General features: G+C 44.6%; 1 protein-coding gene across 2 annotated transcripts; it reads left to right on the top strand.

The window, feature by feature from the left end:
* The first annotated feature begins 17,609 nt into the window (after positions 1-17,609).
* FBXO32 (F-box protein 32) lies at positions 17,610-62,116 on the top strand. 2 transcript variants are annotated; one of them, XM_025394035.1, is made up of 9 exons: positions 17,610-18,118; positions 24,228-24,340; positions 25,826-25,875; positions 27,094-27,186; positions 44,519-44,612; positions 45,467-45,651; positions 53,382-53,564; positions 55,235-55,378; positions 56,533-60,507. In XM_025394035.1, the coding sequence occupies exons 1-9, from the start codon at positions 18,003-18,005 to the stop codon at positions 56,620-56,622; spliced, it is 1,068 nt and encodes a 355-aa protein (XP_025249820.1). In that variant the 5' UTR covers positions 17,610-18,002; the 3' UTR covers positions 56,623-60,507. The 2 variants fall into 2 exon arrangements, with proteins under 2 accessions (XP_025249820.1, XP_025249821.1); XM_025394036.1 differs by lacking the exons at positions 44,519-44,612; positions 45,467-45,651 and having other exon boundaries at positions 56,533-62,116.
* The last annotated feature ends 9,973 nt before the right edge of the window (positions 62,117-72,089 follow it).

Raw genomic sequence — 72,089 nt, 5'->3', positions numbered from 1 at the left:
TAAACCCAAATGTGTCTCCTACAAGAAAAAGGGGTGACCGAAAGAAGCAGTTCCCCCAAAACATCTTCCAGCTTGAAACCCCCTGGGGCACTTTGCTAAGAGTGGAGCCTCTGTGCTTCCCACATCAGTAAGATTGTGACATCTGTAAGACTCACTGCATGTTAAAGCTGCTGCATGCAGAGCAGACAAGGCAAGGGACCTGAACCAGGAATCTCCTCTTTATCCCTGACTGGTTGCACTGGGTATTTTCCATTTTCCTTTCCAGACCCAACACTTTGCCCTTGTCTGCCTCGGTCTGTGCCCTGGGAGGCTGACCCATATGGGCTGCATCAATGGGCTCCTTTGACCTCTAGCTTCTGGTCGGGCTTTGCCAGTGAAGGCACTGGCAAGACATCAACGGGCAGAAGGAGAGTGAGTTCAGAATACTGATATCCCTTTTGGCTGCATCCTTCTACCAAAGGCCACAGCTCCTATCTGGAGACCCCCCTATATCATAGCCCTTCTCTCCAGGGCCCTGTAATTGCTCCCTCTGTCTCCCCCTTTAGGCCTAGGGATGGTGGTGTCCCTCCCCATGGCTATCCCCAGGGTGCCCCCCATCCTTTGTTCATTTCCCTTGCCCTGCCCATTCCACTGCAAACTGTCTTTTCACCAAACTATCCTCAATCCCCGCCATCTGCAAGTGCCATGTATTTCCTAAAAGGACCCCGATTTGATATCCCAGCTAGGTGACCTAAAGCAAATTACTCACCTTCCGGGAACCTTAGTCTTACAACTGAGAATGAGGATAACTATACTTATGTCTCAAGGTCATTATGGGATGACATCTATGGAATCCAGCACGTTGCGTGACACACAGCAGACACTGCCTGCAGACATATCTCCTGCACTAGACTGGTCTGGTCTCTCAGACCACAGATGTCATTTTATTCATCTGTGAATCAGTAGCAGCTAACACTGAGTGTGGTATACTCCATGTGCTCAATAAATGTGATTTTATATAGTGTCCTTCTCTTTTTGGCCCTTCTTCCTTCTCTTTGGTCCTGGAAAATAGATAAGAAAAATAAAGCAGCACTTGACATTGATCCCTAATGTCCACCAATGCCAGAAGCTGATTCTTCATGTTCTATCTTACATTTTTGTTATGTTGTAAAAGGAAACTGATTTGGTCACATACAGTCCATGTGCTTTCTCTAGAAGGAACCCAGCCAGGAAGGGATGCTATTTAAACATGACGGTCCCGTCCCAGTATTTGGAGACTTTGTACTTCAAGACAATACTCTGGACCCATTGGTTTCCCCTTGCTTAGGGACTTCTAATACAGCTTCAGTCATTTCAACTGTTTAAAGCACAAGAAAGTGGAGTGCTCCTCCCACAGGGATGGGCACACACTGGTTTCAACATGCCTCCAGTGTTCTAGGGTTGAACACCACGGGAGATGCTCACCTCACTCGCATAGGGCTCTCTGCTTCTATTCTTGCTGAAGACTTCATATGGCAGAGGAAGATCTTCGCAGCAGGTCCTAACTTGTCTTCCACTCATTCTCCGTATCTCCTTCCATGCAGCCTCTGCCCCAGCCAAACTGAGTTCACCACCTTTTCCAAAACACCGCAGATACTCTCACTCTTACATGGCTTTGCCCTCTCCCTGGAGTGTCATCCTCCTTGTCATTTGTCCAGTGAAACTATGCTCCTCTTTAATTTTTATTTTTTCAATTTTTTTTTTCCTCGAGACAGAGTCTTACTCTCTCACCCAGGCTGGAGTGCAGTGACACAAGCTCGGCTCACTGCAACCTCCACCTCCCAGGTTCTAGCAAACCTCCCACCTCAGCCTCCCAGCCAGCTGAGATTACAGGCACGTACCACCACGCCCAGCTAATTTTTGTATTTTTTGTAGAGATGGAGTTTCAGATGTTGCCCAGGCTGGTCTTGAACTCCTGAGCTCAAGTAATCCACCCATCTCGGCCTCTCAAAGTGCTGGGATTACAGGCATGAGCCACCACGCCAGCCCCAGGCTCTTCTTTTAAATGTCACCTCTTCTATGGGACCCTCCATGATTTCCCCATAACAGAATAAGTTCTTTCCTTCTTTGCACTCCCTTATTTGCACACATATACCATGCATTACATTTTATTGGAATGGGTCTGTCTCCCCAATAGAGAATCATAATCTCTAGCATTTATTAATCATCTACTATGTGCCTACTGCTTCATTTAATTCTCATCTCATTTAATTCTCACAACTCTGTGAAGGAGATCCCTAGACCACAAATGCCATGACTGCAGAGACAATCTGGTAAGTGGGATTTATATTTGTTTGGGGTAAGTTTTGTGTTGTTTTCTTGCTTTTTTCTTTTCTTTTCTTCTTGTTTTGGAGGTTTTTTGTTTCATTTTCTTTTCTTTTCTTTTGGGGGATTTTTCCCCTCAGTCTTCTACCTCCACTGCATGCATTGGCACATAGCAAGAATGCAGTAACTGTTGAATGAATGAAAGTCAGTATTATTTTTACACATGGAAACACTCTAGGCTGGGCATCATGGCTCACACCTGTAATCCCAGCACTTTGGGAGATTGAGGTGGGTAGATCACTTTGAGCTCAGGAGTTGGAGACCAGCCTAGGCAATACGGTGAAACCCCGTCTCTAGTGAAAATACAAAAATTAGCTTGGTGTGGTGGCACACACCTGTAGTCCCAGCTACTCAGGAGGGCGAGGCTGGAGAATCACTTGAACCCAAGAGGCAAAAGTTGCAGTGAGCCTAGATCAAACCATTGTACACCAGCCTGGGTGACAAAGTGAGATCCTGTCTCAAAAAAAAAAAAAAAAAAAGGTTGGGCACGGTGGCTCATGCCTGTAATCCCAGCACTTTGGGAGGCTGAGGCAGGTGAATCACTTGAGGTCAGGAGTTTGAAACTAGCCTGGCCAACCTGGTGAAACCCCATCTCTACTAAAAATACAAAAAATTAGCTGGACTTGGTGGCGGGCACCTGTAATCCCGGCTACTCGGGAGGCTGAGGCAGGAGAATCGCTTGAACCCGAGAGATGGAGGTTGCAGCGAGCCAAGATAGCGCCATTGCACTCCAGCCTGGGTGACAGAGCGAGACTCCGTCTCAAAAAACATAACAAAACAAATACAAAAACAAAAAAAGCAAAAAGAAAACACTTTAAAGCACAGACTTGAATGAATGTGCCCATGGCCTCTCACACTATGCCCAACTTATTCCCAGTGGGCAAAGGCCACAGCTCACTTATCTTTATTTCACCAGTGGCAGGGCCTTGGCGTGGCACTCAGAAACTACCAGAAAAAGGCATGGAGAAGGAATAAACGAATGTTTGCTTTCTGCAAATCCCAAAGGATTTTCATTTGATGATAGCCAATAGAAAAAGGTGAAGTAATAGCCAAGTTCTACCACATGTCTGTAGAAATCAATTTTCTCATTTATGACATAGACATTTTTGTGATAAGTCTGCAAGGAGGAAAGTACATTTGCCTAAGTTTCTTAGATAAAATCAACTTTTAAAGTAGCCTCCTCCTCTTATTTTATATGACTTCTGGCATGACATCTTGGAAGTCTGCATATAAATCAGATGTTTGTAGAGCCAATTGACTTAAATATCACAGAGATTCACGTTTTCAAAAAACACCATACATATCTTCTGGGAAAATGAAGACTGCTTCAATAAAATGAAATCCGCTCCCAATTTGTGTCACCCGGGGGCCCAGTAGGTTACAAAACTCTGTTCAAATGCTTTGACTTAAGAGATTTTTAATAAAGAGACCAGTTACAGAGGTGCAGATGATAGGGTTCATGGAAACTACGAGACTAGCATCTGTGGGAAGCCGTTGCTACCTCTGGATCTTAAGGGACAAGGGGAGGAAAGTGCTTTCACAGAATCCAGTGACAGCTGAAATCAGGGCAGGGGGTGGCCTGGCAGGAACTGGGGTCACAGAAGAACTAAGGCTTAGGTGCTGAAGCCTAAGTTCTTCTCATCTTCTGCTAAGTACCTTCAGCGACCAACAGCAACTGGAAACCAGACGGCAAGAGAACCCAGGTGAGGTGGTTTGGAGGGCTCAGCCTCCTTAGGCCTAAAGAAGAATAGAGAATGGATTGGAGAGAAGTGAAGGGGAGAGATGCAGAGAATAACCTGCATGGTCCACCCCTTTTGTATCCACTCAGCATCTATCTTGCCCCTCACTCGGGTGAAGAAACTCTCATCCTCAGCATTTTCGAGACGGAGTCTTATACACTGTCACGTCATGGTAAGAGATGTCAATACAGTCATACTCTCACCTGGAACCTAAATTGTAGCGTGCCTTTCACACAACCGAGCGGAAAGGTGAGAGGGAAAAGAAAATTATAATCCATTAGATAAGACGAGCATAACAGCTACATTCCACACCTCAGTAACTGGTCATGTAACGGAAATCAACAGCCATAGCTTCCTCCTTCCCACCTCTCCTTACCCTCAGCATCTCAGATGGGTGGAGTTTTTACCTGATAGAATGACTCAACCCTTTATTTCCCAGGATCCAAGCCCTAGTGATCCTGTATTACTGAGCTGTCACAGTTTGCCATCAACCATTATGATTGCACACAGGAGTGCTAAGAAGTGACCCACTGAGTCTTTTAGGCTCCTAGGCATGGTTTTTCTTGCCATTGTTAGATAGCAGTGGCCTAATTTCCCTTGATTAAGATCAGTCACTCCAGTCACTACAGTAACCTTCTTGTCTGTCTGTTGAGTCAGTAGCATGAGGATCTTAAAATGCCTAGGGGACAGTTTTAGCTTCAGATTTAATAGAAGCATGTCTGTGTTCCTCAGTGGAAATCAGAATCTGCAAATGCACCAACCCAGGGTTTCAGGGATGAAAACCCAAAAGGCTACATCTAAGTTACTATGTGTAATAGTCTCAAACGAGATTGGGCTACACCCATTCCTTCCATCCTTGGTTCCAAGACCACGTATTCTGGACATAGGGGAAACAACACCATATCGACCTCCTTCTGTAGGGCAGTATCCCTACATTTTCACAATGTTATTTCTTAGCTGGTCTTTAGAAGGTCATTCTGCAGTTCTACAAAGCCTCTGAGTGATGAGTTACACATAAGATCAGTTCATTTCACCAATAAGAGCGCGGGCCTGTACTTCTTTTGCTGTAACTTGACTTTCTCGGTTATTTAGAGGTGATATTGTATGAGTTAGCAAGACAATCAAAACTCCTCAGACTACACAATGGCGGCTATGAAAAACCAGTCAGCTATGTCTTCAGTCCCGATTCTCATTTACATGGAAGAAGAATGTTCTTCTAAATTCTAAAGTCTCTCTCTCTGTACTTTTCTCTCCTATTGACCTCATGAAATCTTTGAGAGAGGCAGATATGGTAGGATAGGAAGAACACAAGCTTTGGAGTCAAAAGTCCTGGATTCAAATTCCAGTTCTACCACTGGTGAACTGTGTGATTCTGAGCAAGTCACCTACTTAGTTTCCTTGTGAATACAACAGAAATGTTATACCTCCTTTGTAAGGTTTTGAGGTAAATTAAATAAACCAATGTAAGGCCAGGCATGATGGCTCACCCCTGGAATCCCAGCATTTTGGGAGGCCAAGAGGGGAGGATCAGTTGAGTCCAGGAGTTCAAGACCAACCTGGGGAACATAACAAGACTCTGTCCCTACAAAAAATATAAAAAGTTAGCCGGGTGTGGTGGCACATGCCTGTAGTCCCGGCTACTCAGGAGGCTGAAGCAGGCAGATCCTTTGAGCTGAGGAATTCGAGGTAGGAGTGAGCTATGATTACACCACTGTGCTCCAACCTGGATGGCGGAGCGAGACCCCGTCTCAAAAATAAAATAAATACACAAACCAACGCAGATGAAAGTCATTCACACAATAGGCACTCAGTAAATGTTGCTCTCTTCCTCCTGCCTTCAAACTAAATTTCATGTCTGAAGCATGAATTTTAGAAATCATTTGCAACAAAACACGTGCCTTGGGTACATTTATAAAATCTCACCAAATGCACTTTCTCTGGGCTCGCCCTTGCTGCGGTGATGACACTCTTGCCATGGTTTTATAAGAAAAATCTACAGCTCTAAGCTTTTCAATGCCTCATCTTTGACTGTCACAGAGGGATAATTCAACATTCTTTTCTGTCTCAATATTTCTAAATCTGCCAGTTTTGTGCAACACAAAATCCTTTCTCTGGGCTTGAGTCCAGTTTTCTCAGCAGATGATTTCTTTTGGTAAGTCCTAATACAAATCATTCTTTCTGGTCTATTTCAACCTTTGGCCCCAGTACACACATAAGCACGTAAGATTGGAGGGGCTCTGGGGAGTACCGGGTGAAGGAGAGGGTGAGTGTGTGTGACCCTGTCTCTGGATACCTCTCCTGCATGGAAGGTCTACACTGTCAGGACCAGTATGTAAGCAACAGAAATCAACCCTGGCTCAGGCAAAGATTTTATTAAAAGACTATTTGTGTGCATAGTATCAGCAAGAGGCTGAAGACACAGACTTGAGAAATGCAGGAACGGAGAAAGCTCCGGAGGACCAGGCCGCAAGAACCATAGCAAAGCTCCCACCACAGGAACCATTTGTGGTCAGCACCCCTCACCGATGCTGGCAGGAATGCCCTCCCAACAGAGAACCATCAACCTCCTTCCCTCACTCCCCCAGAAGAATGTGTCATTCGCCAAACCTTTTAGTCACATCCTGGTACCCTGGCTGGACCACAGCAGAGAGTGAAAAGATCAGATCTTTTTAGGTCCTGTTTTTGGAAGTGAGTGTGACCTCCCACCAACACTGCACGCAGTGAAGCACCCTCTAAAAATCAGGGGGCTAGCAGAAAATGGGTCCTAACCAGATGGCAAAAAAATAATAATAATAAGATAATTTTTATCATGAGTTCATCGACTTATTGATTTCAGGCCATTGCATTATTTGTTTGTTTGGTTGAAATAAAGTTTATTATAACCACTTTATAGAGAGAACTAGCATGATAGATATATATATTCATACCATTTTTAAGGCATTTGAAAATGGAACATGTACAGGAGTGCTGCAATCACTGGCAGAGAAAGACCATCTTACTCAAGATGGATCAGATAGGTGAAGGTAACAAGAACAGATCCCTTCTGAATGTTGTTCCAAATACAGTTCCTGCCTCTTCCTCTGGGCAGGCCTGGGCAATTAGGAAGAAATCCTTCCAGCAACACAGGCCATCTCCCCAGGGGCACAGGAAGCACAGAATTTGTTCTGTTCTTGGCCCGAAAGCCAGCGAAAGTGAAGTCTCTCTCAGAACAATGAGACTGCAGTCCTCAGGCTTCCACTCAACCATTTATTTCTTCTTTTACCTAAACCAGAATCTTGAAAGGCCCTGCTTGGCGCTTCCCTTTCCTCATCCCTTGCAAGGAGGCAGTCAGGGTGTCCTACAGTGTTTGCATCTTAGGTATGGCGTAAGTCTGTCCCGGCTCTCTGTGGCACTCCCAGTTCTGCTGCTCATCAACTGCTGCTTGGAAATAGCCACATCCTCCTAACTGGTCTCTTGCCCTCTGTCATGTACTTCTTCTATCCATCTCTCTACTCCACAAGAGAATCTCCCACAGCGCTATCTGCCCATTGGTGGTCTCCTGCTTACAGCTCTTCCATGGCTCCCATCATTTCAGACAAAGCCCAGGCTTTCCAGTGAGGTACATGGAGGCCTCTGCTGCAATCTCACCCTTGCCTATTTCCCCATCACCAGCTATCCTCATGCCCTGCTCCACATGCTATTCTTCACCATGTCCTATGCTGCTCCTCTCCTCTCTGCCATTGTTCCTACTGTCTCCTCGCCCTGGAATGCCCACCCACTCCCATCCTTACCTCCATTTGCTTGATTTGTTCCTACCCATCTTTTAAGACCTAGCTCAAGACCAACTCCATGAAGCTTCCTCTGACTATTCCAGGCTGATTAGGTGCTTTATCCTCCTAAGTGTTCTAATAGTACCCTGTATCTATCTCTCTGTCTCTCTCTCTCTCTCCGCCCCCCATCCCTCCCTACCTCCCTCTCTTCTCTACCCCCCTCACTGCACATAGGCTCGGCTTTAGATATACATATTAATGTCTCTCTCTCTCTCTCTCCTTACAGCCTGTACACTCGCTAAGGGTAAGTGTTCATCTTTGTGTTCTCAAAGCTGCTTTAGAACAGCACCAGGATCATAGCAAGGGCATGATGCATCCCTGTTGAGACAATGAATAATAATTTGTAGTGAATTTTACCACCCCAAAAATGCTCTAAAACAGAACTAAAGATAAGCATTCCTATTACTTAGCTGATAGAGCAGGGGAAAAAAATCTAAGACATGCACCATCTCTTCAAAATATACACAGTTTCAAGACATTCAGCAAAGGTTTTATGGCATACCATTTTTAGCAAAGCAGATGCTTAAAAGACTAAATTATTTCTTAAATTACTATCAACCGTGGTTGAAAATATTATGTCCCTTAAGGGACTGAACTTCTCAGGCTGTAGTTGGAATGAAAGAGAAGATGAACATTCTGTACTTCTTTTTAAATCACTTTCTTCTTCCTGAAATGAAGGCACTATTTAAAAGAAATCAAGGATCCATTTGCTCTTTATTCTTATTGAATCGCCTGAAAGAAGCAGTAAGACGGCTTGCAGTTGATGGGCCACGGTTGACACACACTGAGATCTCCTATGTGCCAGGAATCAGGTATTTTTTTTTTCATAAAATAACTTCTATACAGGATTAGTAGATCTGTTTACATACAAAAAACAGAAAGGACCTCATTACAGTCAGATTTCACATAAATTACACATTGACTTTTAAAAACTACTATTCAATTTCATTTAAAGTCCCTTTTAAGGACAGCATGAGGAGAAATACCTAATGTAGATAACAAGACGATGGGTGCAGCAAACTACCATGGTATGTATATACCTATGTAACAAATCTGCATGTTCTGCACATGTATCCCAGAACTTAAAAGTATAATAATAAAATAATAATAAAGTCTCTTTTAAAAATTTCATTTTTGCTGGGTACCGTGGCTCATGCCTGTAGTCCCAGCACTTTGGGAGGCCTAGGCGGGCGGATCACAAGGTCAGGAGTTCGAGACCAGCCTGGCCAACATGGTGAAACCCTGTCTCTATGAAAGATACAAAAAATTGGCTGGTCGTGGTAGCTTACGCCTGCAATTCCAGCACTTTAGGAGGCTGAGGGGGGCGGATCATGAGGTCAGGAGATCGAGACCATCCTGGCTAACACGGTGAAACCCTGTCTCTACTAAAAATACAAAAACTTAGCTGGGCGTGGTGGCAGACTCCCGTAGTCCCAGCTATTTGGGAGGCTGAGGCAGAAGAATGGCGTGAACCCGGGAGGCGGAGCTTGCAGTGAGCCGAGATCGCACCACTGCACTCCAGCCTGGGCGACAAAGCGAGACTCCGTCTCAAAAAAAAAAAAAAAGAAAAAACAGATACAAAAAATTAGCCGGGCATGGTGGCACACTGTAATCCCAGCTACTTGGGAGGCTGAGGCAGGAGAATCGCTTGAACCTGGGAGGCGGAGGTTGCAATGAGCCGAGATCATGCCATTGCACTCCAGCCTGGGCAACAGGGCAAGACTCGGTCTCAAAAAAAAAAAAAAAATGTCATTTTGAGGCCAGGCACAGTGGCTCATGCCTGTAATCCCAGCACTCTGGAAGGCCGAGGCAGGCAGATCACTTGGGGTCAGGAGTTCAAAACCAGCCTGGCCAACATGGTGAAACCCCATCTCTACTAAAAATAACAAAAATTTGCTGGGCATGGTGATGCACGCCTGTAATCCCAGCTACTCAGGAGGCTGAGGCAGAAGAATCACTTGGACCCAGGAGGTGGAGTTTGCAGTGAGCCAAGACCGCATCACTGCACTGCAGCGTGGGCAACAGAGCAAGACTCTGTCTCAAAAAAAAAAAAAAAAAAATCATTTTCAAGGCACAGTGCATGAAATAAACCAAAGACTGAAGCACTTGAGACGAGTGGGTGTTGGGCACCTCATATAAACAGTTATAGGTTGCTCTGGAACTGGGAGTATCACTTGGAAAAAACTGGAGAGGTGAAAAGTTTGCAGACTACAACTGCAGACTTTTGCTTTTTGTGAAAAAACGACAGACACAACAGGCAAAAATAGACAAACTACCCCAGAAAAAGGACAGGAGGAATTGTGTTTTTCTATTTCCTAATGAAAAATTGTCATCGCTGTTAATGATCATCCTTCAATCAATAATGTCAAAGATCCATACAACATGGCTGTGCATGGTGGCTCACACCTGTAATCCCAGCACTTTGGGAGGCACAGGTGGGCAGATCACTTGAGCTGAAGAGTTTGAGACCAGCCTGGGCAACATGGCAAAACCCTGTCTCTACGGGGAAAAAAAAAAAAAAAAATTAGCTGGACATGGTGGTGCACACCTGTAGTCACAGCTACTTGGGAAACTGAGGTGGGAAGATCACTTGAGCCTGGGAGGCAGAGGTCGCGGTAAGCCAAAATCACACCACTGCACTCAGAGCAAGACTCTGTCTCAAAAAAAAAAAAAGAACCATACAACCACAACCATCTTTATAATGTGTGTGTGTATAAACATGAAAACAGAACACCAAACAGGTTACATGACTTCTCCAGAATCCAACAGATCAAGAGCTGACTCACACAAGGAAACACACTTAAATGACTCAGAAAACGCTTCTCCAATCAGTAGAGTCGACCAGTCAAAACATGCAGTGGTGACAAAAATGTGTGCAAGAATAACCAGCAGCAGATCTGCATTTATTCTGGTGGTCAGGGAAGGGCTTCCAGGGTGCCTGATTTTCAAATCTGTTGTTTCTCTAGGATTCTGGTTGACTTTGAAGAGTCATCGCTTTCGGGGCTTAAGTACCTGTTACCGTTTTTCTTGTATTCTTTGGACAAAACTCATTAGATGAGAAGTCCTGAAAATATTCAGTTACTGGGATGTGTAAATCAGATGATTTGAATTTTACTTCAACATTATATTTCTCAGGGACATTGGTCAGAACAGTAAGTGTAATGGAATATTCTGTCCCTGTTGGTTTGGTCTCATGGTGTCCAATTCTGCTACTACCAGCTAGCTCTGTGTACTTCAGTGAGTCTCTCTTCTGTGAGCCTTAGCTTTCTCATGGGTAAAGGAGGACTGGACTAGGTCACCTCTAACATCTATTCTGGGTTTTTAAATTTTGTTTTTGTTTTTGAGACAGAGTCTCGCTTATGTGACCCAGGTTGGTCCCAAACTCCTGCTGGTCAAGCAGTCTTCCTGCCTCAGCCTCTCAAGTCGCTGAGATTACAGGCATGAGCCACCACACCCAGCTCCTGTTATGATTTTTAAGCAGACCTATGAGTAAGTTAACACATCTGAGCCTCAGTCTCTTCATCTGTAAAATGGGAATAAAAAGGTCTACCTTGCAAAGTTACATGAACATTGTTGATAAAAGTAAACCACCAGACACGTATCTAGACAAATTTCAGTCCAAGCTATTTTTGCACATGAGAAATCTCAGAACTAAAATATGACACTCACTCATCCAAGATACCATTTGAAGGATTATTGATAGGCTGGTTTCAACCAACTTCAGGCACTAATATTGTATTGAAAGCTCTGCATCCATAACAAATTTAACATACAAAATTGACGGTCACAAATTTAACATCCTCACTTTAAAATCTTTTTTTTAAAGATACACTAGAAATGTGACCTATTGATGTAAATGTTGTGGTTTCATTCACTTCCTTATATTACACAAAATTTAGCAGGCTTGTCTTCAAATCCTTTTTGCTACTTATTAAGAGGAAAAAAAAAAAGAATTTTCATTAAAACTGAGCAATTGGCCTACAAAGGGGGGAGAAGGATTACAAAATCCCCTTGACGCTCTCTCAGAAACAGAACCAGGCCCACATTTGAGGAATGCCAAATGATTCTCATTAAAGTAATGAGCATACTTTCAGTGACATGTGTCTGACCGCCTTTAATTTAGTTGGCAGGACTTGTGGCAGCCAGAAACCCAAAAATAACACCCAGCTGGCAATTCCTGCTCACACACCTAACAGACGTATTTCACACTGTTTCGGAGATGCCCCACCCTAGACAGATGGGGTGTAAGGTCATATGCAAATTGTTGTGACATTAAACATACATTCCTTGTGACCACACTAACAGGTTGAATTTAATACATTGAATTCCCCTAGTTCCTCCTTTATAAAATTCCCTCTAAACTTGAACAGATTTAGTTGCTTTCTGCTCCTGCCCTACCCAACAAGCTAAAGTTATTTTTAACTTACAACTACTACTGATAAGTACTTTTCACCAAAAAAAAAAAAAAAAAAACCCTTTCAGAAAGAGACACTATGAAAAAACAAAGTATCATTGCACTTCAGTGAGAAGTAGTCAGCCCCTCAGCCAAAGCTATAAACCAAAGTCATTTTGGTTTAGAAGCAACAAAATACTTTATGTTTATGATTTTTTTCACAGTCCTTTCTACAATTTCTGTAAACAGTCTTATGAGGAAGTGGACAGGTAAATTTGTGTTGTGTGTACCTTTGAAAATATAGTCTTCCAGCCGGGCATGGTGGCTCACTCCTATAATCCCAGCACTTTGGGAGGCCGAGGTGGGTGGATCACCTGAGGTCAGGAGTTCAAGACCAGCCTGGCCAAGATGGTGAAACCCAGTCTCTACTAAAAATACAAAAAAGGCCAGGCACGGTGGCTCACACCTGTAATCTCAGCACTTTGGGAGGCCAAGGCGGGCGGATCACCGGAGGTCAGAAGTTCAAGACCAGCCTGGCCAACATGGTGAAACCCTGTCTCCACTAAAAAATTACAAAAATTAGCAGGGCATGGTGGCAGGTGCCTGTAATCCCAGTTACTCAAGAGGCTGCGGCAGGAGAATCTCTTGAACCCAGGAGGCAGATGTTGCAGTTAGCCGAGATCACGCCATCGAACTCCAGCCTAGGCGACAAGAACGAGACTTCGTCTCAAAAAAAAAAAATTAGATGGACGTGGTGGCGTGCACCTGTAATCCCAGCTGCTCAGGAGGCTGAGGCGGAGAATTGCTTGAACCTGGGAGGCGGAGGTTGCAGTGAGCCGAGATTGTGCCGCTGCACTCCAGCCTGGGTGACAGAGCAAGACTCTATCTCAAAAAAAAAAAAAAAAGAAAAGAAAAAGAAAATATAATCTTCCACATTTTCTACTGAATAAGGCCCATTTCCATAGTTCAAGTGTAATAAATAGTAACTAATAAGATGCAAGGAATTATTTCATTATACTTGTACTCCATTAGACACATTTGTCCCACATCTGGAAATTTGCTGAGTGAGCTATGCTCCATGCCCTTAAAACCTTACAGTTTGATGGGGAAGGTGGACATGACTTAATTGAGTAAAAGATGGAGGTGCAAACTTTGCATAAAGATAATGACAATAAAGAGCCATTAGCATTGGCACTGTTAGAAGTTCTTCATACATATTACCTCAATAAATCCTCAAAACACCTTTTGAGGTAGGTACTATCATTATTCCCATTTTACAAAGGAAGGAAGTATGGTATGGTACAGAGATGTTAAGTAACTTGCCCAAGATCACACAGCTTTTTAAGTGGGGACTATGATTTGGACCCAGTGAGTCTGGCTCTAGTCAGGGTTAAAGGTAAGCCTGGGTACCCGCTGGAGTCCCACCACATTTGCTAGGTGATCTCATGCAGGCTATTTAACTTTTCTGAGCTGAAGTTTCCTCATCTATAAAATTGGACTAGCCAGGAGATCGAGACCATCCTGGCTAACATGGTGAAACCCCGTCTCTACTAAAAAATTAAAAAAATTTTAAAAAAAAAACTAGCCAGGTGCGGTGGCAGGCGCCTGTAGTCCCAGCTACTCGGGAGGCTGAGGCAGGAGAATGGCGTAAACCCGGGAGGCGTAGCTTGCAGTGAGCTGAGATCCGGCCACTGCTCTCCAGCCTGGGCGACAGAGCAAGACTCACTTTTGTCACCCAGGCTGTGCAATGGTACAATCCTGGCTCACTGCAACATCCACCTCCTGGGTTCAAGCGATTCTCCTGCCTCAGCCTCCTGAGTAGCTGGGATTACAGGCACACACCAACACGCCTGGCTAATTTTTATATTTTTAGTAGAGATGGGGTTTCACCACGTTGGCCAGGCTGGTCTCGAATTCCTGATCGAGGTGATGCGCCCTCCTTGGCCTCCCAAAGTGCTGGAGTTACAGGTGTGAGCCACTACGTCAGGCCCATTTGTTGATTTATTGATGTAAATGTACCATGTGCCAAGAACCTTGTTAGACACTGTGGCACTAAACTCCTAAGACACAGTCCTGCCATCAAGGAGCTCACACTCCTAGAGGGGAGAAGAAAACACAAAAAATGAAATACCCAGCATGTAATTTGGGTAATGTGTTATACAAAACTATGCAGGAGAGGCAGTAGCTAAGTATCTAAGCAATGAAACACACAGCCATGGTACACACGTTGTGTACACTGCCAAACCATTATGCTGCATGGGGTCCTAACCAGTCTGTGCTGTGCCTTGTGAAATTCTCTGAGTATCCACCTGTCTCTATGTCTTCAACCTGAAGCTGTAACACTGATATTTTGCCTTTGGTGATTCTCAAATTCTCAGCTATGATAGGGTTTACAATCACAGAGCCTTCACAAAGTCAAGCCAGCATCTGATGTGAAGGTAACCGTTCTGGACATAGCCTAGCAAGTTCTTTATCTTGAGGGGTCCAGCATCACAAAACTTCCCAGTAGAAACCATGTGTTTAAGTAAGTGTCAGCTGCCTGTACTCCTAATGCTTTGGGAGGCCAAGGCAGGAGGATCACTTGAGGCCAGAAGTTTGAGATGAGCCTGAGCAACACAGCAAGACCACATCTCTCAAAAAAAAATTTTCTTAATCAACCAGGCATGGTGTTGCACGCCTCTTGTCCTAGCTGCTCAGGAGGTTGAGGCAGGAGAATCACTTTAGCTTAAGAGTTCAAGGCTGCAGTGAGCCATGAATTGCACCAGTACACTCCAGCCTGGGTGATAGAGAAAGATCCTGGTTCAAAAAAAAAAAAAAAAAGATGTGTCAATTTAGATTTCTTATGGTGGGAAAAATCTAAAACAGTCAATCATACTTCAGAAGAAGCCTGCATTAAGATATGATAGCAACACTTCTGGGTTTTTTTGTTTTGTTTTGTTTTGTTTTTTGAGCAACAGAAAGCTGAAGGACTAGAGACAAACACTGAGGCTTCCTAAGATTAGTTATTAGACAAAAAGACAAGGACCAAAATAAATGTAATCTCCTATTTGTGCTTGAATTTTAGAAGTTAAAGAAACTTTCACCAACTTTGAGCCACTCAACCCTTTATAGTAGTCAGCCATCGACACAATAATGCTGTGTAACAATAAATCACAAAAATCTCAGTAGCATTCAACAAGACACATTTATTTCTTGCTAACACATCTGTGGGGTCAACTGGCGTGTCTGCTCCATGTGTCACATCCTGGGGACACATGAACATCACGCAAGCCACTCCAGGAGCAGTGGCTACTCAGGGTATGCTCTTTTCATGGAGCAGGTGAACACACAAAACATCAAGACCAACCAGGCAAGTACATACATCAGATCCTCTGCTCACATCACATCCATCAGCATCCCATTGGCTAAAGGCAGTCACATGGCCAAGCCCACTGTCAAGAATTAGAAAAATACACATCACCAAAAAGTGTGGGCGCATGATGCTACTGGAAAGGAGGGAAGAATGGTTACTAATAATTCAATCTACCACAGCTTTTAAACCATCCTGAAAGGTAGGCATTATTGGCTCCATTTTTTCATGACAGTTGAGTAAATGGGGCCTTAAGAGTTTAAGTCATTCATCCGAGGGAGGACAGGTAGTAAGTATGCTGCTCCAGCAGAATTAGAATTCAAATCTTCTACCTTCCGGCCCTTTATGGTTTCTATAGGTATGTAGCTAGCTTACTAACACATAACTAACACACATCTTTAATAATCACATCCCAGCTGGGCATGGTGGCCAACGCCTGTAATCCTAAGACTTTGGGAGGCCAAGGAAGGAGGATCAGTTGAGCCCAGGAGTTCAAGACTAGCCTGGGCAAGATGGCAAAACCCCATCTCTACAAAAAATATAAAAAATTAGCCTGGTGCAGTGGTGAGTGCCTGTAGTCCCAGCTACTGGGGCTGAGGTGGGAGGATCGCTTGAGCTGGGGAGGCTGAGGCTACAGTGAGCCATGATCACTCACTCTAGCCTGGGTGACAGAATGAGATCCTGTCTCAAAAATAATCATAATCACATCCCTTAATTATGCAGATACCAGTTCTCTCCAACAGAGACCAGACACAACATTGCCTCATTTGTTAGCACCATCACAGTGTTTAACATTTGTTTGGGACTTCTGTAATGTTTTTACAAGCTTTTTTTTACTATTATTACACCAATAAATTATTTACGGTGGGAAATCTAAATCAGAAAGCTCTGGCTACTTGAAAACAAACTTTATTAAAAACATCTTCCCAGTCCAACATGTAGCCTCATAGGGCACACACAGTTTCTTTGCCTGAGCCTTAAAGATTACACCGAGTCATTGGACGAGATGATATTGACGGCAGCAGAGAAAGGAGTATGGAAGAATCAAGTTTGAAGCTAATGCTTGAGCGTGGGATTTTTACTCTGCTGCTGCTGTCCTGTGCAAACTAATTGCCAAATAGACCAGGCTGTAAAGCATCATAACTAGAGGTGATGAAGGGCAAGAAGCCACCCTCACGCCAGCAGCCTCCCATATCCATTCACTTATTCACACAGTTGTTGAAGGCCTGCATCGGGCCTGGCAGGGTGCAGGGGCTGAAATGCCTCCAGAACAAGACAGACCAGCTCTCATGGAGTTCCCACTGCTGACAGGGGTAGATTGTTACAACAACAACATAAAGTAAAAGCAAACAGGGTAGTTTCAGATTGTACTGTAGCATTGGCCCTGGGTACATCATTTAACCCCTGTCTTAGAGTGTTAGGGTAGGGTGGGGGCGCTGTTCTTTTTCTCCACTCCCACCCTGCGGGAACCAGATACCTCCCATGGCTTCCTCTCCTTCCCCTCCTTTGCTACCCCAGAGGCAGGCCTGATGGAGGACTGGTTAGTGACAGCTAAGAGGTCCGGAGGGCTGGGAGGCTGTCCCTCCTCCCCGCTCCAACCCCCGCGCGCTAGGGCGGGGTTGGAGCTGTGAGCGAGGTCAGTAGGCTGCGCCCCCTACTCTCCGCCCGGCTACGCGGTGCCGGCCACAGCTCTGCGGACGGTCTCGGAAGCTGATCTGGCTGCGGAGGTCCATCCTGACAGCTACAGGGCAGGAAGGGGGCTGGCCCTGCTCCCCACGCCCACCACGCAGGGACCCAGACGCCGCTCTGGTCGCTTCCCTGCACCTCGTCAGCCCGGGAGCTGCAGGAGACCGGGGGACAGCTTTCCGAGCGCCGGGCCTCGCTCTGGGACTACGGTGTCCTGGGGGAAGGGAGGGCGCGCAGAGGTGCCAGGGGCGGCGGGGGACCCGGCCTGGCAGCACCGCTTCAAGTTTCCACCGGCGCGGTTGTGCAACCCGGAGAGGAGCGTGAGCCGCAGGCCCCTCGGAAAACAAGCCGAGCCCATAAACAAAGCCACGTGGCCTCCGGGCCGGGGGGCCGGGCTAAGAGCAGGCGGCTCTTCCGGCAACAAAGAGCAGCGGCCGGCAGCGGGCATAAATACTGCTGCAGCTACTGCCGCGCAGCACTCCCGGAGCCTGCAGCGCCTGAGACCCTCCCCGAGCCCGCCGCCCCGCAGGGTGCCCCGCGCCGTTCCCGCCGCCCCCACGCCTGTTCCCGGCCGTCGTCCCCGTCGCGGGCCCCTGCACCCCGAGCATCCGCCCCGGGTGGCGCGTCCCCGAGGCCACCAGGCCGGCCTCTTCTCCCCATCCGTCCCGTCCGCTCGCGGTGCCATGCCATTCCTTGGGCAGGACTGGCGGTCCCCCGGGCAGAGCTGGGTGAAGACGGCCGACGGCTGGAAGCGCTTCCTGGATGAGAAGAGCGGCAGCTTCGTGAGCGACCTCAGCAGGTGAGGGGACCCTTCCAGCCCCCGCGAAACTGACCCGGGCTGGTCTAAGGGGCGCAGGGACGGCGAATGAGGGGTAGGCAGGGCTGGAGCGGGCTGAGGAGGGAGACCCTGGCCCGGAGGGTGGGACCGCAGTGCCTGATTTCTGTAGAGGTCTCCGGACCATCGGAGACGGGAAATTCGGTTTCTTTTAATGTTCAAGGTCAGTGTCTCCAAGTGGACCCGACTCCTTACAGAACACCTGGTCCCTCTGAGAGTCTGATGACATTCGCGGATCGTGTCCCCAAACGCTCGCTCAAACTTAATGACACAGCTTTAGTGGTCCGTGCTTTAAGGACACAGAAATCGCGCACTTTGCCCTTGTGAGGGCGCGAGCTGGTGGGCTGAGCCGCTTCACCGCGGGGTGGCCCGGCTCCCAGCGCCCAAGCACTGCGGACGCGACGGGTGACGGGATCCAACGCAGGTCCCGCCTGGAGCGCTTCCAGGCCCTGCCCAGTCACGGGCAACCACAAGTGGCCGGGAGGATGAGTAACTAGGAAGGGACAGCCAGATGGTCCCTGGAGCAGCCGCTTACTGGGCGGACTTGGGAGCGGTGGAGGCTCGGGGCTGCAGAGGTGCAGAGGACGGAAGTGGGCAGGGGATGAAACCCACGACAGCTCTGCTTCTGGGAGGACAGGGCTCTTGCACCTGTTTCCTCGGTGGCCCTCTCGGTCGATCGGCTTTATATAGAGAGTGCGCGCCGTTTCCAGGGGTGCCTGTCAGCTGCGAAAAGCCTGCCTGGCCCCGGTGAACCTCTGGATTCGAGGTCTCACCTGAGCCCTGTGGTCTGATGGGAAACCTGAGGTCCGCTGCGCTCCCCGCTCAGCTTGGCGAACGACGCTAGCGCCCGGCTAGTAAGTCAGGTAGCCTGGAATTTCTCGGCCCCTGACCTCAACAGTTGACTTTCAGAGATTCTTAGCATTTAGCCTCGTGAGGGGGGGGCGATGAAAGTGGTTCCAGAAGGGACTGGTGCAGCCAGAGTCACCCTTGGGAGCCTTTTCCTGCCGCCTTTGGTTAAAACCATGGTCCCCTGCACCCTTAAATTGGCTTCAATGGAGAATTCTGTTTCTGGGCCAGGTTCCCGCTTACTGAGATTTACCAGTGGTTGCTTGGATAAAGCATTGGCAATAAATTTTGAGAAGACTATCAAGAAAATGTGGTTATTTTGTCAGCTTGACCTCCCGTGCCTCCCATTTGTTTGCGATTTGTAATGCATCAAATTCCCATTGTCTCACAATGTAAAGAAAGACATTATTTAATCCTGGTGGTCTGTCCGGAGAGACTTAAGCATATTAACTGCCAGCATATAACCATTTATGTTGGAGTTACTTGGAGGCAGTCCCAGGGGAATTTAGGGACCACCATAAGGAAATCTTATTTACATAAAATCAGGTAATTTATTTACAGTAAAGTAAGACCAACTGCTGTTGACAGACTGTGTCTTTTATCTGCTGGAGTTACCAATTATGCCTAAATTATTCTCCCTCAACAAAATGGGAAACTTCCTTCCTCCTTGTTCCTAAGGACAATGATCTAATATTTTGGTACTTTATTTCTGTCTACAAGTTCAGGTTCTTTCTAGAAAAGTGCAGAAAGGGTCTGAAGAGTCATATTAGAGCCGCTCACCCAAATATAATTTCAGGATGCTTCTCAGTGGATAGCAGATGATTGCGTTCAGCAGGAGAAGATTTAAAATGTAGGGTTGTATTAATACTCACCCTACTCGGGAGGCTGAGGTAGGAGGATCGCCCAGAAGTTCAAGGTGGCAGCAAGTTATGACTGTGCCACTGCGCTCCAGTCTGGGCCACAGACCAAGACCCTGTCTCTAAAAATAAATAAAAAATTAAAATTTGCTTTAAAATACCCTGTACCAGCATCAGGAGAGAAACTGGTGTCACTCTCCTTTAGAAATAAATAGTGGTATCTCTGTCTTCACAGTATGGAAGACCTGAAGATGGTCTTAACTTACCACAAAAGTTTAGACTGGGCTGGGATCAGGTGGCTTCCTGCACAGCCCCCCTCCCATGTCCCTGTCCCCTTCATAAGCCTCTTTTCTTTCTTCCCATTTCACACCTGAGCTGGAGCTGTCACATCCATCATCATTACCGCGAATAGTCATTGATATACTGACCACCTGTGGTCTCCTTTGAGTCAGCGTTTAGGAATCATTGGGTAGCCTCCTAGCAAAGCAGCTGGCTGTTTGTTTGCAGGGTATTTTTTTTTCCAGCAACTGTAAACAATCCCTTCCCTGCTTAGCATGAGAAGCCTGCCAACTTCTTAAAAGCAGTTGGCCTTCTGTGGTCTGGGTTTGTCATCTCAAATATCCTCAGTTTTTGGTGTTGGTGACGTTTCCCCGTGATGTCAGGTTTGGGCTGCGTGTCTGCCTACACAGGTGAAGCTGAATGCTTCTCCTGTTTTGAGAAAACAAAAGGCAGGCCCTTAAGCGGGCAAGGATCATGAAACAGAACTACAGAGACATGGTAGACTAATTCTCTAATTCCACAGACCATTCGGCAAGCGGCCCAAACAAGAGCCCAGAATAAAGGATGCATTTGTTGGTTTTCAGCCTGGGGTTATTATTTTGTGTTGACCAAGGCTTGTCCACACAGCACACCTATTCTGGACTCAGCTGGCCATCTTCTCTGTGTTCCGGGACTCCAACCTTCTCCAGTGTAAAATGTTACAAATCCAGTCTCGGCCTTGTGTCCAGGAGTGAGATCATGGGAGGATTTAAGATAAGCTTAAAGCAGGACCCCTTCTCAAAAATGTTGAAATTATATAAAATAGAAGGGGAATGGCAAGTGTTAAATATGGTGGGGCAGATTTAAAATGCAAGGAAAGAGCTTGGCGTGAATTGGGATGATCCAAGAATGCTTCAAGGAAGTGGTGGTTCAGGCGCCTGCACAGCCCTCCTCAGCAACCACCCCCTCACCGCCCACCCCCAGGATGAGTAACCTAAGCTGTCTGAGCCTCTGCCACTCTTTTCTAAGCCTACACTTCTGTCTTTGAAAACTGACTCAAATGTTGCTTTACTGTATAGCTAAGGCTGGACCCGGAAGCAGGAAGTTTACCTTGGTGCCTGGATAAAAATAATAGTTAAGATTTTATGAGTGCTTACTGTGTGCAAGACACTGTTCTATGAGCGTTATACACTAGGCTGTTGGTTTCACCAGAGCATTCTGGGTACTAGCCTTGTGAGTTTGGCGATCTAGAGATGTGTCAGTAAATTGGCGTAGAAATCTCACTGGCTTTCATCAAGGCTATATAACTACAATTAAGCCTCTGGGGGCACGTCACAGCTTTCTTCAATGGTTTTTATTGCAAATGAAATGAGAAATAGGGCTTTATTTTTTTTTCATTCCCTTCTTTATCTGCTGCCAAAACAGTCTTATTTATGGTCTTATTTTGAATTTTTTCTACATTTTTAAAAAGTTGCCTTAAAGTATCTTGGTATGTGGTAATGTGGGGCTGGGGAGTGCGTCTTTTTCTTATTCTAGGCCTGTGCCTATAAAAATCAAGATTAGTAAATAGTGACTACAAAATAGCAACTTGCTGGCTATTATTGAATTTAGTGAAGAAAGCAGCCTCGTTGAGATGGTTTTGCTTATTAAAAAAAAAAAAAAAAAAAATCCAGTGCTCCAATTCCTAAATGGTGGTGGTTTTTCTTGTTAAAAATTTCGGTTGTAATTTTCCATTGGCTTTGCATTTTCTTGAAAAGGACACAATTGAACTCTCAAAATAGCCTCTAACTGAATATATTATTGCTTAAAAGAAAACATATAAGTAGGCAACACAAATAAACCCCATAGGCCTTCTTTCCAGGCCCTACCTCCGGAATCTAAAACCTAATACCAAGTGAAAATATAGGGTTTCTCTTTGGTTAAAACTTTTCTACATTCGACAGTGAGAGAACATCATCAATTATGTAAAATTCTTTCTAAACTAGCTTTTGAAATGAGTCACTCAGGCTTAAAGCAGGTTATTGTAGTTTCTGAAGAAAGTGAGTGCTCCAGTTCCTTTAAAGAATGTTTTTAACTGGAAAAGAAAAAGATGAAATATAAATATTTGACCTTGCTAAGTAATGATCACAGTGTATGGCCCAGGCTCGGAAAATCTGCTGCTGAACCTTAAATGTTGAGAATAAGACAACCTCATTTTATGATTCTCTCTATGTGGAATTTATACTGTAGGTTTTGTTGTTTGTGGGGGGTGTGTGTGTTCTTTCTAAGGAAGCCTTCATGTGGTATTTTTGCACACAAAATGTTCTAGCTTTGCTTTCTAAAGCTGATCTCAGCTGTGGTACATCACGGACCACTCAAATGACCTTCCATCTTTTGCTGTTTTTCTCAACGTTGATTGAAATGTCTTAAGTTAGCCTCAGGAATTCAGCTCTGTTCTTTGTTCTGTCCCTCTTTTCCTTCTGACCTTGGAGCAGAAAATCAACTGGTCAGTGATTCTGTACCCCTATAGTCATGCAAATAGACAGAAACACACTCCTGTGTTATACGAAGCCTGGCCCAAAACACTCATCCTTGGCTTGTTTTCGAAAGTGCCTCTGAGAGGACATTTCTGCAGGACTCTATCTGAAACCTAAAAATATCCTGTTTCCCTGAATGAAAAGGAGAAGGCTATCGAGTTTAGTAGGAAACTCAGTAAATGGTATTAAGCATGGCCGTATGAAGGAAGATTAACAAATGATTATTTATCATGTTAGCCCTTAAGGGCCCAGAAAAGCAACACTGAGTATATTGTTGGAGATGTCATATGTGAGCATATTAGCAAGATACTTGTACTAACTGAAGTACTACTTAAGACAGTATTGTATTAATAACAAAAAGATACTGGAAGTTGCTTCAAATCTTTTTTTCTCTTCTACCATTTATACAATGCCAAGGAAATAGAGAAGTGCAGATGTACATAATTGTACCCAACAGATGTATATCCAAAAAAAATATAAATCAAATTGCATTTTAAATTCAGCAGAAAAACTCAGAACATTAAAGGAGTACAAAATATCGGTGGTGGAAGAGCAAAAAAAAAAAAAAAAAACGAATTTATGTTTTACCAGTTGGCATTATAAATCCTGTTTTATATACTTCGTAGGGGTTGAGGGAGTTAGGGAACCTATCTTATCATACTTCAACATTTCTCCTGCATTCCTTCTGTGGAAATTATTCAGATTTACTTTGAAGTAACATTGTATAGTTGAATAGCTTACTACCCCTCAAATGATTGCTCAGCCCACTGAGGGAAATAATCGCCAGGCCCGAGGTGAGCCTGCCCATCCTTCAGTGACCTGTGAATTAGGCAGGTACATCCAATGTCTGTTCAGCCCTTATAAACATCAATTATAAGTTTACCTTGTACAGTCAAGACCCAAAGTCTTCGCCTCGCAGCATGATGCCTAGTGTGTGTTAGTCAAGGCACTACATGAAACCTAAGCAACTAGCACTATACACAAAGCATCTCCTAGAAATGGAGTTTATAAGTCAGATTTTTGTAAATGTGATTGTGTTTTAAAGACATGTTGGAAGGATACTACTTAAAAGCAGCTTAAGTATACTTTAAATGGATGAATTGTATGGTATGTGAAGTTTATCTCAACGAAGCTGTGTTTTTTTTGTTTCTTGTTTTTTTTAAGCAGCAGCAGCAGCTTGGGGTAGATGCTTTCGCAAAATGAAGGCATTGTGTAGTACGGCGATACCAGTAATCACCCCTCCCCTCCATTCATCGTTTTTGTTTAAAGTAATATTGTAGTACTCTGCATTGCTCTTAGTTGAAGAGTAGAGTGCTGTGTGCCAAATTACAATGCAAGGCACTGTTGGGGAATTCAAAAGAAGTAGAAGCTCCCATCCCTGCCTTCCACACAGATGTGAACTTGCTTCATCCTAAAGGAGAAGTCTGTGCCTGTATAGACTTTTTTTTTTTTTTTGAGTGATCATTTTATTGTTTTATTTTGTTTGAGAAGCCTGTATGTTTGTTTGTCTTATAACTCAGTGAGTTATTTATAGAAACAGCTCAGGTTCATGTATAGCTGTTACATCTCATCCTCTTTGTCTTCTGTTATTCATAGTTACTGCAACAAGGAGGTATACAATAAGGAGAATCTTTTCAACAGCCTGAACTATGATGTTGCAGCCAAGAAGAGAAAGAAGGACATGCTGAATAGCAAAACCAAAACTCAGTGTAAGCCATTTGTTTTGAACTTCAGAAAAAAATCTGTTTGAGATAGTTATGATTGGTTCTTGGAGGGAAAAAAAAAAAACCACCTCCCATGTCACAGGTCTGCCTCAGTGTTTTACTGTGTATCCCTGACAGAGGTTACTGAGATCTTAGCACTCAGAAACCTGGCTGTGCATTTTACAAGCGAGATTAACATATTCTTTATAGTCTTGTTTATAAGTCAGTTGCTAGTTGAGGGCCTTTTTTCCTGCCAGTCATTTGTATTTGGTTATTTTACACTGATGTGGTCGGCTGAATGAGTTCCAGTGTGTATTTTTATTTTGAACTGTTTTGAGGCTTTGAAAACAGATTTTTCTCCCTCTTTCCTTCTATAAATCCTATTAACATTTCTAGACACTATATGTAAGTATCAGCAGAGAATATAAAGTTTTATTAATAGCAGGAATTACAGGTTACTTTATCTGTAATGCATGTTTTCCTCATGTTATCTGTTTGATTTCTACTTTTCATGGGCTTATATAAGTTTCAGGTTTGGCATTGAAAATAAACTTGTACTTGAGTATTAGGTTTGTGTGGGTTTTTTAATTTTTTTATTTTTTATTTTTTGGTGTTTTTTTGTTTGTTTGTTTTTGTTTTTTGAGACAGTCTCTCTCTGTCACCCAGGCTGGAGTCAGTGGCATGATCTCAGCTCACTGCAACCTCCACCTCCCGGGTTTAAGTGATTCTCATGCCTCAGCCTCCTGAGTAGCTGGGATTACAAGCATCTGCCATCACACCTTGCTAATTTTTGTGTTTTTAGTAGAGACGGGGTCTTGCCATATTGCCATGTTGCCCAGGCTGGTCTCAAACTCCAGGGCTCAAGCCATCCACGCCCCTCTGTGCACAGCATGTGACTCAGTCTGTCAAAGCCTAATTTCATTTTTCGGTGGGGACGGAGTCTCACTCCGTCGCCCAGGCTAGAGTGAAGTGGCACAATCTTGGCTCACTGCAACCTCCATCTCCCGGTTTCAAGTGATTTTCCTGCCTCAACCTCCCAAGTAACTGGGATTACAGGCGCCTGCCACCACACCCAGCTAATTTTTATATTTTTAGAAGAGATGGGATTTCACCGTGTTGGCCAGGCTGGTCTCGAACTCCTGACCTCTAGTGATCTGCCTGCCTCAACCTCCCACAGTGCTGGGATTTCAGGCGTGAGCCATTGCATCCGGACTGTAATTTCTTATGGCATAATGTTTTAGAAAATAATAATTTGGAGCTTTGGTATAGGAAATCTGGCTATCAAAGATTTAGAGTGCTTCAGACAAAGCAACTTATAGCCCCAGTATTTCTACACTGCAGAAATTAAGCACTTGAAACTCCTTAGGTTGTCAGTAGAGTCCTTATCTTTTTTGTCAAAACTTTTAAAACTTTGGAATACATGAAATGAAATGTTTTAAATCTTGAGCATGTTGCAGATATTAAAGCTGTGTATTCTTTTTGTCTCTATAGATTTCCACCAAGAAAAATGGATCTATGTTCACAAAGGAAGTACTAAAGAGGTGAGCATCCATTCATTTACTAAGTTATGCTAAACCTTATCCCTTCCTGATAGCGTAGGGAGGGATATGGTAGGGAGGGAAATTACTTCAAATCATGAGTGTCTTCTTGGATGTGGGAGACGGCAGCTATTAGTCTATTATCTAGCCAACCATCAGAGTTTGGAACAACAGAGAGAGAAAGAAGCAAAAAAGTCACTAGGTGGACCCTCTAGTCATTCAATGAAATTATGTATGTAAAAGTGCTTTATAAAGACTGACATGCCCATCTTAACCATATTATTATATTGTCCTGGGTTTTGCCTCAGGGCAATGTCTCCCTTTTGTTCTAAGATCTCTTTGGACTTCAACTCAGTTAAATTTCAGTCCTAGAAGGAATAATCACTAAATATAGTAGAAGTTTTCAGTGCCTGCTCAGTGTGATGTGGGAGGGGACAAGACATTATAATAACTACATTTGTATGGTACTTTATAAAGCCCTTTTATGTATATTTTCTCTCTGCACAGGCATTTGCTAAAATAACTAGGATACAAGCATATGAAGAATTTCTCTGATTGTCAGGGACCTCAGTGAACATCTAGTTCCCTCTGTAATTTGAGGTCCAGAGGGGTCACTGATAGTCCCAAAACCACCCAGATACCCAGATACCCAGATACCAGGACTATGAGCCAGGACTTTATACTCCCAATTCCCTCTGTGTTCATAGGTTAAAAGATCAAAACTTCTTTGCTTTCTCCCAAAACCTTAAAAACACTTTTGATGATCACAGTGAGAAAAGCACTATTGGTATAAGGCAAGCTGGTGACACAGTTGGCGCAGGTAGGTCTAATTCTCCTCCTAGGAGTACGTTACGGTCACCAACCATCATGACCTCCCGTATCCCATACCTTGCTCCCAGTCTTCCCTTAATATGCAATTACTTATGATTTTTCTAGACTAATATGTGGAAAAATCATAAGCAAGGTCCCAAATGGTACAAGTCAAGAAAAGGGCATGTTTAACATGTGAGGGGCTGACTGAGGCAGCTGCTGGCTGTGTTACCCACCTTGGTGCTTCTCAAGGGCTTGTGGATACAGGAAAGAAGCCAGTGCCCCAGGTCACCTAAGACAGGCATCAAGCTCATTTGGCAAAATCCAATTGGGTTGTTGTAACTGGCTCATTCTGACACGGATGACCTCTGCATGCAGGAGTAACTTCTGTGCCTTTGTTTTCGCGTTCAGCGCCATGGATATTGCACTCTGGGGGAAGCTTTCAACAGACTGGACTTCTCAACTGCCATTTTGGATTCCAGAAGATTTAACTACGTGGTCCGGGTAAGTCTCAAATGCCTAAAGGCTCATCCATGCCCTTTCCCAAGTTGAATCATCTCTTTGGGTTGTCTTGAAGTGGTTTCCCCAAAAAATAACTTTTTAGGACCTTAAGAATTTTGAGGCAAGCAGAAAACAGACCCCTCAATCTCCTTCTTCCCCAACATACTTCAAGTTCTTAAGTGGGTCGCACTAGGATGTCCCTGAGATTGGCCAGGACGGGCAGGGGCCGCCATATTACCCCAGTGAGTAGGTTAAAGAGCCAGCCTCTTCAAGTGAAATTTCACGCCAAGCCCCTTCCAAGCCCGCCCTGTGGATACATGGGAACATGTCACAGGCAGCACCAGCCCTGGCAACAGCCTTAGCAAGAGAGAATTCAGCAGGAAGCAAACCCTAGAGCACTTTGGCCTGTTTCAAAACCCTGCACCTCTGACTGTTCTCACTGTCTCCCACTTGTCCTACTTCAGCTGACTCTGGGGGACCCCAAGACATTCTCAGAAGAGGCCACAAAACTGGATGAGTTAAAGCACCTCCGTGTTTTGTGCCTGTGGTTCCCTTCCACCCCCGTGTGATAACAGTATTCAATCCCATGTCCACCGAAAGCTTAAAACTGCCTGTTTTGGCCAAGTGCAGTGGCTCACACCTGTAATCCCAGCACTTTGGGAGGCCGAAGTGGGTGGATCACCTGAGGTCAGGAGTTTGAGACCAGCCTGGACAACGTGGTGAAACCTCATCTCTACTAAATTAAAGAAAATTAGCCAGGCGTGGTGGCACACACCTGTAATCCCAGCTACTCGGGAGGCTGAGGCAGGAGAAGCGCTTGAACCCGGGAGGTAGACATTGCAGTGAGCTGAGATCATGCCATTGTATTCTAGCCCGGGCAACAGGAGTGAGACTCCATCTTAAAAAAAGAAAAAAATACAATTCTGACTGTTTGGATCTGCCATTTTCCATTTTAAACCCATTTTGAAAAAAAAAAGACTGATTGCGGTGACTCATGCCTGTAATCCCAGCACTTTGAGAGACTGAGGCAGGCGAATCACGAGGTCAGGAGTTCAAGACCAGCCTGGCCAACATAGTGAAACCCTGTCTCTACTAAAAATACAAAAAAAAATTATCCGGGTGTGGTGGCAGGTGCCTGTAATCCCAGCTACTCAGGAGGCTGAGGCTGGAGAATCACTTGAACCTGGGAGACAGAGGTTGCAGTGAGCTGAGATGGCGCCACTGCACTCCATCCTGGGCGACAGTGCGAGACTCCATCTCAAAAAAGAAAAAGTTAATGAGCAAAATATTAATGATGAATATGGTAAAGCAGATCAGCTTAACCATGACTGTCATGTTATTATTTTTAATTGGTTTATTATTTTGTTATCTCTGCCTACCCTCCAAAGCTCCCTTGTGTATTTTTGTCAGCAGTCAACCTGGGAGGTAGCAGCTGTTTGGGTTTTAGGCTCAGAAGTAGGAGGGAATTTTCCCCCGTGGGTGTGGTTGGTTTGGTTTTTATTTTCTTTTTCCTGGATTGTTGTGCTTCTCGGTGCTGTGCCACTGAGTCAGATGATTGCAGAGGCTCAGCCAGGGTGATGACATTCAAGGCCCCTTGAGACCTGGATCCTTCACCTGTCATCTGGGCAGATGCAGGCTTGGCTGTCCAAAGTGACCTGATAAAAACCCAGGCCTGCAAGAAGCAGGTTAGGAGCTGTGAGCTGAGCCTGTGACCAACAGAGCAGATATATTCGCTCTTCAGCTAAGCTCTTCTTCCAATCCAAAAGGGATAAAAATAAGAGACCTTCTTGGGTGAAATGTTCACGCCATTCAGTGTGACTCTGCAAGTTCACGGAGGTCACCTAGTCCTCCTAGGGCCCACAGACTAGTCTAGGCTGGTTGGAAATGGGCCCAGGATGATCTGGAAGCTTCCACTGCTAAGAATACGAATAGTTTCCATCTTCTGGGTATTAGAGGAAGACGCTTAGATCTGATGTCTTATTACAAACTGATCTTCAAAATGGTCAGTTTTTAGATGGCCTTCCTTTCTACCTGCTTTTCCTTTTACAAGAAATAAAGCAAAGGAACAAGCATCATGATAGTGAAAATCTATTTCATCCAATATGTTCATTTTCACCTTTTATCTTTTCAGTAACCCTATAAAATATGGGTGCTTTGATTATCTCTCTTTAAACAAATGCTAGTACAGTAAGATAAAATGACTTGTCCACGATCACAAAGGGATGAAATCAAGATCTGAAATCTGGGCAGTCTTAGAGTCTACACTTTTAACTGCTACCATGAGTTCTCTGTGAGCAGAGGATCTGAAGTAAAATAGCCTGAGGGCAGGTCCCAGCTCCACTGATTTCAAACTGTCTCAGCCTCCCTAGAGACGTGGTTTCCTCCTCTGTAACAATGACTTACCTCAACTTTCCAAGGTAACTGGGGAAACTTAGTGATATAAACAGAAGCACTTTGCACAGTAGAATCTATCTACTGTGCAAAGTCAGCCGCTAATGTTTACTATTACCCACTTACCAAAATTATTGATTTCCCCCTAAGATGCCTTTTCAGTTGAGTTGATTAAAATGTTTTCTACTTTTAAAAAAATAATTGGTGAATCTGGCACTTGCGTAAGACGCAGCACAGAGAACACGTATCCAAGAGTATCTAATTGTAAAATACATCAGAAGCATTTTGCTTTAAATAATCTTAGAGAAACTGCTGAATGCTTTCAAAGTTGTTAGGCTCAGAAATAGTGGAAAAATATGTCTATTTTGCAAAGAACAATTTTTCCCCATCACTATTAGAGACCTCTGTAATTTGAGGAATAATATGTTATTTTTATAAAGAACTTAAAACTTTTTAATGATAGCCACCGTGTTTTGAGGTTTTCCTTCTTAGGAACTCAGTATACTTCTCATACATTCTTATCCTTAAACCAACTCTGCAAAGTAGCTTGCCAGTATATTATCCCCATCATACTACTTTGACCTAATGGTGTTTAAATGCTACAATGATTACTGGTTTCACTAAGGAGCTAAACTGATTTTAAGGGCCATTTGGAAACAAAAAAAAAGTTCAAAGCCTTGAGAGCCAAATACATTTTCTGAAAATCTGTTATGTTCATGCTGGTTGTCATCTTCCAAAAAAGAGCCATGCGGAGGTAATAAAAGAGACGGCTAACACTGCTATCTCAAAGTGTTATCACTCAGCATGAAAATTTCATGGAATGTTTAGAGTTGGAAAATTTTTTACTATAACTTGGAAAGATGTTTATATAACATTTCTACATCAATTTCACTGGCTACAAGCTACATGTATTGGCCCTGCTCCCTCCCCTACACAGCCCCAGTGACATAAAGACAGTTCTAGCTATGTGTTTTAAAGATTTCACATCTCTAGAAGCAGCAGCTTACCTACTCGTGGAAGGACATTTAAAACATAGTTTACCCTATAGCTCAAGACCAACACATTTTGGAAATTCCCTCGGGGAGCTGGAGAGGATTCCAGAGGCTGAGCCAGTCGGACTGGAAGTTTGTAAACATGAGTAGGTGAGTGCTGACTAACCAGGTCACAGAGAGGTCAGAGGATTGAGTGAGTCTTGAGCATCAAGTCAACCAGGAGAAGGTTTCAGAGACCATCACCCACGTAATGGCTCTGCAGTGAGCCTGCTGTGATCCCAGTGGTTCTTAGCCCTGGCTGCACATTGAAATCACCTTCGAAGCTTGTTAGACTACAGAAGCCCACCTCTGGAGCTTCCAATTTAATTAGTTGAAGGTGGTACCCAGGCATTGCTACTTTTAAAACGTCTGCCTGGTGATCTCAATGAGTTTTCAAGTTTACAGACCAGCTCAGAAACTACTTTGGAGCCCAGATATTACATTTTGCATATTAATGAGAATTTTTAAACAAAGTGCATGGAGACATTAAACTCTAGATATGACTTCTGGGGCGTGTACTCTGGTCCTTCAGGAATTTAGTGATGGAAAGAGGACAGCCCCTCCTATATTCCAGCTCAAAGTTTGAAGCTTGTTTTTTTGTGGTACCTTCTGCGCATCAATCACTTTACTTCTCTGAACTATAAAACTGGGATAACCATACCTTACCTATACTGAAGCATTTTTATGAGAATGAACAAATAAAGTGTAAAAATAAAGGCAGTGGGTGTGAAAGTGTTATATACATTTCAAAATGCAATGTAACTTACTTTTCAGAAAGTTAAGTAGGATTTTAGCATATGCAACCATCTTTCTAGGGTGACTAAACCTGAAGACTCAATTCATAGGCCAGATACAGTTGGGGACAGAGATTTGCCTATTTGCAGTGGGACTTCTGAGGTCCTTAGAATGGTTGTACATTTTTAAAATCTTTATATTCTCGCCAGAGAGGCTCAATGACAGAAAACACCAACATTTATCCAAACAACTGCCCCTGTTCCCTTGGTCCCTAGTGAGTCCCTTGAGAAACTGCATTATTGGGATAAGATGGAATTAAGATAAAAACTGAGCAGTACCAATAAAAAATATGACTTTAAAAGGTCATGAAAGCAACTGTTATTTGGTGTCTGTTATTGCTGAGTACAATGTGATGCAGAGCTTAAACTTGAATTCAAACTTATACTCCTCTAAAACCTGCATTATTTTCTCCAGGCCCTGCCACTAGCCAGTGAGGGAAATAGATGAAATAGATCTGACTCTACCTTGAAGGTCTGCAGCAGGGGTCAGCAAACTTCTAGCCCTCAGGTCAATAGCCTACCGCCTATTTTTATATGGCCCATGAGATAAGAATGATTTGTACATTTTTCAATGTTTTAAAAAATTAAAAGTATAATATTTCATAACACATGGAAATTATGTGCAGCTCAAATTTCAATATCCATAAATAAAGTTTTATTGGAACAGCTATGCCCATTCATTAGATACTGTCTGTGACTATTTTTGTGCAAAATGTCAGAGTTGGGTTCAGAGTTGAGCAACAGAGAGCTTATAGCCTACAAGCCTAAAATACTTACTATCTGGATTTCTATAGAAAGAAAAAAAATTATTGCCCCCTGCCATACAGTGTAACTGATAGCCTGAGAAGTGTGCATTAAAAGAAGTTACCTACCCTGACACCATGAGAATGAATTTGAAAAGAACCAAGATGTGGTAGAGGCAGATAGGCTATGAAGTTTCAGAAGGGTAGCATCACTGTGGGCAGGATATTCAAGAAAGACTTCAAGGAAAAAATGGGATTTAAACTGGTCTTGAATAAGGGTAGAACTCAGGGGAACTGGTTTGAGGCAGGCAGGCAGGTATAAGGTCTTTTGAGAGATCAGTGAGCAGAACATTCAAGTATGGACAGAAGTAGCACAGTGTGCTTTAGAATATAGGATCGTGAGCTGGGTGCAGTGGCTCATGCCTGTAACCCCAGCACTTTGGGAGGCTGAGGCAGGAGGATCATTTGAGGTCAGGAATTCAAGACCAGCCTGGCCAATATGGTGAAACCCTGTCTCTACTAAAAATACAAAAATTAGCCAGGTGTGGTGGCGCACACCTGTTAATCCCAGCTACTTGGGAGGCTGAGGCAGGAGAATCACTTGAACCTGGGAGGCAGAGGTTACAGTGAGCCAAGATCGTGCCACTGCCCTCTAGCCTGGGTGACAGAGGCTGTTGTTTTAGAAACTCTGTCTCAAAAAAAAAAATAATATAAGATCATCGAAGGGTGTTGCTACGAGCTGGTTATTATGATCTTGGGCAGGCCTCTGTTGCCCATCTGTAAGATGGAAATGATGACAATAGCACGCTGCTCCTAGATATCATGAGGACTAAATGAGATAAGCAGTTTATGAGTGTTAGTCATGTATAGTAAGAAGTTTATAGACACTACTGATGATCGTTCATTTAAATATGGCTAGAAAAGGAGATTGGACAGACTTGAGAAGAGGCTTCGAGTGTGAGGCTACATTATCTAGTACGCAGGAGGAAGCCACTGGAAAAAAACAAGAAACAGCACCTTGGCCAAGCAGTGTTTCAGAAGGTCATGACTTCTAACAGGCTCTGGCATCCCCAGATGCCATCAACCAGCAAATTATAAATCTGTTACTTTGTGGTTTACAAATTCCATCTTTGTGTATCTACGTCTTTGATAAGCACAGTCAGGCTGTACAGTAGGCAGATGTTGTTAACCCATTTTAGAGGTGAGGAAGCAGAGGCCAGGGAACTGGGTGATTTGCACAAGGTTGCCTGCCCAGGAAGGGACGTGGAATAGAGGCAGGACCTAAGCCTGGTTCTCCAACTCCTGCTCCAGTGCTCTCTCCTTTCAACCGCATTGCTTAGAAGGCAAAATGCAAAATGGAGCCTGCCTTTTATCACCACTAACATATTTGCACACATGCACACATGCTATCACAGGAGAGGGTCTTAATGCCAGAATGACCTTTGATCTGATTACTCCTAGCTCTCTCTATGGGATGAGAATGAGCTGAACTCTACAGTAACTGTAGCTGCCATTAACAGCCCGGGAAGGTCAGGGAGAACTTGAGTACCAGTTTTCTCACTGGAGTAAACTGACCCATACATGCTAGTGGATGAAGAAGGACAAATAAAAGCTTGCAACCCCAGTTTCTTTGTCCCTCTGCAGCAGAGCATCACAACCTAAACCGATGCACATTCCTATTTTTTTCTGCGTTACCACCCTAAGTGCATTTGAATGTTTCCAGCAAGTTACTGCATTCCTACCACCCCTGAAAGCATTTTCCAAAAACATGTTTTAGTTTAAGTTGACTGGCGGTTTGGCAAACAAAAGGCTGGAATATGGCACAATGACTCAAATTTAAACCCAATGCCTTAAATTAAAGGCATGCTGTTGCCAAGCCCCTGGTGGGCCTTGATGTGCATCAGCATCCTGGCCCCTTCACACAGGTTCCTCTGCCACAGTGACCTTGGATTCACTGGAGGCTGTACATGCAGAGGCCTTCCTCTGATGGAGGGTGGCCTCGGCCACCTGGGCTTTAAACTGGTGCTATCTGGGATGAAGGAAAGGCCAACCACTGCAGCAGCAATAAAGGCAAAAGAGCAGAATCACGGGCCCGTTTGAAAATGATGCACAGAGCCGGGCGTGGTGGCTCACACCTGTAATCCCAGCACTCTGGGAGGCCAGGGCAGGCAGATCACCTGAGGTCAGGAGTTCGAGACCAGCCTGGCCAACATGGTGAAACTCCATCTCTACTAAAAATACAAAAATTAGCTGGGCTGATGGCACACTGCTGTAATCCCAGCTACTCTGAAGGCTGAGGCATGAGAATCACTTGAACCCGGGAGCCAAGATCTTGCCACCGCACTCCAGCCTGGGTAACAGAGGGAGACTCTGTCTCAAAACAAGAAAAAAGAAAAGAAATGATGCACAGAAATGATTGTGATCCTACCCTTCTGAAACTTCCAAGCCTATCTCCCTCTACCACATCTTGGTACTGGGGGCATTCACTTAGTCCCGGTTACTCAGAAGGCTGAGGCAGGAGAATCATTTGAACCCGAAAGGCAGAGGTTGAGGGCACAGGGTGGGTCCCTCAGTGACTGCTGGTTAAACTGCTAGTGATTTCATGGGAGGAAATCTGTATCTCCTGGAATTTCTGGCCTTGTTAGTCATTTTTATTAGCATTCAGGCAGGCAGATCCTGTGGTGTCTAGGTGCCCACAGAAGTGGAGGAGGCTCACAGACACGGGGACATGGCCACAGCATTAGAGGGGGCTGTGCGGAAAAAGGAGGCCACCTGAAGAAGTGGGAGATGCCCGCACCACCCTAGGTGTAGTAGGGTATTTGCAGAAGTAGGAGGGTACCCACAGAAATGAGGGCTCCTGTGGAAATGGGGGAAGATTAAGAGACTAGAGCATAGACTCCTAATAGTATAAAATAATTTAAGCATGCGCTCTCCATTTATGCATATTCATAAATTCACTTAGAACTCATACACCTCTAAAAGATGCCCTATTGATGTCTACCCTGCAGTGTTGCTGTGAGAATGAAACTGAATGTCAACCTGGTAAATGCTGTAGAACCACACCTGGGATGTGGTAACATTCAAGGAGTGTAGTAGTTGTTGCTGTTACTGTCATCATCAACTTTAGGGACCTTATGGTGGGCATTAGAAAATACACAAAATCAGAGATTAAAGATCATATAAAATACTGAGATTTCTGTTTTATTAGTTTTCTACCTGATTTTCTTTCCAGTACTACTTCAGAGACTGCTGGATTGAAAGTGTGCCCATTTTGTATCATTTTTTTTCTTGATGACTCAGGATCTAAACCTATAGCACTAGCATGCCAGCAGTGTTTCTTCTTTTTTGTTTTTGTTTTTTGTTTTTGTTTGTTTGTTTGTTTTCTCTTTGTTTTTGTTTTGTTTTGAGACAGAGTCTCGCTCTGTCACCAGGCTGGAGTGCAGTGGCGCGATCTCAGCTCACTGCCACCTCTGCCTCCCGGGTTTAAGTGATTCTCCCGCCTCAGCCTCCTGAGTAGCTGGGATTACAGATGCCAGCCACCACACCCGGCTAATTTTTGTATTTTTAGTAGAGACAGGGTTTCACCATGTTGGCCAGGATGGTCTCTATCTCTTGACCTTGCGATCCACCTGTCTCAGCCTCCAAAAGTGCTGGGATTATAGGCGTGAGCCACCGTGCCCGGCCAATGTTTTCTATTAAAATTCTAGCTAAGCATCTTGGCCCTGTCGGGGGCTTATCACACCTTGGGATGTGCCAAATTGTTCAGGTGAGCTGGGTTTTCAGTGCCAGTCCCACAGACCTTTTCTCATCCAAGGAGGGATGCTCCTGAGAGCATTTACACTGTGCTCTAAGTATCTGGGACCCAGAATCTGAAGGCCTCATGAGTCCAGTAAAGGAAGAGGTCTCCAACGGCAAGAAGTGGGAATTGACAGCATCCTCCTGCTAGGTCTCCATATGCAGCAAATTGCTTCAAATGAATGCTTTTGAATCCCTGAACAGGTATTTCTACACTGGGGCCCAAACACCTAGTGTTGCCATAGCCACTTGAGAATCATGTCAGACCTGGCCCCTGCTTGTCAGGTGCTTCTGGGCTACTCTAGGGGGGACAAAGTATTACTATTCAAATGGCGAATTGAATTAGCACAGTCTGGGAGCCTTGGAGATGGCTTCTTGAAAGAGGTAGAACCTGAAATTCTCCTTCCTTGAGGGATGGCCAGGATTTGGCCAGATGGAAAGGCAAGTGGAAGGCTTTGCAGAGACAAGCGATGTAAGCAGAACCTAGAAATGGGAAGGAACGAACGTGAAGGGGAATGATTTTGGGTCGGGGCCAATAGCAATGTGACATTCAGCCTATAGAACTGTAGGGCAGAGGTGAGCGTTGCTGGAATAGATGGGAGCTCAGTTTAAGGAAGATCACTGCCAAACGTCACTGTTCAGATGGATGCAATGGGGAATCAACGGCCATTGTCAATTCAAAAGTAACCAGGGCCAGGTGTGGTGGCTCACACCTGTAATCCCGACACTTTGGGAGACTGAGGCTGGTGATCACTTGAGGTGAGGAGTTTGAGACCAGCCTAGCCAACATGGTGAAACGCCATCTCTGTTAAAAATACAAAAATCAGCCGGACATGGTAGCAGGTACCTGTAGTCCCAGCTACTCAGAAGGCTGAGGCAGGAGGATTATTTGAACCTGAAAGGGGGAGGTTGCAGTGAGCCAGTTCACACCACTGCACTCCAGCCTGGGCAGCAGAGTGAGACTCCGTCTCAAAAAAAAAAAAAAAAAGAAAGAAAAGTAACCGGGATGGGTGAAAGATGAAGAGGCAAGTCTCTCTCTGCTGAGAATACAATTAATGCATGTAAACTTGGCTCTCCTTATTATTTTAACTCCCTCTGTTAAAAGAGAGCTGTTTCACTTGCAAATAATATTTATCCAATCTTGACATGCCTGCAGATTATTAATGTCGCTGAAATTTTTTTCTCTTTCAACCTGTCAGTGTTCAAGCTCAAAGTCAGAACAAAACTTTCCAGGTTTTTTATCTGTGTTATTCGCTGAGTAAATAAGGGTCTTGGAAGTACCCAGCACTCAGAGCAGGGAGAGGCACTGCCTAGTCTAACTGAAGGTTTATTATAGAAGACGCCACCTTCCTATAGATGGACACCCAACTTGGGTATTGAGCATGTGAGGCATGGCAAGGCTGCTTGAGGCTGGGCCTCGTTTCTGCCTTTGATAACTCTGGCAGATTTTCCAATCAGACATATACTTCATACTGTAGCACCCCACTTGTATACAAGAGAAGGAATTTGGGGATAAATTGTGTTCTTATTCTTAACAATTCTGTATGAGAATGATAGAGTATACTTAGGCAAGAGCCTTGTGGTTTTGTCCTTTTAAACTAACAGGTAGAAGAAGCTGCTATTTTTGTTGATGCTTCTGAAAGCCCAAGTGTTTACTGTCCCTCCAGATCTCAGGCTGCTTGCCCTTCTGGAAAGTGTTTGAGATATGTTTGCATTATAAGTAATTTACTCCTAGGCCCATGCCACTCCTGGGGCATCAGTCTGGAACCAGTCCCCATACAGATATCAGCCTGACCAGCCAGATGGTCTGCCATTGGCCTTGATATGTCATTTGGCCATCATGAGCCGCCTCACCTGTAGCAGGAGGAAATTTGGGTAAACTGTTTCCTGAGTCCCTTCCAGCTACAACACTCTTTGATTCAAAAAGACAAATGTATGTTTAAAAAAAACACTATTTGTTGAGTGCCAGGCTGGGGGTAGAGTGGGAAACAGGACAACACTTGCTGTCTTGAGGGTTCCATCCTAATTAGCCCATCAGCAAGTAAGTGAGCAAGACCAGTTCAGATATGCATAAATGGAACAAAGAAGAACAATGAAACCATAGTAAGGTGAAGATGGCACCAGGGAGGCTTTCACATACGATGGCCAGGAAAGGGTCCTCTAAGCCTGGGGCAGGCCACATTTGAACTGAGACCTGAGGGATGGGATGGAGCTGAGCATGTAAAGATGTGGCAGAGGCAAAGGCCCAGAGGTGAGAATAAGCTTGACCTATTCAAGAGACAAATAACCTGTGTAGCCAGAGCAGAATGAAATTGTGCAAAACTAGGCTGGAAAAGGAGTAGAAACCAGATCAGGGAGAACCTTGCCAGTCATGGTAAGGAGCTTGAGTTTTTTCCTAAGTGCAAGGAGAAGCCATTTGAGGATTTTAAGCAAAGAAGTAATGTGAACTGATGGATTTTTTAAACTATGAATGCTATACTAAAATAAATTGTAGGGAAGAAGATGTAAGAAGCCTGCTCTTGACACAAGTGTAGTGAGATAAGAGGGAAATCTCTCTTCTGCCCATTCATCTTGCACACACCACTTCAAACTCTGGTTCACATCCGCTCTGAGATTTGCTAGACGATATTGCTTGCAACTAGATTTGTCTCCTGTTCGTTGCCTCCAGAACTAGCATGAGCCAAAGCTGAAGGGCAGGATGTGGTTTCAGCATGCGGTGACCACCATCCCTCCCTCCAGTAGCTCAGAGCCGTTCCTGGTACTGCACAGCTCGTCACTGCAGATCATGCCGGATGCCCAGAGTGCCCACACGATAATGACACCATGGAATTCCAGAGGAGCCGAGAAGCCTCCTCCTCCTTCCCCTTCCCTCCCCCTGCCTCTCTTTAAACATAGCCACAAATTACTGGCACCTGGGCTAAAATTTGCCCAGTCAAAAACAAGCAGCCACTTCCAAACAAGACATTTTCCTCTGTTCTCTTTTTCTCTTGTGGCTAGGGGCAAAGAATCCAATTGGCTAAGTCATCTTGGTACACAGATTGCTAGATACAAACCTACTTTCCTAGGCACACAGCTCTCTTAACACAAATAAAATCGATAAATTTGGGCTGTGCGCGATGGCTCACGCATGTAGTCCCAACACTTTGGGAGGCCAAAGTAGGTGGATCACCTGAGGTCAGGAGTTCAGGACCAGCCTGGCCAACATGGCGAAACTCAATCTCTACTAAAAATACAAAAAGTATCCAGGTGTGGTGGCGAGCACCTGTAATCCCAGCTACTCAGAAGGCTGAGGCAGGAGAATCATTTGAACCCGGGAGGTGGAGGTTGCAGTGAGCTGAGATCGCACCATTACACTCCAGCCTGGGCAACAGAGCGAGACTCTGTCTCAAAAATAAAAAAATAATTTAAAAGTCGGTAAATTCTGCTGTCTTCACCACTAGTTCCATACATCACTACCTAGTGGTTTTGGGCCTATAGAGTGATGCTGATGTGGGAAGTAGAACCTGTGGTTTACCTAAAGCAGTTGCTTCATCCTAAATGTGCTGTTAGCACTTTCTGGGCATTATAGCGCCCTTAATATTAAAAGTTGATTACCAGCCACAGCATAATATTATATAAAATTTCTAGACTCTGTTTCCCCAGAGCACAACAGTAAATGGTATTGCTCCCATTTTTGGAGTAAAATTTGGCCCTCCATGCAAATTGATTGGCCTTGACAAACTGAAGTCCTGAAACTGTCAGAATATATGTTCTGCCAGGCACAGTGGCTCATGCCTGCAATCCCAGCACTTTGCGAGGCTGAAACAGGAGGATCACTTAATCCCACAAGTTCAAGGCCAGCCTGCGTAACATAGGAAGACTCTGTCTCTACAAATAGAAATAAAAAACTTAGCCAGGCATAGTGGTGTGCCCCTGTGGTCCCAGCTACTTGGGAGGCTGAGGTGGGAAGATAACTTGAGCCTCAGAGGTCAAGGCTACAGTGAGCCATGACTGTGCCACTGCACTCCAGCCTAGGTGACAGAGTGAGACTGTCTCAATAAAAAAAAAGTAAATGTGTTCTCTGTTAGACATATCTGGGCTCAAGTCCTGGCTCCACCATTTGCTACTGCTGGTATGGCTTTAGGTGAGTGCTTCTCTGAGCCTCAGTATCCTCATTGGTTAAATGGAGAACCTACCTCATTGGGTTGTTGTTAAAGATAAACAAGATTACACATGTATAGTGCTTAGCGCAGTTGCTGACACATAGTAAGCACCCCATTGTTATTGTTATTGTTAGCAAAATAAGACTCCATGGTAGAAAAACCATGCAAGTCATAAAATGTATCAGCATTAACTTTTATCAACAGATAGGGTGCTATTAAATGTATCACCAACATAGTAAAATGATAGAAAGGAATATTACAGTGTGAAAGCATTTATGCATTTGTTTGACAACAGGTACAATTGAAATACAAATATGCATTTGTTTGACAACAGGTACAATTGAAGCAATTCCAAAGGTCTTTAAATGGGTTGTATTTGCCCTGTTAACTCAGTATTTCCTGACTGGCAATAATTTTACTTGGTAATGCTCTGTATTATGGTAAAACTAACGATAATAATTTATCGAGTATATTCTTTGTACCAGGCACAGTTATGAATGCTATGTGAACACATTTAATCTTCACTGCAACTCGGAAGTAGGTACTATTACTGTGCATATTTTGCAGGTGGGAAAACTGAGGCGGACAGTTTGCCTCTGGAGCCCTCACTCTTAAACTCTATGATATATACCAGAAACTCTATGATACAGCCCAGGTGCCAAATCTGGCCCCTCCACCTGATTTGTAAATAAAGCTTTATTGGAACACACCCACGCCCACTCATTGACACATGGTCTATAGCCATTTCTATACTATAGCTTCAGGGTGGAGTAGTTGCTCCAGAGACCATGTGGCCCACAAACCTTAAAACACCTGCTGTTTAGCACTTTATGGAAAAAGTTTGCCAACCCCTGATGTCAACTTTAAACTTCACAAAAAGACTGGAGTTCAGAAAGGAAAGAAAGAATACCTTGTAATAAAAATGCTTATGTTTGGTATTTACTGTGGATTTGTACATATTTATCTCACTTAATTCTCATAGCAATCCTGTGAAGTAAGTAGTCTTTTTATTTCCATTTTAGAAATGAAGAATCAGGAGTTCAGAGGGATTAAATGATTTACACTGTAGGCTGGAGAGCAAACTCCATGAGTCTAGGGATCATGTGTCTTCATCGTCATGTCCCTGTCACCTACCACGATGCTGGCACAGGGTAGACACTCAGAAAATACTTGCTAAATGAATGACAGTTACAAAGGTCACCCAGCTAGAGAATCCAGGTCTTCTCCTATTCCAGGGTTCTTTCTCCTGACTCCACAACTGTCTGACAGTTAAAAAAAGGTCGGCGGGGGGACTTTCCCTTGAGATAGGATGAAGCCCAGAGTGGTTAACGTGTCATTATGCTGTCAATTGACAAGTTTTTGCTGCTATGTTCCTCCTTCTCCTTAGTCAGAGAAGATAATCAGACCAGAAGGCGGTTCATTTCTCCTCCAATGCACAGTCATGGTGTTGAGAGTTTACTTGTCCTTGTGATTGGTGCATATTTTGACAAGATTAAAACTGACACCCTCATGAGATGGTAGTCACATGGAATCTGGGTTTTGGATGGATTTCAGGCAGTGCTCTGGCTGCCTTCCTCCCAACCCCTTGCCCCACCTCCTACCCAGTGATGAGTCACAGTGCACAGCCGATTGCCCTTCAAGAGCTGACCCAAGGCTTTTGTTTTCTTTCATCTGCTTCATGCTGGTCATGTGAGGATCAGGGTATTATTAGACCATCATCTTGGGCTTCCAAATCTTGCTGTTGGTCAGGGAGATACATGAAAGGTTTAGTCAGTCCCTTTGTGCCATTTTCACTCCTCTCTTGACTGTCACATGCTGGTTGGTGGCAAAGCTAAACCACAGAATTCAGTGTGGTCACCGCCCATGGCCATGGTCTCTACTGGTGTTTTGATTTCCCGCCTCTTTTAGCAGACACTCGGTGAGCTCCTGACTCAGACTAGATCACCAGTACTGATTGTAACAAACCACCTCCTCCTCCAGTCAGCTGGCCTCATCTCTCCCTGCATGTGGAAAAGATACAGAAGCAGGGAGAAAAAGGAGTTTGGATGGGGGTGGGTTTTTTTATATGTAAAGTAAAATTACATTCAGGAAATTAAAAGTCTGTGTGTGGTTTAACAGGCTCCTAAAGGACTCCAGAGGGACAAAAATTTTACACAAATGCCATGGAAGCGGAGGTGCTCTGAATTGCCTAGGCTGTTGATCCAAAAGTTTCCATTCTCCTCTGCCACCCAATCTTTAAAATTTCATTGTGCTTCTTCCCTTGGCCTTGATTCCAGCGCCCGCCAGAGTGTCATGCTCAGTGTTTATTGACCTGAAATGAAGTCGGGCTGAAGCCTAGCCAGGAGATGAAATTCTCTTAGAGAGTTTCCTAACAGCGAAGATTCTAGCTTCAATGTAAAGGAGGGTTCTCGGTTCTCTATGTCTAGTCTACTGAGTCTCAGGCTACTTATTACCCCAATTACTTTTGCACCAGCCTAATAGTTTTCTCTGGGGGCCTGGTGGGTTCTCATGAAGTTAATTACTTTCACTTTATATCATCCTCTTTTGTTTGTTAACCCTGTGAATGCATGAAGTGTGTTCTTTTATTTTGCTGTGTTGAGAAGGACTCTGCTGAGTCCTCACTGGTTGTGGAGTGGCTCATAAGGTGGGTCTCTTGAGCCTCACTTTGCTCATCTGTTAAGTGGATTGAACTAGGTGGTCTCTTAAGATTCCTTCCGGTCTAAAGTTTCATTTTTCAACAATAGGATCTTTGTTTTTTATTTTTGTTTTTTTATTTTTTAAGATGGAGTCTTGCTCTGTTGCCCAGGTGGGAGTGCAATGGCATAATCTCGGCTCACTGCAACCTCTGCCTCCTGGCTTCAAGCAATTCTCCTGCCTCAGCCTCCTGAGTAGCTGGGAGTACAGGCATGTGCCAGCATGCCCAGCTAATTTTTTGTATTTTTAGTAGAGATGGGGTTTCACCATGTTAGCCAGGCTGGTCCTGAACTCCTGACCTCAAGTGATTCTCCTGCTTTGGCCTCCCAAAGTGCTGGGATTACAGGCATGAGCCACTGCACCCTGTCTGTATTTGTTTTTTAATCTTGCCACATCGGTAAAGAATTTTGCTATAGAAGGAAAAAAAGATTGGACTAAGTATGCACTAACCTCAGTTATTATCTTCATTTATTTTTGTCTGGCGATTATGGGGTGGTAGGAATGGGACATACTTTTTCAACAAACAAACTGGCTGGGCTTGGTGGCTCATGCCTGTAATCCCAGCATTTGGGGAGGCCAAGGCGGTCGGATCACCTGAGGTCAGGAGTTTGAGAGCAGCCTGTCCAACATAGCAAAACTCTGTCTCCACTAAAAATACAAAAAAAAAAAAAAAAAAGAAAATTAGCCAGGCATGGTGGCGGGCATCTGTAATCCCAGCGACTTGGGAGGCTGAGGCAGGAGAATCACTTGAACCTGGGAGGTGGAGGTTGCAGTAAGCTGAGATTGCACCATTTCACTCCAGCCTGGGCAACAAAGCAAGACTCCATCTCAAAAAAAAAAAAAAAACACTCTGTTTAGCACCGAATTAGTGCCAGGCTCTTGCTGAGGGCTTTATGTGCATTCTCCTATTATCACTCACAACAACCTTGTATTATTGACTCTACCTTGTATTAAAGGCATTAAATACTCAACCTTGTATTAAAGACTCTAAGTATTACTAGTATAGGTGAACAAACTGGGTGGGGCACCAAGAAATATAGTAACTTGCCCATCATCATGGAGCTAATACATGGTCAAATCAAGACTTGAATCTAAGGCCAAGAGCTACAAGGATCCAAGTTTTTAGCCACAGTGACATCATATAAAATACATCTCTGCATTTCTCTCTCTTTCTGTGATAGGCATCTTTCTGCAGAAATTCAAGTGCGATGAAAGAGTCTAATTAATAGACATGTTTATTGAACACTGCAGAAGCAGGAGGTATCAGGATAAGACTCTCCACTTCCATGGAAAGTGCACGTGGCTGCTGAACATGGGCTTTAGGTGCCTTGTGAGCAGTCAGTGCCATTAAGGAAGAAGTTCAAGCGGGGGCAGAAGAATTCCCCTGGGGAGGTGATTCTGCAGAACTCAGCCATTCACAGGTCATGGGAGATTTTGTTCCCTTCAGGATACGTCAGCTTCACTTGCTGAAGTAGGACAAATAGAATGAATTAGCCCTGGCTGAAGCCAAAATTCTTTATATTTAAAAGAAGAAAAGCAATTAAATACTCAGCCCAATGCTGGGTTTTGAATTACCCCATTTATCTTTCACTCTGAGCATCTGCTTTTTATTGCATTGTGGCCCTGCCTGCCATTTATCTCTCCCTGTCAGTCTGTATCCACGTGTCATGGGACTCAAAAGTGAAGATTAGAGGAGAAAAATATCTCTGTATTCTAAGCCTGGCAACTTCTATTTTTATCCTCAGCTGTTGGAGCTGATAGCAAAGTCACAGCTCACATCCCTGAGTGGCATCGCCCAGAAGAACTTCATGAATATTTTGGAAAAAGTGGTACTGAAAGGTGAGCCTTCTGTCACTCTCTCGCCCCTTTTAATAGGCATGGAGGTGGGCAGATGGATTTTCCAATAGAGTGGACATGTCATTAGATTTAAAGATGTGTGAATGGATGAAATGAACAACTCCAGCTACATTTCAGAGGCACTAAATTCCAGTTCAGAAGGGGGTGCAGTGCATCCTCATGGCAAAGGGTGAGACCGTCGCCCTCCTGTCCTTCCTTTGGGACCATCTACTTGCCCTACTAAAAGCCTCGTAGGCTTCTCAGTGTAGACACAGGTCCCAACACTGGCTCCCGAGCCGCCAGGTCCCAAATTCCTAGAAAATCGACACGTGTACAAAGTCAGAATAGATTCGTAGACTAGTCGAGCTAGAAGGAACCTTAGGTCTCGGGTTCACCTGACTCATTATACACATGGAGAAACTGAGGCCCACGAGGAGACGTGATTTGTCCACAATCACACAGAGTCAGCCAGACAGGATGAGAGCCCAGGCTCCAAACCCCTGAAACCATGCTCCTTCCACTGACTGTCCTAAAGGGGGGGTCACTTCTGGGCAAAAGGAGTGGCTCTCTGATCAGGTGAGCCATGGCTGCTGGGAGAACAATGAAGAGAAAGAGGCTTTATAGAAAATGAGAGAGAAGAGAACAAAGAGGGACCTAGATAATGGAAACTCTACCTTTTGACCTCAAGTGCAGAAGTTTGGCCAACCGTACAGTAAACACGCGTGAGGAAGAAAACCGTATCCCCAGAGGCAGTGCCTGGGTAACATGACTGGAATAGAGACAGAGAAAAGCTCATGTGTAAAATACAGGGTGTTCCGGTCTCATAACTTTGATTATTTTTTTCTTCCCCACTCAAGTCCTTGAAGACCAGCAAAACATTAGACTAATAAGGGAACTACTCCAGACCCTCTACACGTCCTTATGTACACTGGTCCAAAGAGTCGGCAAGTCCGTGCTGGTTGGCAACATTAACATGTGGGTGTATCGGATGGAGACGATTCTCCACTGGCAGCAGCAGCTGAACAACATTCAGATCACCAGGGTAAGCGGGCAGGCCCAGCCTCCTCCCAGCAGTGGGTTCCTCCACGGAGACACTGAACAGCCTCGCCAAGACTTTGAATTCACTCCCGGGACAGAAGAGTCTGGTCTTTTCTGATGGCTGCTTTGTCCTGGTGCTGAGGGCGGGCTGGGGGACCTCCTGATAAAGGGAGGTGGGAAGAAAAACTTGGCAAAACGGGATCAAAGTACATGAAAGATGGCAGCCTGGTGAACTACTGTGGGAAAGCTGGAAACTGGGCTTTTGGGGAGAAGCAGCCCCGCTGCTGAAATCTTTAGCAGGGTTCAGAGATGTCTCTTTGCTCATTTCCTCATAAAGGATGAGTTGTTTGCCGCTTTAGGTTGCTGTCTTGAATATAACAGAGCTGGGAAGGCTTGGAGAACTGGTACCAGCCTTTTAAAATCCTAGTTCCGATTATTGGTAGTTATGACAAAGGAAGCCTTTGATTAAAGTCTGCGAGCTTACATGTGGGAAAATGATGAGCAATTCTCAAAGCACAAAGGAAAAGCCCTATATTACCAGTGAGGTTTGGCGATCTACAGCAGTTGTTCCTTTTGGCTTTCACAACCTAGCTTGGCCCTCAGCTCTTGTCCTCCTAATAGTGAGCAGGAGGACCAAGGCACAAAAAAAAAAAAGGAAGATGCTGGTGCAATCTCTTAGGACTCACTAATGGACAGACACACTCAGGCGGCTCATGTAGCACTTTGCTTACTTATCTCATCACAGACTGTAACTGGCTTAAGTGGTTTCCGGGACCCACACTGATAAAGTTTGAGGTTGCCTCATATCAGGAGAAGGTAGCAGGCAGAAATCCTTTGACTGCTTTTAAATAACTCTTTTACTAGATGAAGTTTTTAGAATGCATGTTCATGACTTTACTGGTAATTACCTCTCTGTCCCTTCGCTTTTTAAGCTGTGAAACAGAATCATTCGAAGGCTCAGAGTTACGTGACTCCCTTAGAGTCACGTAGGTTACAACACCTACACGCTGTTCCCACAGACACACACGCAGAGCAGAGCACAGATGCAAGTCATCTCTCAGAAATCATCTCGCGTATTTGATTTAAGAGAATGTGGCCGGGCGCGGTGGCTCAAGCCTGTAATCCCAGCACTTTGGGAGGCCGAGGCGGGTGGATCACAAGGTCAGGAGATCAAGACTATCCTGGCTAACATGGTGAAACCCCGTCTCTACTAAAAATACAAAAAAAAACTAGCCGGGCGCGGTAGCGGGCGCCTGTAGTCCCAGCTACTTGGGAGGCTGAGGCGGGAGAATGGCGGGAACCCGGGGGGCGGAGCTTGCAGTGAGCCGAGATCGCGCCACTGCACTCCAGCCTGGGAGACACAGTGAGACTCCGTCTCAAAAAAAAAAAAAAAAGAGAATGTACATATTTATTATGAACATTTACCTGATTGATTCTAATAATTTACCCCATTCCTACATCTCAAGTGTAGGCACATAGTCTGACCATGTGAACGTGAGACCCAAGTTCCCAGCTTCTCTCTCACAGAAAACCCACATACACGTTCTACCTGGTTTCTGGCGTTCTCTATGGCCTGGACTGACTGACTAGGATTTTTCTAAGACCAGGAGAGAACTGCCAAGCCAGTGATATAAACAAGCGGGTCCCATGTGTCCCAAGGGCACTTCCCTTCAGCAACTTCAGAACACCCATTTAGATGGTCACAGTTGGCCAGGTGCGGTGGCTCATGTCTGTAATCCTAGCACTTTGGGAGACTGAGGCAGGCAGATCACTTGAGGTCAGGAGATCGAGACCACCCCGGTCAACATGGTGAAAGCCCATCTCTACTAAACATACAAAAACTAGCCAGGCGTGGTGGTACACACCTGTAGTCCCAGCTACTCGGGAGGCTGAGGCAGGAGAATCACTTGAACCCGGGAGTTGAAGGTTGCAGTAAGCCGAGATCACGCCACTACTTACCAGCCTGGGTGACACACTGAGACTGCACCTCAAGTAAAAAAAAAAAAAAAGAAAAACTCTAGATGGTCACACTGGCCTGGAGCTTGCCTCTGTTCCCTCTGTCCACCTCCAAGGACCCCTCCTGGCCACATCTGCCCGCATACCCTGCACTGCCATAGGCTTACATGCTCAGAACCCTTCTTAGCTGATCCACCAACGCTCTTCGGAGCTAGCTGTTGTAGCTGTTGTTACCCCTCTTGGAGTGGAGGTGGAGTGGGGACCAGAGATGCCCAGTGACTTTCCAAGCGATATACAGCAGTTAGGGCCAGAGCTGAGGCCAGAACCCTGGATTCCATATTCCTAAAATGTCAAAGCTTGCTTGAGTTTCCAAACTTTTTCAATCCAGCTTTCTTCCAACTATTTATCCAATGATCCAGCTGTTTAAAAAACTCTCTTTGATCCAATGAGATCCCACAAAGAAGAGATCAAACACTGAAGTTCACTCACTATCTCTTCTGCATGAGGAGGTCCAGCCAAGCCAAGTCATTCTCTGCACTCTCCAGGCTTGGCCCTGCCTCAGGGTTTTGAAGCTTGCTGCCTTCTTTGACCATCCAATCTATGGACGTCACCATCATATCACCTTCCTCTGAGCAGTTATGATCTGAAATTGTCTATAATGTGTACTTTTCTGTCTCTGTCCACTGGGTTATAAACTCCACAAAGAAAGGACATTACCCATCTATTCCCTGTTCCTGGCACAGAGCAGGAGACAGTCAGTAAATCTGAGTTGAATGAATGAGTGGTTGAAAGGGAGTCTCCTTCCATTGCCTGCCTGAGTACTCGTTCAGTGTTCAAAAGAACACAGTTGGAAAACATGGCCCTGTATTATGAATGATGATGATCATTTACCAGCTGCAGGATTTCTTTTTTTGAGACAGGGTCTCTGTCGCCCACGCTGGAGTACAGTGGCACGATCTCAGCTCACTGCACCCTCCACCTCCTGGGTTCAGGCGATTCTCCCACCTTAGACTCCCCAGTAGCTAGGATTACAGGCGTGCACCACCATGCCCGGCTAATTTTTGTATTTTTTGGTAGAGACAGGGTTTCACCATGTTGGCCAGGCTGGTCTTGAACTCCTGACCTCAAGTGATCCACCCACCTCAGCCTCCCAAAGTGCTGGGATTACAGGCATGAACCACCACGCCCGGCCCCAACTGCAGGATTTGAGGCAAGTTATTCAGTCTCTCCATGCCTCACTTTCCTCATTTGGAAAATAGTTGCAGTAGTGTCAACTCATAGCCACGGTGTGAGATTTAATAAGTTAATATATAGAAAGCAAATGGCACAGTGCCTAATGTACAGTAAATATTGTAAACATGTCAGCTGTTATTATTAAGGGCTGGCTCTGTGCAGGCCCTCTTCTAAGTCCTTTACATGTATTGATTAACTCACTTAGTGAAGAATTGTTAAGTAGGAGTCATCACAGTGGCTAGCATTTACTGGGCACTACACTGAATGCTTCTATGCATTATCTCATCCGCCCCACCCAACAACATTGGAGGATAAGCTTTTTCTCATGTTATAAATGAGAACAATTAGAATGAGTAGTTAAGAATCATTTGGCTGAGGCCTCATGCTCAGTAGGATGTAGCAGAAGAACTGAACCCAGGCCTGTCCACAGAGGCTGTGCTTTCAACCACTGTGCCTTCCTCCCGCTGTCCTCTGTCCCAACCCTCCTTGGCTCTGAGCTTTCTTATGTTGAGAGCTGTACTGGAATCCACAGAGCCTTAAAGGGCTTTTCTTTTTTTGTTTTTGTTTTGGTTTTTTTTTTTTTTTTTTTTTTTTTGAGACAGGGTCTTATTCCCATTGCCCAGGCTAGAATGCAGTGGCACGGTCCTAGCTCACTGCAGCCTTGGCCTCCCAGGTTCACGTGATTCTCCCACCTCAGCCTCCCAAGTAGCTGGGACTACAGGCACTCGCCACCACACCCAGCTAATTTTTGTATTTTTAGTAGGGAGGGCGTTTCACCATCTTGCCCAGGCTGGTCTCGAACTTTTGGGCTCAAGCAATCCTCCCGCTTCAGCTTCCCAAAGTACTAGGATTACAGGCGCGAGCCACTGCGCCCAGCCTCCACACAGAAGCTCAACTCTCCAGGGGAAGGAGAAATTGAGAGAAAGAGAAAAGACTTAATTACTTCAGTCTGGACTGTATTTTAAAACTTACTTTTTTTAACAGTTTGACCCAGAGAGAAGTACATTATTACATGCAAATATGAAGTTGACTTTCAGAGTAAATGCTTTCTATTTTGCCAAAATTCTATCATTCTCCTCCCAGCATAAAATCTTATTTTCCTGCAAAATTTTCATATCTAATTCTATGGAGCCAATTTTTATTGGCAAAATAATATAATAAAGAATGAAGAAAAGAAATTAAGAGAACTGGGTCTTAGGGGGAAAAAATCAAAGACAGTGACAGTATGCGGTGGGCAGGGCACTGTTTTGAAGCATGTGAGGAGTGACATAGACCCGAATGGATGTTAGCCAAATGCTTGACTAGAGGAACGAGAGTGACTAATTTTTCTTTTATACGTTTATATTCGAAAGGAGGAGGCATGTAAGCAGTTAACCACTTATCAGGAGGAAGGGCTCAGCATGGGGTCTGGGCAAGGATTTTGGAAAAGTTCAGGTCTGAAAATTTGACAGAGTGAACTCTGCCAAGTGGACTTGCCTTTAGTAGGAGTTAATGTAATAATTGGCCTGGGAGTTTTAACCAAAAAAGTAGAGGCTTTGAAGTGTTGGAAACGAAAAGAAAATCTCATGGCAGTTTTATGAGCTCATATGATCAGCAGCAGATGAAAAACGATAAATAGGTCTAGGGCCTTCTGCGGCTGGCAAAGACCTGAAGTTTGCAAACAATTGAGAGTTCTGCCCAGCAGCCTGGGGTAGAACCGAGCCCTATAAATTGTCAAGTCATGGATACTTTGAATGAAACAGGAGGCTGAAGTCCTTCTACATCTGAGATTGTTGGAGCTGGGAGGGATCCTCAGAGTCTTCTAAGCCATTCATTCTGGACATGGGGAGACTTCCCAGGGGAGCTGGGATCCAGATGTGCTGCCTGTCCATCGGTGTTCCTCCCCTGCACCTCCCATTCTTCTCCGTAGCTCAGCCTTCCCAAGACCCCTTGCCACTGCTCCCTCCCTACCTCGTGCCTACCCAGCCTTGCTGGGACACAGGAGAGAACTGCCCAGACTTAGTGTCTCCTGGAATCCTCCATGTGTTTGGGCTTTGATGTGCTTCATACAGAGTTTGGCTCCTGTAAAAATTTGGGCAGGGAAATTGATACCCATTCTCAGGATATTTTCCCCCGAGCTAAGGGAGGGTTTCTTCATCCTGTATTGTTTTTCACCTGTGACCTCTCAGAGGTCACAGAACATTGATCTAAAAATCTGAGTAGTCCAAAATCAAGAGCTCACCCAGAACCAGCAGGGGCAGGACAAGGAGCCGCAGTCCCAGGTGGTCTATTGACCTATCTGGATGGCAGCATCCTGTTGCCGTTCAAGACACATCAGCAAATACATGCGCGGATTCCCAGGTGCAGATTCTTCCCACGGAGCTTTGTGCTTCCCTCCATGACAGCATTTACTGTCTTATTTTATATTATTTTATGATTATTTGTTTCTGCCTCTGGGTCTCTCACCAGCCTAAAGAGCTTATTGCAACAACTTCAGCACCAGGCCATAGTAGACATTCAGGAGAGGTGGCTTGTGCTGGGCTGGTCTACAAGGGACATAAAATTAGACCCTGCCTTCAAGGATGTAGATCTGGGCAGGGTATCATAAGCTCATCAAAATTTAAAACAATAAAGGCTTAAATATATTAGTAAGTTCAGGGATGTACCAGAAGCTCTTGGAGAAGCTCACAATTAATTGCCAAGGTATTATCCACAGACCAACAGTTTTCACAATGTTCCACGGAGGCCTCGGTTAGAATAGAGATGTCTCAAGGGATGGTGGAGCTTGGGCCAAGGGCTTCTGGACCTGCCATTCCCAATGTGCGTGCGTGCACGCGCACACACACACACACACACACACATACACACACACACACCCCAGCACAGAGTCTTTGTGTTGTTTTCTACCTATTTAATTATTTGGGCTTCATTCATTCCACAGGTATTTGTTGAGTGCCTTCTATGTGCTGGGCACTCCTGTAGACACCCAGGACACAGTAGTGAAAAAAGATTAAAATTCCTGCCTTCATAGAGCTTAAGTTCCAGCAAGAATGTTCCTTTCAAAGTTTCTTTTTTTTTTTTTTTTTTTTTTTTTTTTTTTGAGACGGAGTCTCGCGCTGTGTCACCCAGGCTGGAGTGCAGTGGCGCGATCTCGGCTCACTGCAAGCTCCGCCTCCCAGGTTCACGCCATTCTCCCGCCTCAGCCTCCGAGTAGCTGGGACTACAGGCGCCCGCCACCACGCCCGGCTAGTTTTTTGTATTTTTAGTAGAGACGGGGTTTCACCATGTTAGCCAGGATAGTCTCGATCTCCTGACCTCGTGATCCACCCGCCTCGGCCTCCCAAAGTGCTGGGATTACAGGCTTGAGCCACCGCGCCCGGCCCAAAAAAACTTTTTAAAATTAAATTTTAAAATACATAAGGAGACCGGACACAGTGACTCACGCCTGTAATCCCAACACTTCGGGAGTCCAAAGCGGGAGGATCACTTGAGCTCAGGAGTCCTAAACCAGCCTGGGCAACATGGTGAAACCCTGTCTCTACCGAAAATACAAAAAGTAGCTGGGCATGGTGGTGTGTGCCTGTAATCCCAGCTACTCAGGAAGCTGAGGCATGAGAATTGCTTAAAACCAGGAGGCGGAGGTTGCAGCAAGCCAAGATTGCACCACTGCACTTCAGCCTGGGTGACAGAGNAGTGATTCTCCTGCCTCAGTCTCCTGAGTAGCTGGGACTACGGGCATATGCCACCATGCCCAGCTAGTTTTTTGTATTTTTAGTAGAGACGGGGTTTCACCATGTTAGCCAGGATGGTCTCGATCTCCTGACCTCGTGATCCACCCGCCTCGGCCTCCCAAAGTGCTGGGATTACAGGCTTGAGCCACCGCGCCCGGCCCTCAAAGTTTCTTTTAGAAAGAAAGCTCATGTTGCATGACAAAAAGAAGGATATTGCAAGAAGTGTCTCAAAGAGATCCTAGGAATTCTAGGAAGGTACAGTGGGTAAGGGAGTCACAAAAACAGAAAAGGCCTTTCAGAGGAAGTAGGTTTGAACTGGATCTGAGCAGGACGACCACGTGGCCGAGCAGAGAGGACTGGGGAGGCGAGGGCATTGAGGTCAGGCTGAGTCAGGTGTGTTTAGGTGCCAGTGAGTAAACCTACTTGGAGGGACCTGAGGTCTGGAGGGCGGCCAGAGAGATGGGTCCTGGGGTGGCTGGCTGGGCCACTCCATCCAGGGCAGTGAGGCCTTCAGAAAAGCAGCAAATCTTGTAACTCTGTGAACTGAGTAAAGCACATGCACCATTTGGAGAGTCTTTAAGAGTGAAAGTTTCAAGCTTTGGAAATGTAGGGAGATCCCTCTGGCACCACTCAGCTCAGCCCACTCCACACAGTTCTTTGTGGCTCATGGCCATGGCCTCATGTCTGCATTTAGGATGGCGAGATTTACTCTGCTTTCGAGCTCTTATCAATAAACTGCCTCGAGGGTGGAGGACGGGGGACAGCTGCATGCCTAGAAGGCCTGGTGAACTGCTGCTCTCTGGCACCCCACCTATTGTCACCCTTCTCTCTGCAGCCTGCCTTCAAAGGCCTCACCTTCACGGACCTGCCTTTGTGCCTACAACTGAACATCATGCAGAGGCTGAGCGACGGGCGGGACCTGGTCAGCCTGGGCCAGGCGGCCCCCGACCTGCACGTGCTCAGCGAAGACCGGCTGCTGTGGAAGAAACTCTGCCAGTACCACTTCTCCGAGCGGCAGGTCAGCAAGGCCCAGCGGGCTTTCCTCCCACCCTCCTCTGGCCCCCACCCCAAGCTTCCCTGGTGCCCTGCTCAAGCCTGAGGTCTGGGTTCGCCCTACTCCAGGTTTGACTGAACCTTCCCTGCTTTGACTGAAAAATGACAGTTGAAGGAGTTTTGTGATTTTGTTTTTTGTTTTTTGAGACAGGGTCTTGCTCTATGGCCCAGGCTGGAGTGCAGTGATGCAATCATAGCTCACTGCAACCTCAGCCACCTGGGCTCAAGCAACCCTCCCACCTCAGCCTCCCGAGTAGCTGGGACTACAGGCTCATGCCACAACACCCGGATAATTTTTTTATTATTGTTTTTGTAGAAATAGGGTCTCTCTATGTTGCCCAGGCTGGCCTCAAACTCCTGGCCTCAAGCAGTCCTCCTGCCTCGGCCTCCCCAAAGCACTGGGATTACAGGCATGAGCCCCCGTGCCCACCCAGTCTTGAGTTTTTAAATAGAGATGTTGTCTGTGTGTTTTTTTCAGGTAGTTTTTATGAAAAAAATTGAACTTACATTCTTAACCTATTCTTATTTTACAACTCACTCAAAAAAATCATAAATTGGCACCCATCCTTTTTTTCTATAACCCCATAACTTACATTTTCTGAGTGCTTTAAAGTACTTTTTTTGTTGTTTCTTTCTTTTTTTTTTTTTTTTTTTTTTTTGAGACGGAATCTCACTCTGTCACCCAGGCTGGAGTAAAATGGTGCAGTCTCGGCTCACTGCAACCTCTGCCTCCCTGGTTCAAATGATTCTCCTGCCTCAGTCTCCCAAGTAGCTGGGATTACAGGTGTGCGCCACCATGCCCGGCTAATTTTTGTATTTTTAGTAGAGACAGGGTTTCACCATGTTGGCCAGGCTGGTCTCGAACTCCTGACCTCAGGTGATCCGCTTGCCTCAGCCTCCCAAAGTACTGGGATTACAGGTGTGAGCCACCATGCCCGGCCTTAAAGTACTTTCATAGATATTATTTCATTTTATTCTAATGGCCCAGGGAAGGATAGGTATTGTTGTGCCTACTTTAAACAGATGAAGGGACTAAAGCCACAAATGGCTAAGTGACATATCCAAATTAATGAAGTAGCTCTTTGGGTGAGGAAACTGGCCCTGACCTTGAATTTGGACCTTCAGACACCAACTCCAAGCCTGTTTCCCTTCATCATGCTGCCTCAAGTTTGTTGGTCTTTTTCCAGTTTCTTTATATGGATGTGTGAGTTCAGCAAGTTCTGTTCATGAAGCCACTAATATTTAGATATAAACTAGAGCCCTGGTGCCAAGCAGTTATTGCATCTCCCTGGAAATGATCACTCAAGTCTATAGCAAAGAAAAGATTGAAGTTGTTTATTGAGATCCCCTAAACTTTAAAGGACCATCCAGCCGCAGTTTAGTAAAGGTCACTAGCAACATGTCACCAGCCACCTGTGTTTTTGTTTTGTTTTGTTTTAAGCTTGGTGAAAAGCTACTGTTTAACTGAGGAGAGCTAAGAAGGTACTTGTTTATATAGTGACAGTTCTCCCCTCGCTATTGTAGAGCTGAAAAGAGGGGGAAAGGGTGAGAGTCAACCTTTTCAGAACCAGAAAACCACAAGCCATCTTCTTGACAAACTCTCTTGGCATTTCTTTTATTCATTTGATTTTCTAGATCCGCAAACGATTAATTCTGTCAGACAAAGGGCAGCTGGATTGGAAGAAGATGTATTTCAAACTTGTCCGATGTTACCCAAGGAAAGAGCAGTATGGAGATACCCTTCAGCTCTGCAAACACTGTCACATCCTTTCCTGGAAGGTATGTGTCTCAGAGGTGGCTGCCACAGACCCCCAGCCCAGTCCCTAAGAGCCAAGAGTGCCAGCCAGCATGGTGAGGCCAGCGCCTTTCCGCCTCTTCCCCATCATAGCCCCCAGCTGAAAGTCAGGGTAAACTGATTCAGTGCCTGGGAGGGTGGGGGTTCCCTTTGTCTCACAGACTTTCATAGACCTCCATTTTCTTCACTTTTCTTATGTTTACATTTTTCTGCATTCCACCCACCCACCCACCCTTAAATCCTCCTCTCTGTGTGTACCGGTACACACACTTACACACGGAAACACATGGCTTTGAGTTTTTCCAGACTTGTAAAATTTTTTCATTGATGCGTAATACATAGTTTCAGGATCCATGTGATAATGTAATTCATGTAATTTGTAAAAATTAAATCAATGTACTTGACATATTCATAGCCTTAAATATTTGTCACTTATTTATGCTAGAACCATTCCAATTCTTCTCTTCTGGCTATTTTGAAATGTTCAATAGATTTTTTATTTTTTTTTTTTTGAGGCAGAGTCTCACTCACTCTGTCACCCAGATTGGAGTACAGTGGTGGGATCTCAGCTCATTGCAACCTCCACCTCCCAGGTTCAAGCAATTCTCTTGCATCAGCCTTCCTGAGTATCTGGGACTACAGGCACATGCCACCACACCCAGGCTAATTTTTGTAATTTTTAGTGGAGATGGGGTTTCGCCATGTTGGCCAGGCTGGGTCTTGAACTTTTGACCTCAAGTGATCCACCTGCCTAGGCCTCCCAAAGTGCTGGGATTATAGGCATGAGCCATCGCGCCCAGCCTGAAATAATCAATAGATTATTGTAAATTACGTCCACTTACTGATCTAACAGCAGGTCTTACTCCTTCTATCATACCATGTATTTGTACCCATTGATCCATTTCTCTGCATCCCCTTCCTTTTCCCTTTCTCTGCACTGGTAACCACCAGTCTACTCTCTGTCTTCATGAAATCTGCTTTTATAGCTCCCACATACAAGTAAGAACATGCAACATTTAGGCCTGGGGCGGCATTATTGACAGAGAATCGTTGCTTTGAAGTTGGAAAATGCCTTTTGGTGCCAAAAGCCAATGAGAGGCCTCTGAGAACTTGAAGCTAACCGTGTGTTCCTTTCCAGGGCACTGACCATCCGTGCACTGCCAATAACCCAGAGAGCTGCTCCGTTTCACTTTCACCCCAGGACTTTATCAACTTGTTCAAGTTCTGAATCCCAGCACATGCCAACACTTCAGAAGGGTCCCCCTGCTGACTGGAGAGCTGGGAATATGGCATTTGGACACTTCATTTGTAAATAGTGTACATTTTAAACATTGGCCTGGAACTTCAGAGATAAGTCACGGAGAGGACTTGGAGGGGAGAAATGCAGTTGCTGACTGGGAATTTAAGAATGTGAACTTCTCACTAGAATTGGTATGGAAAAGCAAAATACTGTAAATAAACTTTTTTTCTAACAATTTGCCAGCAAGACTATAAGGGCAATAATTCTGTTTCAGCGGTGAAAATGGAATCCTCTTAATGGTCACAGAAACTCCCTTAGAGTTCCCTAGGAAGAAAAAGGCAAAACTCAAATACAAAATAGGACGCTTTGTTTACAATGTGAAAATGTGTTTAGAAAAGAAAAAAGAAGAAGGAAAGCTACATAGGAGAAATCCCTGGGCTTTGGGGTTTGATCTGGTGTTTGTTTTGAGAAGGCGAAGGAAGCGCCACCCATCCTAAACCTGCATGGGCACAGAGCCTTACCCTACAGAGATACCACACAATGGTCTACCTCTCAAAGTGTAGAGTGCCCTCTCTGACGACGCATGTGATCCAGTAGGCAGTGTCTGTTTTTCTTGTAAGTGTTCTCATCACTATAAAAAGTGATTTAAAATGGAAAGGGATATTGGAGGCAACCCTCATCTGGTTCCACACTTCCTTTTCAGGCAAACAGGGCCCTCCTTGGAGTTATCTGTTTACCAGAACAACCCAAAAGCACACGTTCCTTTTTTCCTGTCATGTTGTAGCTCATTTGGGGGAAGAGAAGGCCAACTTAAAACAGTCCCAGGGGAGGATTGCTTGAGCCCAGGAGTTCGAGGTTTGCAGTGAGCTATGATCGTGCCACTGCACTCCAGCCTGTCTCCAAAACAAAACAAAACAAAAGCCATCCCAGAGGAAGTCCTGCTGCAGAAAAGATGATAGAATTAGTCACCCAACTGATAGCTGTGAAGACTTTCTTATTCCTGCTTAACTTTCTTCCTTGGATATCTTCATGGATAAGCCTGTGTCTGTAGACAGAGTGGGGCCCAAGCGCTGAGGCTCGGAAGACAGGTTTTACAATCAGCCAGTTAAACATCTTACCAGTTGCTGTTCCCCTTGCCAGGGGGATGAGCTGAGGAGCTTCTTTTCTTTAGGTCCAACATCAAAATGAGTCCATCTGAGCTAAGGCTTTTTGCAAAGGTGATTAAAAATCAAGGCTGGAGTTCCAGCCAAATAGGGAGGAGAGGTACCACAAGTTCATCTTAAACTTGCTTCCAGGCTGGATAGTTAAAACAGGAAGATCCCAAGGGGATTTTGCAAGGCAAATATCAGCAGGTAACTGTGGAAGAAAGGAAATCTCAGGACCTAGTGAGTTCATTGTAAAATATTCCTGGAAGTAGATGGGGGATCTACTCCCGGTTTTTTACTTTCCACAGAATGTTGTTGCTTTCCTACAACAATGTACATATATTTGCAGTTGTATATGCTTTTTTTTTTTTTTTCCCCAAATAAAGTTGTCACCCTGCATGCCCTTGGCAAATAAGTGAAGCAGAAATAGGAACATGATCCACATGCAAGTTGAGGAGCAGTGTATCTTTAAGAACTGACCTTTGGGGTGACCTGGAAAGGGGGAAAGATGGCTAAGCACGGAGAGAAATGAGGCAAGAGACAAGCTATGATACAACACCTCTTCAGCCCCTGCCCTCAATAGCACACAACCCATGTATCAGCTTTCTGAAGAGAAGGAACCTACTATTCAGTGCTCCTCACTTTGCAATGTTTCTGCTACGCGAGGATTTCTCCAATTTTTTTTTCATTATCATCCCCCAAAGGAGAAAAAAATTACATTGAATTTAGATTTTCCCTAATAAGGAAAATTAAATATGAAAGAGTAGGATTTTGTTGGGTAAGATTGAGCTTTGGAAGGTCACGAACCATTATACTATCTAAGGTGTGTTTTCTTTTTTTTTTTTTTTTTTTTTTTTTGCAGTCCCTCTCCCCCCTGAATCAATTTCACATTGGGAATGCGGAACCTAGACTGTTGAATAAAAAGCTACTTCTTCCATAATTATCAGGTTCTCTCCAATTTCTCAGCCTCCTCAAAGACGTGGGGTGGAGTTGGGTGTGCCACCACTGAGAGAGCTCTGGAACCTTTGACTCTCAGTGACATTTTAAGATTTAGGGGTTCGTGGCCTTCCACATGTTGCCACCAACTTGCGATCTCTGCCCCATCATGCTGATCAAGAAAGTAGAAACTCCTCGTCGCCTTCAGGTTTGCAGTCCCAGAAACATTGCCTGCTGTGGACTGTCAGCACAAAAGTGGGAACTGGTCTCATTTAGGCTGTCAGCAGTGCACGTGATTGTACGATAGACCCCAGGCAACCACGTGCATCTGGCAAGATGACCCCTGCCCCAAGAGAAGGGTTACGGTCTTCTTAAATGTTTACCAAGATGGTGCTGGTGGGCTCTCCCCATGTCCTTTGGTGTTATTGGAGTTGGTGTATGACAGAGTCAAGGAAATGTTTTAAGGAAAATGAAGAATAAATCAACCTTTATGGTTCTCTTTCATTGGAAGAGGAGAATAAAGAAGGAAATGGCAGGTAGAGAGGGAGGGGGAAAGGAATAGAAATGGTGTGTCTTTGATGCTGTGGCTTGTGCGGGGATGATGGGAAGAGCACAGCAGGCACAGCGTATCTGTGCTAGTGCCACGTGGTATCTGTTAAGTATGGCCAGAGCCTCACATATAAGTGAAGAGAGTTAAGACAATTCTTGCTCTTTGAACAATAATAGTCTATAGAATTTCTATTGGCAAACTGTCCCAGACAATCTGACCTATCAAACAAAAGCAAATAATCCCTATCTCAGAACTGCTGGTCTAAAAGCCAGAAGGGACACGACGATGGAATTTGCTAGAAAAGAGAGAATGCTCTACTCTCTTTCCTGGGCCTACCTACCCCCATCCTAAACCCTGTAAAACAGAATTTCAAAATAGATGTCAAATATGAAGTAACTCAGACTTCCAAAGAAGGAAGGAGTTCTGCCCAGGGCAGTATGAGCAAATCCACAGGGATGTTAAGATTTGGTCCAACTCAAAGGTTTATGGGCAGTGAGCCTAGAGTCTCTTGAGAGTAAGCCCTTGCATTTGGGACAAGGAGAATATGTGAAGCTCAGGAGTGCTCACACTAGAGCAAGATCCGGAAAAAAAAAAAACAATCCAATAGCATTTTAAACTAGATTGCATTATCACTCAATGCTGTTACTTTGAGCAGACAAATCAGTTGAATGGGAGGGCAAATGGCAGAAATGAACAAAAGCTGTTAGGTGAAAGCATCCCCAATGTATCAGTTGTGAGATGATTTTTGTTTAATGATGATCAGGTTTACATTGAAGTGGCTTGGAAGATGTATTTCAGAGGGACTGGGTTTGCACTGCAAATCTGAACACTAGAGCAGGTTCTACTAGCACTTGGGCAATAAGGTTGTGGGTGTGTATAATGCTGTTGCCACAGTTCTCATCTTTGTGGATTCACATACCCTTTCCCATGAAGAGCTTGCTACTAACAGAGGCTCCTTGTTTCTGTTGTTTTTATACGGGAGAAGAGAAAGACCTTGGAATTTCAATTGTCTAAACAAGTGGTATGATTTACTAGGAAGCAAACTATTCAAGAGATGTTCAACAGTATATCATTCTTAGCATTCAATACAATGTTTATGATAAAATATACACCTGAGTTTATGTTTTTCTGCCAGGCTGAAAGGCAATAATGTCTTGCTATGCAAACACTATTTTATGTGTGGATTTTTTAACTGCAATTTTATGTGTGAATTTTTTTTAACTAAACTCTATCATCATTTTCTATGTTGACATCTTTTTTTTTTTTTTAATCTGTTTCCAACTCTGAGTCTGTGAACTGTCTCTTCTGACTGGATGCTGGCCTAAAATCCTATTAGTGCTTAAACAGACCTCGAAACACTCTGATCCTCTAGGCCAATACAGAGATGTTGTTATTTGATATATCTTGGGTCCTTGATGGCTTCAACAAACAAGGTCATAATTTGTTTAAATTCAGTGTTTTCTGTAGATACTTTCTTCTCAGTTTCATTAAGGAGAGTAACCATCTTTGGTTTTCCAAAGAATGGAAACTCCTACCCCAGACTTCAGACTTAGAGCTTCTGCCTTTCACGATGAGGAAGAGATCCAGAATGTTTAGGGGACGTGCGTCAGCCCACCTGGTACTCAGTGGCAGAGCTGAATGCCAACTTGAGGCCTCCTGAGGCCTGACCTTGTGTGCCCCCAGCCCTCCACCCCAAGCACCTTTTGGTGTGGCTGGAGACACATGACATTGGATGTGATTTTTCTCAAGTCCTTCACTGCGGAAGGCATGGGAGACTGCCCAGCACTGGGCATCTGGCTGTTAACGTTTCCATTTCAAGTCCCTGATTCTTACTGGAGAAGTTAAGGAGCCACTTAATGTTTTTACAGACCTCTGATTCTGTTGTGAATGTGGCATTCCAGTGAGTACAACCTGCTTGCTATAAAGAAAGCAGCATATTTTGACAACTTTATTTTTTCCTTGGGTACTTACATTTTTATTACAAAAACGGCCCTTATTAAAAAAAGACAGAAAGGCTGGGCAGTGGCTTACTTCCTAGAAACTGAGATTCCAAAGCAGGTGTTTCCTCTCCGCTAGACTCAGAGGTACATTTAATCCATCTTCTCCATTTCCTCCTTCAGGACCAGCTATGAGATTCAGTGCATTTCTATCCCAGCGGATGTTCATTCTCCACTAAACTTCATCTTTTACTAAGCAAAGGGGGATTATTCCATGAGGCAGCCAGGAGCAAGGGGCCATGATATTCATGACTTTGTCTGCTGGGCATTTTTCAAAGTGTCCTTGAATTCACTCAGCAAACAAAGCTTTCTGGAGAATCTCTCAAAACAGGCCCTGCTCCATTTGGCCAAAAACGATGGCTGCTCCAAAACTCCGAACTTCTTGAAACTCCATCTGCTACATTATTTCTGGAGTTTAAACACGACTTTTTCTGTCTTTGAGTATAGATGTGTTTGTTTAATTAACGAAGCACAAATCTGTTAAGCAGAAGGCTCCAAGCTGTATTCTATACTTGGGAACCCTTGGTGCCATCTTTATTTTACCAAGTGCCAATCACCATGGCTAAAGTGGGTGTATATTACAGCCTGTGTCCTAAGCTTAGACGCTTTAAGGTACTTTTTTAAATGAAAAATATTAGAGGGGGTTGAACATTGTAACTAAAGCATAAAGCTAGACCAATTACATGCAGAGATGTTTATTTAATATTGTGTGAGCTGAGTCCTTCTGTATAAATTATTTGCACACTTTTCTTGCATGATGAACTGATTTTTTTATAGTTGTTTGTACCAGACGGTGGCATATTTTTGTAAAAAACTTTTGACACTGAATTGCAATAAATGTTTTTCCAACAACACACACTGGTGCATTTTTAGTATGTCCCAATTCAAGTTGGCTTTTTATCATACTAAATATGTTTATCTTTTGCCTATTGAGACTTATATTCCTTCTCCCAGAAACTTGTCACCATTTTTGTAAAATTTCTAGGAATCCATAGAAAAACAAGCTTGTTGCTGAATACCAACCTGAGTCCATTATACAGCGTTATGCTTAAACTGAAGGTTTTCATATACTATTTGCACAGCAGAACGATTAGGGAATAATGAATTTTGAAGTCAACATCAGTTTATTCATCAACAGGCATTTATGGAACAGTTGCTATATGCTAGACCTGTGCAAGGCACTGGGAATAGGGTGGTGAACAAGATAGAAATTGTCTTTGCCTTTTGTGTGTGGTTTTGTTTTGTTTCGTTTTGTTTTGTTTTTTGGTGACAAGGATGGGATCGTCCTTGCCTTCATGAAATTTAGATTTTAGTAAGAAAGGGGGCCTGGGTGCAGTGGCTCACACCTGTAATCCCAACATTTTGGGAGGCCGAGGCGGGTGGCTCACTTGAGGTCAGAAGCTCAAGACAAGCCTGGTCAACATGATGAAGCACCGTCTCTACTAAAAATACAAAAATTATCTGGGCATGGTGGCACATGCCTGTAGGCTCAGCTAATCAGGAGGCTGAGGCAGGAGAATCTCTTGAACCTGGGAGGCGGAGGTTGCAATGAGCCGAGATAGTGCCATGCATTCCAGCCTGGGTGACAGAGGAAGACTCTGTCTCAAAAAAAAAAAAAAAAAAAAAAAAAAAAAAAAAAAAAAGGCAGGGGGAGGGAGTGGAGGAGAAAGCAAGTAAAAAAAAATTATTTGTAATAACCAATACAAAGGGAATAAACAAAGGGTTGAGATATAGAATGACAAGTAGGACCCAGTTAAGACAGTGAGAACCAAAGCAGCGGGGGCCTCTCTGAAGAAGTGATGCTGAAGGAGCCAGCCCCAGAGGAACGAGGGCAAGAGCATTCCGGAAAGAGAGACAGCTTGTACAAGGTTCAAATCATGGTCCTGCCACTTACCTGCAGAGTGGCCTTTGTCACCTCACTTCACCCCTCTGTGTCTCAATTTCCTCGACGCTAAGAATACCTATATCTTATGGCTCAGAGGGTTAAGTGAACTAACACATATGAAGTGCTTGGAGATAGGCACAAAATATGAGTACAGCCAGTGTTAATGATTATTGTTATTCCCTGAGCAACAAGAGTCTAAGAATTGGGTTCAGAATTGCACTGTGTTTCCAGGAGGGTATGATTTATTCAGGTGACTGACTTGCGGGAGATTGGCTTACTTGATACTTTCACTCTGGTACACCCTCCGCTCTGACCACTAACTGTCAATCAGAAAATGACAAAAGGTACATGAGAGTAATTAGAGATCATTTTTTTAAACCTCCACCAGGATCACAAAATCTCACCATTCCCTAAATATGACAAGTCTTCTTTGCTCAGGTAGTGTGCCTCCTTAGAATGTTCTACCATCTATCTGATTAGCACCTTTGGGCCACTTCCTCACTAAAGTCTCCCCCAGCCGAGTAAATCTCATTTCCCATCACACTTCTTTGCCTAGGGACTTTGTTACATTGTAGTCTTACTTGTGGCAATTGCATGGTACCTAGCACTGTGCCAGGACTGAATGAATTAATAGGACCATATATACCAGGGGTCCCCAACCCCCAGACCGTGGACCAGCACTGGCCCATGGCCTGTTAGGAACTGGGCCACGCAGCAGGAGGTGAGCAGCAGGCAAGTGAGCGTCACCACCTGAGCTCCACCTCCTGTCAATCAGCGGTGGCATTAGAGTCTCATAGGAACATGAACCCTGTTGTGAACTGCGCATGCGAGGCATCTAGGCTGTGTGCTCCATATGAAAATCTAACGCCTGATGATCTGACGTACAACAGTTCCATTCCAGAACCATCCCCCCCGCACCCCCTGGTCCACAGAATCCAGTCTCTGGTACCAAAAATGTTGGGGACCACTGATATATACACTCAAAAACGCTTTTGAAAGTCTTAGGACCATATACTTACCCTTAACTAGAACAAAAATTGGCATGAGTTTATGTGCATAGATAGAATTACTTACAGCTTTTTGGTTTAAAATTACTGTTTGTTGATAAAGTAACAAATACAGAGACCCAGTTTTCATTAAAGTTTCCTTTAAATTCCACTAACAAATCTTGATATTTACAAGCCTAGTAAATTTTAATACAAAATAGTAGGACCTTTTATTCCTCTTAATAAACTCAAATTTAATAGATCACATTCCCTCTAAAAAGTAATTCTCTTTTACAAACTTAATTAAAAAAAATCCTTTAAACATTTTAAAGCTGCAATTATAAATCTGTTACTTTTGATTTGTAAGCACTTCAATTATAAATTGAATGCATTTGCTTTTTTAAAAAGCACTGCAGGCTGGGCGCAGTGGCTCATGCTTACAATCCCAGCACTTTGGGAGGCCGAGGCGGGTGGATCACGAGGTCAAGAGATCGAGCTCCAACCTGGCCAACATGATGAAACCCCATCTCTACTAAAAATACAAAAATTAGTTGGGTGTGGTGGTACAAGCCTGTAGTCCCAGCTACTCAGGAAGCTGAGGCAGGAGAATCACTTGAACCTGGGAGGCAGAGGTTGCAGTGAGCTGAGATCACACCACTGCACTCCAACCTGGCGACAGAGTGAGACTTTGTCCCAAATAAACAAAGAAACAAACAAAACACTGCAAATACTTGCTCAGATAAGCTTACAGCCTTAATTAGCAAAACATTCTCAAGTAAGTTACAAATTTAACAAATTAAGCATGAATATATTTTATCTCAAACTCTCTTAGAAACTCTAACATTGTTAAGTAAAATTATCATACCTTTCCATTTAAAATCATATCTTACACTAATTACTTATTTTAAATGGAAATCATAAGGCTACCACGGTAGGCAAAATAATAGCTCCCTAAGGATGTCCACATCCTAATTCCTGGAACCTATGACTATGTTGCTATGTGGTAAAGAGAAAAATGCAAATGTGATTAAATTAAGCACCTTTAGATGTCGGGGTTATCCTGGACTACTTGGGTGGGCCCAATGTAACTTCTTTTTTTCTTTTTTTTTTTGAGACCGAGTCTCACTCTGGACTACAAGCACATGCCACCACGCTCAGCTAATTTTTGTATTTTTAGTGGAGACGGAGTTTCACCATGTTGGCCAAGATGGTCTTGATCTCCTGACCTCATGATCCCTCCTAGGCCTTCTAAAGTGTTGGGATTACAGGCGTGAGCCATCACGCCCGGCCTTTTTTTTTTTTTTTTTTTTTGTGAGATGGAGTTTTACTCTTGTCGCCCAGGCTGGAGTGCAGTGGTGCAATCGCAGCTCACTACAATCTCCACCTCCCAGGTTCAAGCAATTCCCCTGCCTCAGCCTCCCGAGTAGCTGGGATTACAGATGCCCGCCACCACACCTGGCTAATTTTTGTATTTTTAGTAGAGAACGGGGTTTTGTCATGTTGGCCAGGCTGGTGTCGAACTCCTGACCTCAGGTGATCCGCCCACCTCGGCCTCCCAAAGTGCTGGGATTACAGGCATGAGCCAGCGCCCCCAGTCCCAATGTAACATTTTTGGCAGGGTCTTTAAAAGTACAAAAGGAATGCAGCAGAGGTCAGACTGATGCAACACAAGGACTTCACTGGCCCTTGCTGACTTTGAAGGTGGAGGGGGAGGCTACCAGCCAAGGAATGAGAGCAGCACCTATAATCCGGAAAAGGCAAGGAAAGGGATTCTCCCCTAGAGCTCCCAGAAGGGAACAGAGCCCTACCAACATCTTGACGTCAGTCTACCAAAACCTATGTCAGATCTGACCTGCTGAACTATAAAAATAACAAATTTGTGTTGTTTTAAGCCATTGAAAGTGTGATTTGTTGCAGTAGTAATAGGAAACAAATACAGTTAAGCTGGCAGCTTCTCTAGTATGTCTAGTAGCCCACCCCTACAACAGCTTTTCCCTGCCAGTTCTGCCCCCACCCCAGACAAACTCCCACTGTCCCTACTGCTGCATAGCCCTCAACCCAAGCTGGGCAAGGATCTGTCTGAAAATAAAAGGCACAACCATCTTCACTGCCTAATTCAGCAGCAAGACTTATTTTGACCACCAGATATGTGGAAGTGCAAAAGCTAGACAGGGGGTGTCAGCCTCTGTCCATGGTAGGTGTGAAGTTTTCTCCTTCCTGTTTCACATAGGCTTAAATTGAGGATGACACCAATCACGTTTCTGCCCAAGAAACATCACAGAGAATCGGCGTTGCAAATTATCTCCACTGAGCAATGTTTATGAAGCAGCAGTGTCCTGGGCACTGGAGCAGCCAGGAAGAAGAGTGAGCTTAGCCCTTGCCCTCAGGGAACTTACCCCGCTGGTGGAAGAGTCAGAGGGGCTGGAAAATATGTATCAGTTACAATACAGGAGCCAAAGTTGTAAATGCCCAGAGTCAGTTACGATGCACTAGAGGAGTTCAGATAGGAAGAAGAACTGAGTTCACGTTTTTGAGAAGGAGAACAATGTGGGATGAAACATGAGCTCCTTCATTGGAAGCCAGAAATGGGACTAGGGATCAAAGGCCAGAGACCAATACTTAACACTTCCCAACCAAAGTCCATTCTGTGCATTGATAGATTTTTTGGGAGGGGAAAAAAAAAGTACTCTAAGGTTTGGACAGAGTTCCCTTTTAGAGAGAATTAAAGCTGTGTCCCTGGGATCTCAGTACCAGAGCTTTCCCAGTGATCTAGAAAACTGACAGAAGCTCAAATGAGCTGAGGTTGATTTGGTTCTGAACCAAATGAATCAAATGAACCTTCAAGTGGTTCTGTGATGGTTAATTTTATGTGCCAACTTGGCTAGGCCATGGTACCCCATTGTTTGGTCAAGCATCGGTCTAGTTGTTGCTGTGAAGGTATTTTTTAGGTGTGATTAACATTTACATCAGCAGACCATGGGTAAGGCCTTCCATAATGTGGGTACACCTCATCCAATCAGCTGAAGGCCTTGAGAGAACAGAGTGACATCTCCTGAAGAAGGAATTCTGCCTTTAGACTGCCTTTGAACTCAAGATGGCAACATCAACTCTTCCTTGGCTCTCCAGGCTGCCAGCCTACCCTGGAGATTTTGGACCTGCTACTCTCACAATTGCGTAAGCCAATTTCTTTTCCTCTTTTTTTTTTTTTTTTTTTTTGAGGTGGAGTCTCACTCTGTCGCCCAGACTGAAGTGCAGTGGCACAATCTCGGCTCACTGCAACCTCCGCCTCCCAGATTCAAGCAATTCTCCTGCCTCAGCCTCCCAAATAGCTGGGACTACAGGTGCCTGCAACCATGCCCTGCTAATTTTTTGTATTTTTTAGTAGAGACGAGGTTTCACGGTGTTAGCCAGGATGGTCTCCATCTCCTGACCTCGTGATCCACCCGCCTCGGCCTCCCAAAGTGCTGGGATTACAGGCGTGAGCCATGGCACCCAGCAAGCCAATTTCTTAAAATAAATCTACATACACACTGTGTTAGTCTGTTTTCATGCTGCTGATAAAGACATAATCGAGACTGAGAAGACCATGCTGCTGATAAAGAGATACCCAAGACTGGGAGAAAAACAGGTTTAATTGGACTTACAGTTCCACATGGCTGGGGAGGCCTCAGAATCACGGCAGGAGGTGAAAGGCACTTCTTACATCCCAGCAGCAACAGAAAAATGAGGAAGAAGCAAAAGCAGAAACCCCCGATAAAGCCATTAGATCTCTTGAGACTTACTACACAAGGATAGCACAGGAAAGACCAGCCCCCATTGTTCAATTACCTCTCCCTAAGTCCCTCCCACAACACATGGGAATTCTGGGAGATACAACACAAGTTGAGATTTGGGTGGGGACACAGCCAAACCATATCACATACATACATAGATGATAGAGATAAATAGAGATAAAGGTACAGAGAGAGATTAAAAAAAAAAAAATTTTTTTTGAGACAGGATCTCACTCTGTTGTCCAGGCTGCAGTGCAGTAGTGCAATCATAGCTCACTGCAACTTTGAACTCCTGGTCTCAAGTGATCTTCCTGCCTCAGCCTCCTGTGTATCTGGGACTACAGGCACACACCACACACTGGGCTATTCTTATTTTTTGTAGAGATGGGGTCTTGCTATGTTGCCCAGGCTGGTCTCAAACTACTAGCCTCAAGCAATCTCCTACCTTGGCCTCCCAAAGTGCTAGGATTACAGGCAGGAGCCATTGTGCCTAGCCAAATATAGGCCAATTTTAAGGAATAAAACACTTCACTTTACCTAATAAAGTAGTTAAAAGAATAAAATATATCAGCCAGGCACAGCGGCTTACACCTGTAATCGCTTTGGGAGGCCAAGGCGGGCAGATCACTTGAGGCCAGGAAGTCGAGACCAGACTGGCCAACATAATGAAACCTGCCTCTACAAAAAATACAAAAATTAGCCTGGGGTTGTGGCACACACCCGAAACCCCAGCTACTCAGGAGGTTGAGGCACAAGAATCGCTTGAACCTGGGAGGCGGAGGTTGTAGTGAGCCGAGATCATGCTGCTGCACACCAGCCTGGGCGATGGAGCAAAACTCTGTCAAAAACAAAAACAAAAACAAAAACAAACTACCTATATAAGCATATATGGAGATGACAGACGGTAGATAGATAAATATAGATAGATGATAGATAGACAGATAGAGATACTAGACAGAAAGAGATTTAGAGACAGAGAGATCATATATATATACACACACACATTTATAAATAGAGAGAAAGACATGCACCTCCTACTGGTTCCGTTTCTCTGAAGACTAATACAAGCTCCTAGAAAGAGAAAAAGGGCAAGGAAAGTCTAGAGGAAGGTTTCAGAAGGCAGGGGGAAAGGGAGAAAAACCAGAGAGAGAACGGAATCCAGTGGCCGCAAGGGCAGTCGGCCAACCACCACATCCTGAGAAATCATGCTTGGCAGATGCCAAAGAGCGCAACAAAACAGTCACTCCTGACCCACATAAAAGTGCCTGTGTGGCTCCCTCTTCTCTGTACTTTTAAAACGCCTATTCAAACGTTTTCATTACATTGTACGATTTAATCCTTTCTTAATGTCAAAAGTGTCCCAAAGAGCCCCTACTTCCTTCAGAGAGGCAGAGCATAGCACAGTGGTGAGGGGCCCAGGATCTGAAGCCAGCCCACCACTTCCCAGCTGTGTTGGACAGTGTGTTAAACCTTGTCTGGCCAACAAAGTGAAACTTGCCTCTACAAAAAATACAAAAACGCCTCAGTCCCTCCATCTGTAAAATAGGCACGATGACAGCATCTGCATCATAGATTTGCCATGAGGAGTCATTGAGTTAGTGCATTTTGCATGATTTGATACGTTATGTGGTTAGAGCAGTGCTTGGCACATAGTAAGCTTTACATAAACATTTATTATTCATATTCGCTAAGTCCACTTTCCATTTTTTGTTTCTGTCTCATATGCTCAAATCTGCCTAGCCTTATACCCAGTGTTGGGGTTTTTTGTTATTGTTGTTTTTTCAGCGACGGAGTATCGCTCTTTCGCCCAGGCTGGAATGCAGTGACATGATCTCGGCTCACTGCAACCTCTGCCTCCCAGGTTCAAGTGATTCTCCTGCCTCAGCTTCCAAAGTAGCTAGGATTACAGGCATGAGCCACCATGCCCAGCTAATTTCTCTATTTTTTTAGTAGAGATGGGGTTTCACTATATGTTGGCCAGGCTGATCTCGAACTCCTGACCTCAGGTGATCCGCCCACCTCAGCCTCCCAAAGTGCTGCGATTACAGGCATGAGCCACCGCGCCTGGCCTACCCAGTGTTCTTTTATGACACCACCATTGTCTCTCCCACACAGCACCTAGTGTAAAACTTTGGGAAGAGTCTGTGAAATATGTTTCCTGCACCAGATACCCAAGGTCTCTAGGATAAACCTTCATTAGCCTTGCCAACCAAATGAGCTTTCTATTGGAGGAAGACTTGCTGACAAATAACTGAAATATCTCAACTTGTGCTAAGACCCTGCCTCTGATAAGTGGGAATACACTAGACACAGAGCACTGTTCGGCTTCCATTTCCCTCATGTGGATGAACACAATGCTCTCTCCTTCCCCAGCTAGGATTTGTCCCTCTTTCTATGTCCGGCACTTCACAACTATGAAGTGCTTTGATATGAATGTAGTTTTTGCAACAAAGGTGAGAAGAGAAAAACCTTGAAACCAAGCAAACCTAAAACCATGAACTCTATAGACTCAAAGTGATACCTGACAGAGATCTGAAGAGGTGACGTGGTCCAGCTTCTGCCACCTTCCTACAGGCACACCTACCACCCCCATTTCACAGATGAGACAACCAAGACCTAGAAATGTTAATGATCTGCCCCCAAAAAACTGTAATAGGGCATCATACTCTGTAATTAACTAATTACTGTAATAGATGTTGAATGGAGTTTACTTTATTTTCCCAGAACTTTGGTTAAAAGTTAATGCTGGCCGGCCATGGTGGTTCATGCCTATAATCCCAGCACTTTGGGAGGCTGAGGCAGGAGGATCACTTGAGGCCAAAAGTTCCAGACAAGCCTGGCCAACATAGTGAGACGCCCATCTCTACAAAATGTAAAAAAAAAAAAAAAAAAAATTAGTCTGGGATGGTGATGTGCACCTGTGGTCCTAGCTACTCAGCATGCAGGACCATTTGAGCCCAAGAGTTTGAGGCTGTAGTAAACTATGATCACACCACTGCACTCCAGCCTGTGTGACAGAGGAAGACCCTGTATCTAAAATAAATAAATGAATTTCTTTTAAAACCCAGTTCAGAGGACAAATGGCATTGAGTATCCTCCTGATATTCTAGTTTCCAATTTCAATAGTTGGAGCCAGCCACCTCCCTACAAGGTTTATCAAGAGGCCAGAATTGATCCTACTCATTCCCAGCATCAATATAAAAGAAGGGGTGAGGAGAAAGGACACCCTGGAAAGGAGAATAGTATTCATGGAAAGAGCCTATCTTATCCTGTAAGTCATAATGGGGACTCCAGGGGAATCATTCACAAAGCCCCGAAGTGGAACAGCATCGTTCATCTGGGGTGATACCTGAGATTCGTTGTCTCATGGCCACAGAAAACTAGGACACAGACACACAAAGAGTGAGTTTAAGAGCAGAAGTTTAATAGGCAAAAGCAAGAGAATAGCTCTCTCTGCTGCAGAGAGAGAGGTACCCAATGGGTTTCGGTGCCGTGGTGAAATGCAGGGGTTTTTTTCAGATGAGCTTGGGGCGGTGTCTGATTTACATAGGGACAAAAGATTGGTCAGATCAGGTGTGCCATTTCCATAGGGTGTGAATTTCTGGACACTCCACCTTAATCTTTTATTATACAGATGTTCTCTACCTGGCTGGCACCAGGTTGCTTCTTTCTGTATTGTACATGTGGTAACAAATAAAGGGGAAGATGGAGCCTCCATGTTGAACATACCTGGCTCCCAGGTAGCCCTTTCTATTGGCACAGAGGCCGGCATTCACCTGTTCAAGCTTCCAGCTTGCTTATCTGTTTGCAGCTTGATTTTTTCAGTCTGCTCTTTATTAGAAAAAAGAATTTCTTAGGCTGATTTTTGTTAAAAGGGAAGCCCTGCAGAGGACTCTTTTACCCTCAATGTCTGCCTAAATAATTCTTTTTCTTTTTTTTTTTTTTTTTTTTTTGAGACAGAGTCTCACTCTGTCACCCAGGCTGGAGTTCAGTAGTGGCACGATCTCGGCTCACTGCAACCTCTGCCTTCCGGGTTCAAGCGATTCTCCTGCCTCAGCCTCCTGAGTAGCTGAGATTACAGGCGCCCATCACCACGCCCGGCCGATTTTTGTATTTTTAGTAGAAACAGGGTTTAACCATGTTGGCCAGACTGAACTCCTGATCTCAAGTGATCTGCCTTTCT

The sequence above is a fragment of the Theropithecus gelada genome, chromosome 8 (assembly GCF_003255815.1).
Source record: "Theropithecus gelada isolate Dixy chromosome 8, Tgel_1.0, whole genome shotgun sequence".
NCBI lineage: Eukaryota > Metazoa > Chordata > Mammalia > Primates > Cercopithecidae > Theropithecus > Theropithecus gelada.
This window is presented reverse-complemented; position numbering and strand designations above follow the sequence as displayed.

Bases quoted from the DNA above. Each gene is read 5' to 3' on its own strand.
- FBXO32 (XM_025394035.1), top strand. From the start codon at position 18,003: ATGCCATTCCTTGGGCAGGACTGGCGGTCCCCCGGGCAGAGCTGGGTG. The intron at 18,119-24,227 runs GTGAGGGGACCC...TGTTATTCATAG, and splicing joins TTCGTGAGCGACCTCAGCAG to TTACTGCAACAAGGAGGTAT. The intron at 55,379-56,532 runs GTATGTGTCTCA...GTTCCTTTCCAG, and splicing joins GTCACATCCTTTCCTGGAAG to GGCACTGACCATCCGTGCAC.